The following is a 67,064-nucleotide window of genomic DNA, read 5'->3' on the forward strand; positions in this document are numbered from 1 at the left end:
CCAAAAAAGTACCACGAATTTTCAACTCGATAGTAATTCTTTACACAGTTTTATTCATTTTGTTTTTCACACGTTTAACCGTAATGCGACGCTATCAGCGCGGCTTCGCGGCGCCGGTAGCTCTGCTATTAAATTGTTTTGTTGTTTGGTTTCATATAAAAGGTAAATGTTCAGCTCCGTTTCCAACTTTTTCACGGTTTGAACAGGCTGGGACTTTAGGGTTTCGGAAGTGAACTCCGAAGTTTTAAGTTCTTTCAGGTCACTGCCCATGGTGTAGCTAGCATTTTAGTTCTCTGTGGGCCTTTTTCGCCCAAAGAAACTTGAAATTTTTCTCTCTATTTTCGCACTTGCGAATCACGACCAAAGGGAAAACAAATATCAAATCAAATCAAATCAAATCAAAATTTATTTATTGTCGGAGATATTTAACAAATTAACATAAGCTATGTATAGCTTTTTACCGACACATGAAGCAATGATTACAAATATATATATATAACATAGTAGCTACTCTAAAACAAACATAGTATTAATAAACTTGCATAAAATATGACATGTTAAAGCAACATAAGAGACAGAATAAAATTTTAGAAGCAACAGGTAAGCAAACATGAATGAAATGCACTACATTTCCACATACACACATAAAACATATAAAACACAAAAACACAAAAACAAATAGCACATAAAAGAAAGCATAAAGCAGCCAAGCACATAGGGAACAAGCAAAATAACATAAAGCAGCAAATCAGTAACTAGAACAGGCAGTGCATGTGCAGCCCTCTCCGCTCCAGGCATTGACCAAACTTTTAAACTGGTTGAAATTTGTTTCTTCCCTAAAATGTTGTGGGAGAGAGTTCCAAAGTTTGGCCGCCGTGAAACGAAAAGAGCTGCTGCCATAGCTAGATGTTCTTACCCTTGGAATGTCTGCTGTATTCGTGTACCTAAAAGAATAATTACTATTTTTAATATGAATTAGGTCATGCAAGTATAATGGGCCTTGTTTATTGATAATTTTAAAAGCTTCCAAGGCAATAGATCTTAGTCTTCTGACCTTTAAGGTTGGCATCTTAGATTTTAGAAGCAAAGTTTCATAATCAGAAGTAAAATCACTATAAATAAATCTAAGAGCCCTTTCCTGGATTTTTTCTAACTTTTTTGTGTTGACCTCACCACAGAAATGCCACGTTAGGGGACAATAATTAAAGTTGGAGAGGATGAAAGAGTAGTAAATGTTTAGTTTTCCAAGTTTACAAAGATTTTTACCAAGACGTTTTAAAACATTCAACTGCCTGGAAGCTTTTTTACATATATTTGAGATATGAGCATCAAATTTTAATTGATAATCAATGGTCACACCAAGTAATTTTACATTTTCATCACAATCTATTTTAATGTCATCTAAACAAAAGCTTATATTTTCATTTTTAGTCCTTTTCCCAATGGCTATTGCCTGGAACTTATCTGGATTTGCCTTCATCTGATTGTCTGAGAACCATTTAATTAGAGAGATGCTATCATTTTCAAGAGATTTTACATTTTTTATATCATGATCTGATTTTGAAAGAGTGTTATCATCAGCATAGTTATATAGACTACTTTCCTCCACAAAATGAAAAATATCATTAATAAAAATATTAAAAAGAACAGGGCCTAGAATAGAACCCTGGGGAACACCTTTAATAATATCAAGGAAACTACTAGAAAAAGATCCTAATTTTACACATTGTTTTCTGTTACTTAAATAACATTTTATTAAATCCAGAGCAGAATCAGATAAACCGTAATATTTTAATTTAAGTAGCAGCAATTCATGAGGCAAACAGTCAAAGGCTTTAGATAAGTCCATAAGAATGGCAGCGACATATTTGTTTTGATCTAACGCCATTTTCCAATCTTCTATTACTTTTAAAAGTGCACTCTGGCATCCATAGTTTGGTCTAAAAGCAGATAAATAGGAATCAAAATGGTGTTTAAAAAATTCTGATAACTGAGTGTTGATTGCCCTTTCAAAAAGTTTTGACATAACTGGAAGGATACTTACTGGGCGATAGTTGCCTTTTTCTAAAGTGCTGTTTTTCTTGTGAATTGGTGCAACTTGTGCTATTTTAAGATTTTCTGGGAACTGGCATGTAGTAAAGGATTGGTTAATCAAATCAGTAACTGGTTTTACAATAGATGGTTTTGCTAGCTTAACAAGTTTTGGTGATATTCCATCATAGCCAGTTGCTTTTTTTGCACATAATTTGTCAATTTGCTTACATATAAAAGTTTCATTTACAGGTTGGAAGACTAGTTCTGAAAAGTTAGACTTGTTCTCTACAATTTTAGTTATACTTGGGTGATCTCCATTTACAGGGATAGAGTCTGTGCCAATGTTTTTGGCTACGTTTACAAAAAAGTCATTAAAAGTATTACAAATTTCCTGTTGATCATTCAGAAGTACTTCATTCTCACATAAAATGACATCTTTTTGGAAAAAAGAACCTTTATTTGTCAAAAAGGGTTTAATAGTCGGCCAGAAAGTTTTAGATTTAGAGCCACCTACACATCTTTCGATAAAATATCTATTCATTGACTTCCTCTTTACATATGTAACCTGATTTCTCTGTTTACGAAACTTTTCCCAATTTTTTGATGTGCGGTGTTGTTGAAATTTATTATATAACATCCTTTTCTTGTATATAGCTTGCTTTAAATATTTGTTCATAAATGGAGCTGGCTTTGGAAAGCATTTCCTTTTCTTAATCGGTGCATGTTTATCAGCAGTTTGTACAAAAATCTTGCTAAAATTATCATAATTAGTGTTGACACCACTTATATTTGAACAAAAGTCATTGTTGGATAAATTTACATGTAAGTCATGATTAAAATGATCTACATTAAAATGTTTAAAACTTCTGTAAGTAGACCATTTTCTTTTACACTCCTGCAATTTATGCTTCAGTTGTACACCAACAATATTGTGAACATCACTCAAACCACAATTAAAGTTAAAAGTTTTGCCAGTAAAAGACTTTTTATTGGTTAAAATAACATCTAAAAGTGAAGGTTGGCCTTGGGCGGTAAAACATGTAGGTTTGTTTATCAGGATATCAAGATCAAATATATCACATATATCTTTTACAACTTTGCACTTATTGTTCTGCATTAGGTCAAAATTCAGATCCCCCATTAACATAATATTGTCATATCTATCTAGACGCTTACTTAGACTCGTTTTACCTATGCTCGACCAGATTTACAAGTATTTTTCTCGGAACAAATTAAAAACTGACAAGGTTGTGGAAAACGTTTAGTTTCTGAATTGACCTATTTTTATTGGTAAATTTCCACCCAAGCGTTTGGCTGACATTGATCAGGATAAAATATGGCGCGGTTTATACTATAGGGTGTAAAACACTAAATTTTAAAGTGACATTTTCCTATGCTCGACCAGACCGATTTCTTTTTTCAGACGTAATTATAAAATCAAACAAACAAATAATTTTATAGTCAAAACTTCATATTTTATAGTTCTGTTTTCAGATTTGAAAACTAATAAGTTTCAGACTTTCAAACAAGAGATAGAAACACCTACCTGAAAAGCAGGCAAAAGGAACATTGGTAAATGGTGTGTCTGCAGTATCCATCAAGTAATTTAACAAGAAATCGAACTGTTTTAACAATCAAACAAACCTAAAAACTTCAAAAAGTCAAATGTCCATAATCATTTTATCCAACTTGTCTTATGGCGCGGTGAATCTTTTTATCTCAAGCGTCTACATGACGCAACTAATGAAGGCGCCATTTTTGTTTTGACCTTTCGAGAGGTGGGTGTGTTTGTTTACATCTTAAATTTTACTTTCAAGTCGATAGTTTACAGATATAAGCTTATGTCAAATTATCAATAAAGGTTAGAAGACTATAAAATACGTTGTTCCAGTACTCTTCTTAAAGAATTCGGGAAAGACGCATCATTTTCAAGAGGAGATTCACGGTAAGTATTTTCACAGATGCAAAGAATCTGTCGTCTGTAAACAAACAAGCCCCTTAAAGATCTAGATCAAATATGTATGATGTCATACAAGGATGCTGGGAAGGAAATAAATGAACAAAAACCGTCAGTTCAAAGGTTTATTTCAATAAACATGTACATTTATAAATAGTGGTCGAGCACTTGGCTGGTCGAGCATAGGTAAAAAGACTCTAGATATATCCGATAATTACATTTTTTAACAGGGACAAGCATCTACAAGCGGTCACATGATTATCAGTAAAATAACTACACCAAAGGAGCTTTTAAAGAGCAATGGACAGTTTAAGCAAATTCGTTGATTTTCAAACGTGATTGCGAAAATTTTCGAGTGCCATGATTTCCTACTCGCATTTTTTATTCTTACTCGAATTTTGCGAGTTAGCTTCCGCTAAATTCGATCCCTGGTTACCGCAATGACTATCTGTGCACAACAATTGTGACGATTACATTAGTCAGTTCCGGATCACTAAGGGCTATATTTGTTATTGAGCTTCGAAAAAATATTTTTAAAACACTTTTTGCACAGGGAGAAAGGAAAATCCCTTTGCTTTTTAAATCAACCACATTTGGTTTGAAAATGCAAAGTAAATAATTAGCTCAACAGTGGTGTCACCACTTTGGTCAGTTACGGATCATTTTTGTCTATCCAGGATCATTATGGAATAAAACTAAAATGCACTGGGACACCTGTGAAATAAAAATTGTTTTCTCTCATCCAACTAGTCCAACAAATTTGACGCAATCCTAGGAAATAGTGAGATAATTTTTTCATACGGGCAATATCCCCACTTGCATCAAACACTTTAAGACCAAAATAGTGGAAGCAATTCCTGATGAAATTTTCATCACTGCCGATGCTTTACATGCTAAAGGTTTAAATGCAGATTGTCACGAATTGGCCATAAATTCAAATAAAACCTGCATGTATTGAAAGGGGATTTGATTCCTCATTGATTTATGTAAAAATTATCAAATAATATTCAAAATTACGAATTTTCTGGTGATTTAAACCTATGTATACATGTACTGTACTCGATTAATGTGTATCGTATCTACATGCCAAACGATAAAACCAAAAACTTTACATGACTGTGTACTGTGATTCATCCTCCATTACTTTGGTCCTACAAAGTTATGACATTTAGATTGTACAGTACGTCACAAATATAAAACAATCTGAACATCAAATTATTTTGACTATCATCCAACCAAATCATTACACATTGGCAAGCTGGAAATATAAAAATATTTTCTTGTTTAAAAAATAATTTCGCGATAGTGTTGTGTCCCTGTTGCGCGAGTTCCAGATCACATAGATTGACAAAATATGATTTTTTTCTCATTCCAGCCATCTGCAAAAGTTATATTTTGGTATATTATTTCTCTCATTGAAGCAAATATTCATGCTAAGAACTAAATGATTATCTTCGTCATATAAGTGTATACAGTGCTGTGATCCGGAACCCCCATGATCCAGATCTGACTAATCAACTGTACTTGCTTTTATGGTAATGCATAATAATATGAAACTAGCACTGCCTATCTGATGGAAAAACCTCGTCATGAAAGGTTTGTTGATTCTTTCTGCATAAATTGTTCTTTCTGATATTTTCAGTAAGCCTGCCAGTTTTGCTTTTGTTATGAAAATTAGGAAAAAGGCAAATTTTTTAAAAGGATGTGGACGGCTCCAGTAACCAACCCGGCTGTCTAGAGGTCAAGTAATCAATATGAATACTGGGAACGGTATTCTACAAAGTGGAGACTATAATTTTTTGTCTTTCGAAAAAGGAGATGATTTGAAAGTTTGCTCTTGTTTTTTCCTTGTTTTAGATAAAGTGTAAATGACAGGAAACAGAAGTATTTATAATTATTTAATCCTGAGAAAAACACGATCACAAAGATAAAATCATTGATAGACTAGCAATAAGCACTTTGTATGCCGTAATCAGAAGCTTTTATCAATTTTGTGTTTCTGTCGAGACTGTCAACACAGAAGAATTAAATTGTTTTCTTTCGTAATTTTAACCTGGATTGTGCTCATAAATTGTTGAATTCGTTTTGCTACTCAAGTAGATAACGATGACTTCTGTAAATCGCTGTTCAAATTTCATATTAAACATGCCTCGTTATAAATAAAATATATGCAAAAGGCACATAGTATAACGGCAACTTTATTCAAATACTGAAGAAAACATTAAGATTATTATTTAATTCATCAGTCCCGAGAAAAACAAGAATTTGGTAAAAGCGCCCAATTAAGGCATACAAATTGCTATTTATTATTTATCGAATTTGAGATTGTATTTTTCCCGGGATTAAAATGTTATAAATACTTCTCTATTTCCTGTCACTTGCAATGTACTAAACTGTTTAAAATGGCAAGAAAAATAGGAAAGGAAACTTTTGAAATCATCTCCCATTTTCAAAGATAAAACATAGTCTCCTCTTTGTAGATACTGTTCTCAGTATTCATATTGATTGCCGGACCTCTAGACAGCCCTGTACATCAGTCCGTCCGTCCTGATTTGTTTGTCCGGACCATAACTTTGACATGCATGGAGCAATTTTGTTTATATTTGGCATGAATGTTAACCTCAGTGAGACAGTTCCTATCTCAAAGGTCAAGGTCACAGTTGGAGGTCAAAGGTCATGTCAGATCTTGTCTAGCCCATACCTTTGACATGCATTGAGGAATCTTGTTTATATTTGGTATAATTGTTTTAACTCGACAGGTTCCTATCTCAAAGGTCAAGGTCACAGTTAGGGGTCAAAGGTCATTTTAGAGGCCATAACTTTGATAAGTATGGAGCAATCTTTTTTTTTTCTTTAATGTAAATGTTCACCTCTATGAGATGGGGTGTTGTGCGCAAATCTAGGGTCTCTATCCCAAAGGTAAGGGTCACACTTTGGGGTCAAAGGTCATTAACCAGGTTTTCAACGAAAACCTGTTATTAGATTGGGGTATGTCGTTGGTCGGGCGGGCGGGCGGGTGGATGGCGGCGTCAAACTGGTGTTTCTGGTCAATAACTTTTGTTTCGGTAAAGATATTTGAATAAAACTTGGTATGTATGTAGCTTATATCAAGACAAAGGCTGGGATTGATTTTGGGGTTTCTGGGGTCAAGGTCAAGGTCACTGTTACTTAAAATAGAAAAAGGGTTTCCGGTCAATAACTTAACTTAGGAATGAGCTATCATGATGAAACTTGGTGTATAGAAAAGTTATATAAAGTTGTAGCTTGGGATTGATTTTGGGGTTTCTGGGATCAAGGTCAAGGTCATTGTTACTAAAAATAGGGTTAGGGTTAGGTTAGGGTTAGGGTTAGCATATCTTCTACATGCATGGAGGGATTTTGATGAAAGTTGGCACAATTGTTCACCATCATGAGACTGAGTGTCATGCGCAAGAACCAGGTCCCTAGGTCTAAGGTCAAGGTCACACTTAGAGGTCAAAGGATACAAGAATGAAAACTTTGTCCAGAGCATATCTTCTTCATGCATAGAGGGATTTTGATGTAACTTGGCACAATTATACACCATCATGAGACGAAGTGTCTTGCGCAGTTCCCTTCTTTAGAATTACTTCCCTTTGTTGTTACTATAAATAGCTTATATTGTAACTTTTTCATTACTAGACCTAGGGAAAAATCGAGACCACGTTTCTGTAGTACAACATGCATGTTACATCCAATTTTGAGGTGTATTTTGACCAATCTCTACCTGGTAAGGATTTCTGTGTGGACTTACAATTTTTTTTTTTTTTTTTTTTTTTTTTTTAAAGATTAACTTCCCTTAGTTGTTACTATAAATAACTTATATTGTAACTTTTTTATAATTGACCGTAGGGGAAAACCAAGACCACTTTTCTGTGGTACAACATAGTTGTTACTTTCTAATTTTAGGTGTATTTTAAGGTATCTCTACCTGGTAAGGAGTTTTTTTGTGGACTTAGAAAAACAAAAGAATTACAATGATTACTAAACAACCACAAAATTAAAATTACATCTGCAAATACAGGTGCTAGAGTAAAGAAATTTGCTGTGACGGGCATATATTGTTCTGGCACTCTTGTTTATTCTTATGAAAAGTGTTGAAAACCTGGTTTCGTGGCATTGCCGCGTTTCTTTTTTTAGAGCTTGTCCGGTCTGTAACTTTGCCATGCATAAAGCAATCTTTTTTTTATTTGGCATAAATGTTTGCCTCAGTGAGACGGAGTGTTGCGTGCAACTCCTAGACCCCTACCTCAAAGATCAAGGTCATACTTCAAGGTCAAAGGTTAAAACTTTTGTCCTTTTGAAAACTAGCGGGCTCAACATGTTGCCCTCGGGCATCTAGTTCATTCTTAATACCTTCATAATTATGACCTAAACAAGTTGTTGAATTAGTTGATTTATCCACTTAACATTTTCAAAAGGGTGTTCAGGTATGGTATATAACATACATGATAAGGTACAAAGAACCAAATCAGTTGAAAACAGGCTAGCTTTCTAGGTAGGCATAACACTAATGTGCAATTTAATCTTGCCTTTTAGGGTACCATTTCAAAGTAAAATGGCTTCTCCTCCTAGACTTCCACCATTGTCACTCCCAGAGGTTCTCAGCCCACAAAATGATGCAAGTGTCCCAGGGTCAGCCCAGTCAACACCCAACTCCCAGGAAAACTACGCCTCCCCAGCATACCTGAACCAAGTCCTAAACAGTCCTGAGGGCATCAACTGCTTCGGAAATGAGAGGCTGATGCTTCAAGAACAAGCAAGTTTCTGTAACAGTGACAGACTGAGCGATATAACGCTGGTTGTTGGAGGACGGAAGTTTTATGCTCACAAACTCATACTTGTAAGGGCAAGTGACGTTTTTGAAAGAATGTTAACAGGGGACTGGTCAGAGACAGGAAAAAAAGTAAGCTATTTTCCGTGAAGCATTTTTAGCTCACCTGAGCCAAAGGCTCAGGGTGAGCTATTGTGATCACTCACCATCCGGCATACGTCATCCGTAAACTTTTACTTTAAACGACATCTCCTCATAAACCTCTAGACCAATTTCATCCAAACTTCACAGGAATGTTCCTTGGGTGAAGCTCTACAAAAATTATTCAAAGAATTGAATTCCGTGCAGAACTCTGGTTGCCATGGCAACCGAAAGGAAAAACTTTAAAAATCTTCTCAAAAACCAGAAGCCCTAGAGCTTAGATATTTGGTGTGAAGCATTGACTAGATGATCTCTACCAAGTTTGTTCAAAATTGACCCCGCCCCAGGAGTCACTTGATTTTACATAGGAAAATCTTAAAAAATCTTCTTCTCAAAAACTAGAAGCCCTAGAGCTTTGATATTTGACATGTAGCATTGCCTAGTGGACCTCTACTAAAGTTGTTCAAATCATGACCCAGGGGTCAAAATTGACCCCGCCCCAGGGGTCACTTGATTTTACATAGATTTCTATAGGAAAATCTTCAAAAAATTTAAAAAAATAAACCAAAAGGCTTAGAGCTTAGATATTTGACATGTAGCATTGCCTAGTGGACCTCTACAAAATTTGTTCAAATCATGACCCCCGGGGTCAAAATTGACCCCGCCCCAGGGATCACTTGATTTTACATAGGAAAATCTTCAAAAAAATTCTAAAAATAAACCAGAAGGCCTAGATCTTAGATATTTGACTTGTAGCATTGCCTAGTAGACTTCTACAAAATTTATTCAAATCATGACCCCCGGGGTCAAATTGACCCCGCCCCATGGGGTTACTTGATTGTACATAGAAAAATCTTCAAAATTTTCTAAAAATAAACCAAAAGGCCTAGAGCTTAGATATTTGACATGTAGCATTGCCTAGCGGACCTCTACAAAATTTGTTCAAATCTTGACCCCCCATCGTCAAATTGACCCAGCCCCAGGAGTTACTTGATTGTACATAGGGAAATCTTCATAAATTTGTTAAAAATAAACCAGAAGGCCTAGATCTTAGATATTTGATATGTAACATTGCCTAATAGACTCTACAAACTTTGTTCAAATCATGACCCCCGGGGTAAAATGGGCCCCGCCCCAGGGGTTTCTTGATTGTACATCGAAAAATCTTCCAAAACATTTCTAAAAATCATCAGTTTGACATTTGAAACATGTAGCTCATATTACACAGGTGAGTGATCCAGGGTCATCATGACCCTCTTGTTTATGTTGTTATTGATATCGTGACATATAGATTTAGTATTTATCAGCATCATGTTTGTTGATATTAAATTTTTTTAGGTAATATGTATCTCTAAAATTTCATGGATTGAATGTGGAGATATTACAGCTTTGCAATTTATGTAAAAGTCACTGCGGCCAAATGTAAACTTTGTTTAAGTTTTGTACAAGTATATGAGAACAGCCATGTCAATAATAACAACATTAAATATCAGAGAACTCTGTTAATTTTAGTTTAATTTACAAACATTACACACATTTAAAAATATTGAATACTTGTAATTGATACTTCTGTTTTATATAAATATGGGCAAGTGATTAGTATACTGCATTGGATTAATTATTCATTTCCTTTAAATGTTGTTTAAAAGTTCATGATTGGCCTACTCTTCCAAATTGGACTGGTCTGTCATTCAATTTTTGCAACACCACTTACTGTGGAAAGGGGTGTTCATTGAAAATTTACTAACTGGATAGTAAACAGTGCAGACCAAGATTAGCCTGCATGGATTTGCAGGCTAATCTTAGTCTGCACTGGTCGCAGAGGCAGAATCACTTGCTGCCAGCAGGCTAAAGGTTATAGAAACTGCTGACAGGCTAGACATCACATGTTTTGCAAATAGATAATTTGCTACCTTCAGTAAAACAGCTTAATAGCCTTTTTGTCCATAAGATACATCATTATTACCAAAAAGCAAAATGATGTAGACACATGTGCAGCCATAATTATTATGTTAATTTCCCAGGAACTTGAGCTGATCGAGGAGCAGATGTGTGTAGGTGTATTTCCTCGCTTCTTGAAGTTTCTCTACAGCTGTAACATCAAGTTGAACCTGGAAAACTCCCTGCCTGTCCTGGTACTGGCTGACAAGTATAACATTTCAGACCTGCAGAATGTCTGTATCAGCTTTGCTTGTGCCCACATTATCCCAAAGCTTCAGCTGAAAGATGTGTTTTATGTGTGGTTCCAGTATGCTACCAAATGTTACCACAGAAGACTGGTACACTCATGCATTAAAGCAATGGCAGAGAAAATGGATGAAATAATGGGTTAGTAGTGTTTTCTTTAAGATTATTTTTAAGCTATAATTTAGCAGTATGTAGCTTTTTATGTAGCAGCAAAATAGCTTTTAAAAATTGTAGCTCATATATGAGCACAAAATGCTCAAGGTCATGTTTTCTTCCTGATAGTCTTGAAACCTGGGCAGAATGTTGTTTTTTTTTTCAGCTGACAGCAGAATCACAGATTCAGAATAAGCTATTGGTATAGGTAGATTGTCTGGCATCCCATTGTCAGAATTAAAATTTTGTCTTAATCTTCTCCTTTGAAACTTCTGGTCAGAATTACACCAAATTTGGTCAGTAGCAAATGACTTCTCCTCATAAACTGCTTAATGAATTTTCATGCAACTTTGTCCGCTTTGTCTGTATCATCATTATAAGGTTCTCTCTCATTTGTTTTTATCAGATTGGAGCACTTGGGGCCCCTTTCAGAGGCCACTAGAGCTAAATATAGAAATACCTCTAAACAGCTTCCTCCCATGAACTGCTCAAGGATCTTTATTAAACTCTTGTCTGTACGAGGGTTGTCCCAAAAAATCGCGAACTTTTTTTATTATTTCGAAAATAAGCGACGCATCAAATAATTATTTCAACTGGTGTTATTTCAATGTATACTCTACAGGTCTATAGAGTTTAAAATTAAATATCTGTCATATTTTTTGAGTATTTTTTAAGTAATGGACAGCAGTCAGTGCTAGTCTGTGCACACAATTAGTTTTTCTCCTACAAAAAGAAGCGGCTTCCTTTTAAATTCATGTAACTTACCCGATATACATCTCACACGATTGAAATTTATATCCTCGTTAATGGCAATGTGTGGCGCGTAAATATTTTGTATTTCAAGTCTTTTGCATCGCTTACATTCAAAAAGTGATGTAATTTTGAAAGCCACGGTCGCACAAACTTTCAGAAATGACAACATCAGAGAAGTTCGCGGCGCAGAAAGTATTAAAAGTATTTTGTCGCCCTCTCTTTGAATCACTCACCCAACCTTCCTTAAAACATTTGTGCCACGTTAAGACAAGTGTCCTGCTAATATCTGCCTGACTTCCAGAATTTTCCACTTTCCGTTTTGTGCGTGAAGAATTCATATGGCGATTCTACACAATATTTTGTTAATACTTTTTGCGCCGCGAACTTATCTGATGTCGCAATTTCTGAAAAAGCGTGTGACCACTACTTTCAAAATTACATCACCATTTTAAAGCAAGTGATGTCAAAGACTTGAAACGCAACATAATTTCGTGCCACACGTTGCCATTAACAGCTATAAGAATTTTTATCCTATGAGATGTATATCGGGTAAGTGATATGAGTTTAGATGCAAGCCGCTCCTTTTTGTAGGAGGAAAACTGAGCATGCGCCGACTAGCACTGACTGCTGTCCATTATTTAAAGAATATTCATATAATATGAGAGGTATTTAATTTTAAACTCTATAGTCCTGTCGACTATGCATTGAAATACAATCTGTTAAAATAATTATTTCTTGCATCGCTTATTTTCGATATAATAAAAAATGTTCGCGATTTTCTGGGACAACCCTCGTAGCATCATTATAAGGTCCTCTCCCAGTTTTGTTCAAATGGGGTCACATTGCTCATTTTAGGGAACACCAGAGGTAAAAATAGAAAACACATGTTAACAACTTCTCATGAACTACTAAATAGATCTTCATCAAACTTGGTCTGTGGCATCATAATGTGATCCTATCTGTGTTAAATACCAAAAATGTAGGTCATTAGGTTAAGTTATAGAAAAAATTGTTAGCACTCTAGATGTCACATTTTTTATTTGAGTAGCTGGATGCCTGTGGAAAGAGGTTTGAACTCATTCCACCCACACCATTTGGTTGACTATCTGTAGAAAGATGATGGGCAGGTCCCCAGCTGGATATAGAACTTTTCACTAAAATTAATAATCAAAATGTACAGAAGGAAATTGGAACACACAGCCACCCAGAGAGAGTGAATAACTGAATTTTATTAATCTGACTTAAGAGATTGTTGTAATTTTTGTTCACCATGTGGTGATCTGTGTCTGAATTTTCCTTGCCTGTAATGTATAATTGGATTCTACCAAAATTATTTAGGAATGTTTATAATGAAACATTAGTTGCACTTACTGTCAATGCATCTTTTTCACTAGCATACTTCTGGTAACTTGTATTGTTTATAATTGTCATGTTTCCTTTTCCCACTGAAAAGGTGGTGTGAACATTTGAGCTTGTAATTATCAAAAAAGAAAAAGAAATGTAATCATACTTTCAGGGTCTATTGAGTGGGAAAGAGAGTGGATAAGTCTAGAGAAAGATCAGCTGATTGAGTTTTTGGACAGTTCTGATCTCAAGGTCAAGGACGAATTTGAACTTTGGAATGCTGTGGTTAAATGGTTATCAGCTACATCACCATCTAAGAGAGTACATCTGCTAGAAGAAAACCTGAAAGACATCCTGCCATACATCCGGTTCCCCATGATGACTGCAGAACAAATCCATGAGGTGGAAAATAGCGACGTTGCAAAGCTGTACCCAAATCACTTGCACAAGTATTTAATGTTAGCATACAAATTTCATGCGCTCCCTCTGTCTATGAGAGGTTGTCTAAAGGAATTTAATGGCCAGAGTTTTCTTTTGCGTAACTATAGCGACCTAAGATGGGACTGTAGATTTGTTGTCTCCAATTATTCAGCCTGTCTCAAGGGGGAAGAAAAGGGCATCCGATTTACCACAAGGTCATTGTCTTACCCGTCCCAAACATGGGATTGGGAACTTAAGATCTATCCTAAAGGAATCTCAACCACTTCGGATGATTTTCGTGTGGTCTTGTATTCAAATCTCATCTTAGACCAGCCCCGTCCCATGGAGTATTTGCTGTCTCTTGTCAGTAGGGATGAAATTCTCTATTCTGTTTGTGGGAAGAAAAATTTCTCAAAAACCCGCTACATGATTGATACAGAGCTAGACAAAAAAGTCTCGCTAGCAGAATTATGTCAGCCCAACTCCCCACTACTTGTGGATAACTGTCTCATACTGCAGATAGCTCTCAAACCCGCTGAATAGAAGGTTGAAATTATTGAATGAAAATCAGAAAATGTAAATAACGTAAGCAGAATTTTAGGTATTTTAGAACCTAGGTGGGTAAGCATATTTTGGGACTTAAGAATCTAAATGTGGAGCATCCAAAAAAAAATCAAGACATTCCAATTTTTACTTAAAGACTTGCAGAGTTTTACCCTCTGTCCTACATTATTTAATGACATTCCATTTCATAACTTCTTTATGTTCATACTTACCATCAAACAACTTCACTTTAAAAAGTTAAAGCCTTGTATTTGTAACCTGTAGAAAACTTAAACTAAAGATATTACTTACCCGAAACTGTCTTTTTTCTGTAGGCATCTAGTCATTTTATCTCCATGTATAAGTGAAATAGTCAGTGCAGTGTATTTGCAGATGTAGCTATTGCTATGTATGTTCATATTGTGTATTAGTTCTAACACCAGTTATGAAATGCTGTTATAAAACACTTCAGTCGGCATTTTAATGTTGTAATATTTGGTATTTTTAGCTCGACTATTCGAAGAATAGTCTAGCTATTCTACTCACCCTGGCGTCGGCGTCGGCGTCACACCTTGGTTAAGTTTTTGCATGCAAGTACATACAGCCATCAATTAAAGGCATATAGCTTTGAAACTTATTTTTTCTTTTTCTAGGTCAATTACCAACCTATCTGGGTCAAGTCCCATAACTCTGACATGTATTTTGAGCAAATTGTGCCCCCTTTTGGACTTAGAAAATTTTGGTTAAAGTTTTACATGCAAGTTACTATCTCCACAACTAATGCAGATATTGATTTGAAACTTCACATGTGTCTCTGGGGTTATAAAACTAGTTGATTGCAGCAAGTCCCATAACTCTGACCTTCATTTTGGCCAAATAATGCCCCCTTTTGGACTTAGAAAATTCTGGTTAAAGTTTTGCGTGCAAGTATATACAGCTATTTCTAAAAGGCATATAGATTTGAAACTTATTTTTTCTTTTTCTTGATCAATTACCAACCTCACTGGGTCAAGTCCCATAACTCTGACATGTATTTTGAGCAAATTATGCCCCCTTTTAGACTTAGAAAATTTTGGTTAAAGTTTTACATGCAAGTTACTATCTCCAAAACTAATGCAGATATTGATTTGAAACTTCACACGTGTCTTCTGGGTTATAAAACTAGTTGATAGCATCAAGTCCCATAACTCTGACTTTCATTTTTGCCAAATTATGCCCCCTTTTGAACTTAGCAAATTCTGGTTAAAGTTTTGCATGCAAGTAGTAGTCATATAGCTATTACTAAAAGGCATATAGATTTGAAACTTATTTTTTCTTTTTCTAGATCAATTACTTACCTCACTGGATCAAGTCCCATAACTCTTACATGTATTTTGAGCAAATTATTCCCCTTTTTGGACTTAGAAAATTCTGGTTACAGTTTTGCGTGCAAGTACATACAGCTATTTCTAAAAGGCATATAGATTTGAAACTTATTTTTTCTTTTTCTGGATCAATTACCAACCTCACTGGGTCAAGTCCCATAACTCTGACATGTATTTTGAGCAAATTATGCCCCCTTTTAGACTTAGAAAATTTTGGTTAAAGTTTTACATGCAAGTTACTATCTCCAAAACTAATGCAGATATTGATTTGAAACTTCACACGTGTCTCTGGGGTTATAAAACTAGTTGATAGCATCAAGTCCCATAACTCTGACTTTCATTTTTGCCAGATTATGCCCCCTTTTGAACTTAGCAAATTCTGGTTAAAGTTTTGCGTGCAAGTACATATAGCTATTACTAAAAGGCATGTAGATTTGAAACTTATTTTTTCTTTTTCTAGATCAATTACTTACCTCACTGGATCAAGTCCCATAACTCTGGCATGTATTTTGGGCAAATTATACCCCTTTTTGGACTTTGAAAATTCTGGTTAAAGTTTTACATGCGAGTTTCTATCTCCAAAACTAATGCAGATATTGAATTGAAGCTTCACATGTGCCTTCGGGTTATAAAACTAGTTGATAGCAGCAAGTCCCATAACTGATATGCATTTTGGTTAAATTTTACCCCCTTTTGAACTTAAAACTCACATGTGCCTTCTAGTTATAAAACTAGTTGATAGCAGCAAGTCCCATAACTGATATGCATTTTGGTTAAATTTTACCCCCTTTTGAACTTAAAACTCTTTTGATATTTCACCTTTTTGGGTAATATTTTCCTGCTTCTGGGACAATATTTCGAATAGTCGAGCTTGGCTGTCTTATGGACAGCTCTTGTTGTATTGCTTTTAACGTCGCTATAAATGAAAAGACTTGTGTGGAAATGGAAGAATTAAGTTCTTACATACAAAGATATAATTATGGAAACATCAGCACTACAGCAAATAGAAATAGTCAAGCATGCTGTCATTTGACAGCTTTTGTTTTTATTAGAAGTCTGAGACTTTGTTATTTGTTTGTATTTAATTACACTGTATATCAGATATAAAGCCTGAAAATAACTGCAAAAATACCCATATTGTTGAATTTGGAAGTTTTTTCAACTTTCTGTAATATTTTGAATAATAAGAGTTAGATATGTGTTAAGCACAGCCAGTTACATAATTATCATTGTCAGTTTGTGTTATTTGACAAGCTGTTTAAAGAATAAATTTTGATAAATAAATTTGAGATGTTGAAAAAGACAAAAATTAGCAGAAAACTGTTACATCATCTCTATTTTAATAACATATATCAATCTTTTTCCAAGATTTTTGCCAGTTTAAAGCTAAACAAACGGTTCCTACGAAAATCTGTCATATTGACTTACAGGAACACTACAGACAAAGTGAAAACTTCTGTCATGGACAGTATCATGAAGACATATTTATTTATATACAACCTTACAATTTTTGTCGAGCCCACTTGCAGTGAGTTCAATATAGTCGTCACTTTCGGCAGGTTGGTGTATGTGCATGCATGCGTCCGATTTTGACATGCATGGACCAATCTTGTTTATATTTGGAATGAATGTTTACCTCAGTGAGAAGGAGTGTCATGTAAACCCCATGTTCCTATCTCAAAGGTCAAGGTCACAGTAGGAGGTCAAAGGTAAAATTGAAGTTATTCCGGAGCATTTCTTCTTCATGCATGGTGGGATTTTGATGAAACTTGGCATGAATGTTCACCCTTATGAGATGGAGTGTCGTGCACAAGAACCAGATCCCTAGGTCTAAGGTCAAGGTCACACTTGACAGCTGGCGGGCTCGACATTCTGCCCATGGCCATACTTGTTATAAGATTATCTTTTATTTCCCATTAACTGTCTCCTTTCATTTACAATCTCTAAACAATATGTGATATAATCAGTACAGGGTTAGTAACACTTCTCATGTTTCAATGTATTTTTTTATTAATACATTCTGTGAGGGTTCCTGTGTGCACAGTGAAGGTGCTGGTATTGAATATTGTTTATGGAATGTTAGGCTTAGTGATCACTCATTAAATTGTTTTAAAGTTCACTGTTAAAGCATTTTACTTTTTTTTAATGGCATGTTCTGGACTTATTTTCGTGTTTCAGTCAACATATGTATTTTATTTCCAAATTACTGTTCTATGTGTATACTGTGGAATTTTGTTAACTGGATGAATGGTGCTGTTTTTGATCTGTTAGTTATAAATACATCTCATTTTGGTGCTTTTTCATTTTATTGTATAACAAAAATATCTTGTTTCTTTTCAATGCTTTCAACGTTTCTGTTAAGGGAAATGATCTTTTAGGAAGTTTAGTATTGTTTAAATGCAGTTCCCAAAAATGTGCAAGTTACAACAGCTCTTAAGTCACTCTTAATGATCTTTAATTTCTGGGATGGTAATGTGTTGTTTGGTTATTACACCATTTACAGGTGCTAGATTGAAGCTCCTTTTACAAAGTGACAAGGTGAGCTTTTGTGATCGCGCAGCGTCTGTCGTCCGTCCGTCCGTGCGTCCGTCCGTGCGTAAACTTTTGCTTGTGACCACTCTAGAGGTCACATTTTTCACGAGGTCTTTATGAAAATTGGTCAGAATGTTCATCTTGATGATATCTAGGTCAAGTTCGAAACTGGGTCACGTGCGATCAAAAACTAGGTCAGTAGGTCTAAAAATAGAAAAACCTTGTGACCTCTCTAGAGGCCATATATTTCAAAAGATCTTCATGAAAATTGGTCAGAATGTTCACCTTGATGATATCTAGGTCAAGTTCGAAACTGGGTCACATGCCTTCAAAAACTAGGTCAGTAGGTCAAATAATAGAAAAACCTTGTGACCTCTCTAAAGGCCATATTTTTCATGGGATCTGTATGAAAGTTGGTCTGAATGTTCATCTTGATGATATCTAGGTCAAGTTTGAAACTGGGTCACGTGCGGTCAAAAACTAGATCAGTAGATCTAAAAATAGAAAAACCTTGTGACCTCTCTAGAGGCCATACTTGTGAATGGATCTTCATAAAAATTAGTCAGAACGTTCATCTTGATGATATCTAGCTCAGGTTTGAAACTGGGTCACGTGCCATCAAAAACTAGGTCAGTAGGTCTAAAAATAGAAAAACCTTGTGACCTCTCTAGAGGCCACACTTGTGAATGGATCTTCATAAAAATTGGTCAGAATGTTCATCTTGATGATATCTAGGTCAAAATATGAAAATGGGTCACGTGCCATCAAAAAATAGGTCAGTAGGTCAAATAATGAAAAAACCTTGTGACCTCTCTAGAGGCCATATTTTTCATTGGATCTGTATGAAAGTTGGTCTGAATGTTTATCTTGATGATATATAGGTCAAGTTTGAAACTGGGTCAACTGCGATCAAAAACTAGGTCAGTTCGTCTTAAAATAGAAAAACCTTGTGACCTCTCTAGAGGCCATACCCTTGAATGGATCTTCATGAAAATTGGACAGAATGTTCACCTTGATGATATCTAGGTCAAGTTTGAAACTGGGTCACGTGCCATCAAAAACTAGGTCAGTAGGTCAAATAATAAAAAAATCTTAGGACCTTTCTAGAGGCCATACTTTTCGTGGGATCTGTATGAAAGTTGGTCTGAATGTTCATCTTGATGATATCTAGGTCCAGTTTGAAACTTGGTCAACTGCGGTCAAAAACTAGGTCAGTAGGTCTAAAATTAGAAAAATCTTTTGACCTCTCTAGAGGCCATATTTTTCAATGGATCTTCATGAAAATTGGTCTGAATGTTCACCTTGATGATATCTAGGTCAGTTTCGAAACTGGGTCACGTGCAGTCAAAAATTAGGCCAGTAGGTATAAAAACAGAAAAACCTTGTGACCTCTCTAGAGGCCATATTTTTCATGAGATCTTCATGAAAATTAGTGAGAATGTTCACCTTGATGATATCTAGGTCAAGTTCAATACAGGGTCACGTACCTTCGAAAACTAGGTCAATAGTTCAAATAATAGAAAAACCTTGTGACCTCTCTAGAGGCCATATTTTTCAATGGATCTTCATGAAAATTGGTCAGAATTTTTATCTTGATGATATCTAGGTCAAGTTCAAAACTGGGTCACATGAGCTCAAAAACTAGGTCACTATGTCAAATAATAGAAAAAACGACGTCATACTCAAAACTGGGTCATGTGGGAACAGGTGAGCGATTCAGGACCATCATGGTCCTCTTGTTTTTTTGCTAATGATCAACTCAAACTATCAAAACAGTAATTATTATCTTGCTACACTACATGCATTTGCATGTATAGGTCAATAGAGTTGAAGAAAAGAAAATCCCTTTAAAAATCTTATTCTCATGAATCGCTTGATTGATCCCAACTAAATGTTGTCTTGAAAAGTCTGGTAGTGAACCTCATTATTTCATTCATATGCACGGAATCTGCAGCTAGGGCCACATTTTCTGGCTCATATTTTTATTACCCATGAAATTAATTAAATGTTAAACCAAAATGTTTAGTCCTGCTTTGCACCATGTAATCGTTTTTTGTTTTTTTTGCTTTATAGCCTAGATTAAATCAGATCACAATTTCCACCTTTCCTGTAATGAAGCTTGGTCAAAATTTTGCCTTTGACGAGTTATCTAGAGTTGAAGATTAGTTGGTAAGGTGAAATCATAAGAATTATTAATATTCAAGAGGCCATATTTGCTACCTGATCAACATAAAACCCTATCAGCATAATTATTTTCTTTAGTTTATAAAATGTAGTCCCAGTTTAAAACAAGATCGTATGGCGCCAAACTTAAGGTCATATCATAGAAAAACTTTTATCAACATTCTGTATGCTTCATTTTTATCCAATTTACACAAATTCTGCTCATATTGTTTATTTGAGCCGTGCCATGAGAAAACCAACATAGTGGCTTTGTGACCAGCATGGATCCAGACCAGCCTGCGCATCACGCAGTCTGGTCAGGATCCATACTGTTTGTTTATGGTTTCTCCAATTGCGATAGGCTTTGAAAGCGAACAGCATGGATCCTGACCAGATTGCGCAGATGCGCAGGCTGGTCTGGATCCATGCTGGTGGCAAAGCCACTATGCTGGTTTTCTCATGGCGCGGCTTATTTCTTTGAAATCAATAACTTACAACATCTGGGTCACCTGGGATCAAAAACTAGGTCACTAGGTTATATCATAGAAAAAAACATTGTTAGCAGGTGTTACTAAGATTGTTCACATTGTTTCATTAGTAAATAAGCATGGCCTGTAGTACACAAGAGTTAACTTCCATACGTGCTTTTATACCACAAGCTGTGAAACTTGGGTGAGTGATCTAGGATTATCATGTCCCTCTTGTTTCTTGCTTCACAGGCAGACTTCAGAATGTTCTTTATCATGCACAAGGTTGGGTAATTTCTAAGACTGTATCTTCATATATCACATTAACTCTTGTCTTACTAATATAGATAATTGTTACCAAATTGCATAGTACATATTTTGAAATGTTAGAAGACAAGTTGAACATTCCACTACTCCAACATATAATTTGCATATGATATCAGTTTACATTATTTTTGTTTTACATTACTTTAATACACTGATATCCAATGTAAATGCAATTACATTCCAATTATATATTGATTTTGTAGGTTCTTAAAACTAGCACTAAGTCTTATTGATTTTGTAGGTTCTTAAAACTAGCACGTAAGCATTTAATTAATTGAATTGAGGCGTTCAAATGACCAACATTGATTAATATTTGGACAATAAGATTTCTGTTTGACTGATAATATTGAAAATGCTTAAGAAGACAAAAAGCTGGCATTTATATTTGTTTTTACTTTATTTCTTTATGAAGTTAATTCTTGTGATCTGGATACTGAAAGTTTCCATCATTTGTCCTTTACCTCTGATTCATGTAGGAAAGTTGGCAGTTACTTGTGGAGAACAGGTTTGTACTTGTACAGAATCCAGGAAAATTTGTTAGGTTTACTGCCCACAAGCTGTTACATAACTTAAATACTGTGTAAAACGGCATTAATTAAAACCAAAAAAACTTATTTAAATGTATATCTAAAAAGTATTTTTACAGTGTTGACACATGTTCACTTGCATTAATATTCTTGAAGAATGAACATTATAGTGCTTTTATTTTAACTAATTATACTTAATTTTAGCATGGGTACATGTAATATGGTACTGGAAGTGATTATGCTTGTTAAATAGGTTACTTGTAAAAATGATTTACTTAAAATAAATAAACCCAATAGGTTACTTGTAAAGATGATCTGCTTAAAATGAATAAACCCATTAGGTTACTTGTTAGATGATCTACTTAAAATGAATAAACCCAATAGGTTACTTGTAAAGATGATCTACTTAAAATGAATAAACCCATTAGGTTACTTGTATAGATGATCTACTTAAAATGAATAAACCCATTAGGTTACTTGTAAAGATGATCTACTTAAAATGAATAAAACCATTAGAAGTTCTCAGATTCATTTACTCTTTGCACTTTACATGATGTTTTTTCAGATGTTTTAGTCTTCAGATGTTTATCAGCAACATTTTATGCATATTAAATTTGATATTTGTGTTTAAAATTCATTGTTAAAATTCTCCATACATTTTACTGAAGGCACATGTTGTATTTTCATAAATGACTGCATTTAAACCTTTCCTTTTTAGTAATTCCATACTTGTTTTGGTTGTTAATGTGTGCAATATTTTACCATGTTAAGACTTCTTCTACACTTGTTTTGGCTTATTTACTTAATGTAGTATTTACTGACACAAGATTTAAACATGATTCCATTTTCATGTAAACTTGTTTTACATAACTCATTCTGGTAATAAATGTAGATTTTGATATTGTTCTATTTTATTAACACCACAGTTGGAACAGGGTAAGCTGTAAGTATAAGTAAATGGTTTCTCAACCATCCTCTACCATCCATGAACCTGCTTCACCATGTTTAGCTATACCGAGCTTTAGGGATTGTTTCCCTGTACGCGATATGGAACACTTTGAAAAGATTGTCAATTGAATATGCAGACTTGCTTTCATAGTAATTTGAGAGAAGTGTCTAGGATGTTCACAAAAGTTCACCGAGCCTTCGGCGATTCGTCAAAAACATTCCCATTTTTCGCGTATAAAGTTTACTTGTAATTGAAAGTTCCCTTGTCTTAGTTCCAGACCCCGTCACAAATTTGTATTTTAACGTACCTGGTAACTTCTGCACTTCTGACTTCCAACTTCCTGACTTTCGACTTCTGATTTCCAGTTGAATGTTTAGCTGGCTAGACATTCGGATCAAACACGATATTCGATTTCCCTATATAACTGGCGAATGTCGAGCTGGATTTCCAGACTAAACATTCCAGCTCGACATTGTTTTTAGCTCACCTGTCACAAAGTGACAAGGTGAGCTTTTGTGATCGCGCGGTGTCCGTCCGTGCGTCCGTAAACTTTTGCTTGTGACCACTCTAGAGGTCACATTTTTCATGGGATCTTTATGAAAGTTGATCAGAATGTTCATCTTGATAATATCTAGGTCAAGTTCGAAACTGGGTCACGTGCCTTCAAAAACTAGGTCAGTAGGTCTAAAAATAGAAAAACCTTGTGACCTCTCTAGAGGCCATATATTTCACAAGATCTTCATGAAAACTGGTCAGATTGTTTACCTTGATGATATCTAGGTCAAGTTCGAAACTGGGTCACGTGCCTTCAAAAACTAGGTCAGTAGGTCTAAAAATAGAAAAACTTTGTGACCTCTCTAAAGGCCATATATTTCACGAGATCTTCATGAAGATTGGTCAGAGCGTTCACCTTTAGTATATCTAAGTCAAGTTCAAAACTGGATCACGTGCCCTCAAAAACTAGGTCAGTAGGTCAAATAATAGAAAAACCTTGTGACCTCTCTAAAGGCCATATTTTTGATGGGATCTGTATGAAAGTTGGTCTGAATGTTCGTCTTGATGATATCTAGGTCAAATTTGAAACTGGGTCACGTGCGGTCAAAAACTAGGTCAGTAGGTCTAAAAATAGAAAAACCTTGTGACCTCTCTAGAGGCCATATATTTCATGAGATCTTCATGAAAATTGGTCAGAATGTTCACCTTGATGATATCTAGGTCAAGTTCCAAAGTGGGTCACGTGCCATCAAAAACTAGGTCAGTAGGTCAGATAATAGAAAAACCTTGTGACCTCTCTAGAGGCCATATTTTTTATGGGATCTGTATGAAAGTTGGTCTGAAAGTTCATCTTGATGATATCTAGGTCAAGTTCGAAAGTGGGTCACGTGCCTTCAAAAACTAGGTCAGTAGGTCAAATAATAGAAAAACCTTGTGACCTCTCTAAAGGCCATATTTTTCATGGGATCTGTATGAAAATTGGTCTGAATGTTCATCTTGATGATATCTAGGTCAAGTTCGAAACAGGGTCATGTGCGGTCAAAAACTAGGTCAGTAGGTCTAAAAATAGAAAAACCTTGTGACCTCTCTAGAGGCCATACTTATGAATGGATCTCCATAAAAATTGGTCAGAATGTTCACCTTGATGATATCTAGGTCAAATTTGAAACTGGGTCACGTGCCTTAAAAAACTAGGTCAGTAGGTCAAATAATAAAAAAACCTTGTGACCTCTCTAGAGGCCATACTTTTTATGGGATCTGTATGAAAGTTGGTCTGAATGTTCATCTTGATGATATCTAGGTCAAGTTCGAAACTGGGTCAACTGCGGTCAAAAACTAGGTCAGTAGGTCTAAAATTATTAAAATCTTTTGACTTCTCTAGAGACCATATTTTTCAATGGATCTTCATGAAAATTGATCTGAATGTTCACCATGATGATATCTAGGTCAGTTTCGAAACTGGGTCACTTGCGGTCAAAAACTAGGCCAGTAGGTATAAAAATAGAAAAACCTTGTGACCTCTCTAGAGGCCATATTTTTCATGAGATCTTCATGAAAATTAGTGAGAATGTTCACCTTGATGATATCTAGGTAAAGTTCAAAACAGGGTCATGTACCTTCGAAAACTAGGTCAATAGGTCAAATAATAGAAAACACCTTGTGACCTCTGTAGAGACCATATTTTTCAATGGATCTTCATGAAAATTGGTCAGAATTTTTATCTTGATAATATCTAGGTCAAGTTCAAAACTGAGTCACGTACATGAGCTCGAAAACAAGGTCACTATGTCAAATAATAGAAAAAACGACGTCATACTCAAAACTGGGTCATGTGGGAAGAGATGAGCGATTCAGGACCATCATGGTCCTCTTGTTTTTTGTTGTTGTTTGTTTGTTTTTTTTTATTTCTCTATGTAAACGGCGAATGTCGATTGTCTAGCCAACTTCCTACACAAAAGTTTGTCAAAACGAAAGTGAGAGTAATGCATGGAAGCTGATATGTGAACTTGTATTCTAATTATAAATGGGCTCAAAAAGATTAAAATGAAACAAACACGGAACAGGTACGGGCGGGACAGTGATTCGAATATAGCCTCACTCCTCCTTGGAGGTTAGCTCCAGATGCAGGTGTTAGTACAGTATGACCAATTCTATACTAACCCTAACCTCTAGTCAGTAGTTTCTACCTGTAGTCACAGTCGATACTGCATTTATATTTAACGCTCCTTGGACGATGCGTGGGCCGCTTGAAAAAGTAACTGAAATTGAAAATGTAAAAACAGTAGTAAAGATGTGCAGAAAATTGCAAGTAGGCTAAATAACTTTTTGTAAAATGTTACACTTAAAATACGGTGCTCCGTTTGGACAATCGTGACTTTTTATTGAATTCTTAACCGCGATGCACGATGGTACGATGACGAAAACGCGATGGTGAGATGCCACGATGATGGACAACGATGGTACGATGGTGAAAACGCGATGGCACGATGATGAAATCGCGATGATGCGATGGTACGATGGTGAAATGTCGATGTAATACCGCGTTTTCATCATCGTGCCATTGCGTTTTCACCATCGTACCATCGTTGTTTTATCATCGTGCCATCGCGCCATCGCGCCATCGTGTTTTCGTCATCATAACATCGTGCATCGCGGTTTAGTATTAAATAAAAAGTCACGATTGTCCAAACGGAACACCGTATTACAATGTGTCATTTGATATTTGGTATACTCCAGATGAAAATTGCGCACAAAAATATGAGAATGACAATGATGGTGGACTATTTATAACTTAGTGATGACTTGTACTGGAAAACTGAAAATACCCTTTGGATTGCTCATATTAATGAATGCAAAGAAAATGTTCTAAGCTGTAATTTAAACAAAACAAGGACATAAAATTAGGTTATGTGAACATTGAATGAAATACTACGGACAAAATATCTACATGGTATTAAATAATTCATTTTAGGTGAGTATTTCCCTATTGATTTAATCTTGAATGTTGGCATGTTATAAGCATTTATTTGAAACTAATATCATTTTGTTGGGATGAAACTCGCAGGTGATGTCGTACTTTTTTCAGTCCTAGAAGTTAAGCACTTAGTTGCCATTGGTTTCGAGTGATCTCATGAATGATCGGAGAAGTCATTTAAATAGCACTTTCACACTCGAATCTACCGCAAGTGATTTTAAAAGCTTTCAACCAGTTTGTCACACTTTTAAGTCAGAAAGGTGACCTTTTTAAATTAAGGAATCATATAGTGTGTAAATTAAAAGCGGTGTGTAAAGTTTACATTTACATTTTATGTAAATAAAACTTTGGTGTAGGGATATATAAATCTCAGCTAACTAACGTTTTCTTTAAATAAAGGGAGAAATACGAGTCATACAACATCTGCTCAACACATTTTTTTTTCAATTTTTCAAGTATTATGTTTATTACATTAGTATACATGGGTATTTTATTGTAACTTCTTTCGTTTCATTTGAAAGTTAAAATCGTATATTTTTAAGAATTATTGCCTGTCATATTAAAGTATAATTCAAACACTTTAAGGATTTTCTTTTATATATTTATATATAATTCTCTTTTCGATTAAAACATGTTCCGCAAAATGACCTACTTTTGGCTATTCCGGTTTACTCCGTCCATCTACGCCTGAAAAGGATTCCAGATTAGTATCACTTCCTGGAGTAATTCGAATGTGTTATAATGGAAATAGTTTTTAGTTTTGCGCGCTTTGTTGGCAAATAAAACACGTTTTTCATCATTCGGTCCTACACATCTGAACTCAACTTGAAAACCGTGTTTATTTGCCAACAAAGCAAGCAAAACTAAAATCTATTCCAAAATAATCAATAAAATTATGTTTGATGCAGATTTCCGTTTCGATATAATACCCAGTTGTAAAAGTCGAAAGATGTAACTATATTAAAACAATACGAGGGCATTTCATAAAATATAAAATAAGATGAAATTGCTGCAGTTGATATACTGCAACACTGCATGTTAAAATGGCATATTTCTACGTGCAGAAGAACTTTATTCTAAAATAAAGTCACTACTAAGTATTACATCATTCATTTCGCCCATTAGAACTTATAAGAAAGTAACACATTGGGTCATTTTCCGTCTGAAAACTAACAAAATGGCACTTGAAGTATCTGCAGTTTCGTAACTAATTCGTGTATTTTGAAGGACAAATTTGGTAAAATCAAATTTTGGAATGTCTACTTAAGTCACCTTCGTCGTATGCATACGAATGCCAGGAAAGTTTCAAATTAGCTGATCATTTTTGCATTTTCTTGTTTTGAGAGTGACTCATTTTCAAGAGATGTAGCTTTCTTAATTAAAAACTATTATGCAATGAACTATTACAGAGATGTTATCATCATCTCTGCGAGGGTTGTTTCATATATAATATTATCGGATCCCACAAACGTGTATTATTGATGAAATTGTAATTGCTTTCATTCCATACCTTTGTCCACTTACATATTTTTCCTTGGTCACTGATATTTGAAGGACTTACAGAAGAACATTAGTGCAAGTATAAGTTATTTGTCAACTCAAAATTCGTAGGTACTAACTCGAAACTTGTATGTACTGACTCGAAATTTGTACGTACTAGCTCGAACTTTGTGCGTACTAACTCGGAATTTTTAGGTACTAACTCGAAATTTTGACTTACTAACTCACCATTTCAAGATACGTAACTTTAGATACATATACTACCATACACTGATGTATGACTTACCCGATGGTGATTTGAAATTTATAGTAATGCAAGATTTCATACTTAACATGCACTATGGGGAAGTAGCAAGGTCAGTTACATTACATATGAAACACCCCTCGTATATCTAATATATGTACTGTATTTGTAAATTTGTTTTATGATGATGTGCCTGTGGGTGGTAAACGCGCAATCCAATTCCCGCCGGGAATACGCTCAAAATGGTTTGCGCAACGTCCGGTGCTGGTGTTGCGCGTACCATAAATTTTCTCGAAAAGAGCAAAATGCTATTCGACACAAATATGATAATACATAATATGTGTAAAATATCTGGTTTGTAATTTATGATTCGGCTCTATTGTAAGGAATAATACACGTCTTTTTTGTGTATTAACGTCTGCAGAAGCCCGCGGGATTGTTCGGTCTCGGTCACAAACATATCCCAAGGGCTTCTGCAGACGTTAATACACAAAACAAACGTGTATTGTCGCTATTATTGCATAAAAACAATACACGACGATTCCGGTACATTTTTTATTTACCATTCTTTTTGTTCTTGGAAACGGTAAACATGTTTTAAATATCCGTATCCAGGGCCCAGAAATAACCAACACTATCAAAAGCGGATCTTGAAGGTTTTAAAACGATTTTTTTATCTCTCGTTATTACAAACATAAAATTACCAATAATTGTTCATATCACTTCACAATTTGGTGCACTCGAGCACAATTTCAAGAATAATAACTTTACATTCGAGTTATATTGAGTACGGACACAGTTTGGAGTACGGATGAGTACGAACGTAGTGTCAAGCTAATGTATAATGTATACGCGCAACTCCATTCCCGGGGCGCAACCCCATTCCCGAATTTTTTTTGCCAATCTTTCCCCCAAAAGCAACATTTTATTCAAGTGCATGTAATATTCATGACTGTTTACACGTGTTTGATCATTAGAAGCGTCACATTTCCAGAAATAATGCACAAGAAAATTTGCATTTTTCATGATTCCATGCTTTTTTGAAAGCTCGAGCCAGCAGAGTTTTCGTGATAACAGAGCTGATTCTTAAATTAATAAGTTGGTATTTCACACATATGATCTTTATTCATTTTTGTGTCGAATAGCATTTGGCTTTTTTTCGAAAGCACTCGTAAATGTGTCATTATTTACAAAAACAAAAACCCACCTACCTCGATTTTGTATATATTGATGCGCAACACCAGCACCGGAAGTCGCACAACCCATTTTTAGCGTATTCCCAGTGGGAATTGGATTGCGCGTTTACCACCCGTGCTTTGTACAAGTCAAATAAAATATCTGTTCTGTTCTGTTCTAAAAGGTACAACGATAGAATATTAGTTTACCCGTCAGAAATACGATATAAATAATACACTAACTAATTATAAAGTTTGGTAGTAGATAATGTCACTTCTTCCTGCGGTTTAAACTTGATAAAATAATATTCGCAGGTTTTGGGATCAAGGTTATTTATGTGAAAATGAAACAGATAATTTAACAAACGAAAACCACAAGATGTTATAAAACGTCATTTGCGTGAGATTTGATAGGACCATAAATGTGCCCGTTTTATTGCATGCAAATATAATTTGAGATGGATAATTGTCACATTGTATTATTAGTTTTTACTTGAAAGTTTTACCCTTTATCATGCTGGACACGACTGATTCTGTCTTTGCGACCAGTGTAGATCATGATCAGGCTGCACGTCATGGTCTGCACTGTTCGCCATTCAGTCAGTATCTTTTTGGTAAGCACCCCTTTTAACAGTAAATGGAACTGTCCAAATTGTAACATTGAAAAGTTCGTAATAGAAATTTATGCATTAGCAGGGTAAAGGTTAAAAGGGGCTACGTTCTTGGAACGCTTGTATTCCTTTTTGGATTGTTGTCTCTGCTTTTTCCATTCAACAGATATATCTTAACGTCATAACTTTTCATTGCATTGGTATACATTCTAACCAGGTATCTCTTAATTACGAATGCGATTTCGGCATTTTTCGTTCTCGAAAAGTTATGTGCGCGTGAGCTACTCTACGTTCGAAGAATGTCGGTTAGTCTAATAATACTATGTAATAACACAGAAAACTACCTTAATATAATGTTGTTTGGTTTTAGTTTGTATTACAGGATGCGTCGCGTCGTATCATCTATTAGTTACGGTGTTCCGTTTGGACAATCGTGACTTTTTATTTAAAACTAAACCGCGATGCACGATGGTACGATGACGAAAGCGCGATGGCGCGATGGCACGATGATGAAACAACGATGGTACGATGGTGAAAACGCGATGGCACTATGATGAAATCGCGATGGTACGATGGTGAAATGTCGATGTAATATCGCGTTTTCATCATCGTACCATCGCGTTTTCACCATCGCACCATCGTGCCATCGCGTTTTCATCATCGTACCATCGCGTTTTCACCATCGTGCCATCGCGTTATCACCATCGTACCATCGCGGTTTCACCATCGTACCATCGCGTTTTCACCATCGTACCATCGTGCCATCGCGTTTTCATCATCGTACCATCGCGTTTTCACCATCGTGCCATCGCGTTATCACCATCGTACCATCGCGGTTTCACCATCGTACCGTCGCGGTTTAACCATCGTACCATCGCGTTTTCATCATCGTACCATCGCGTTTTCACCATCGTGCCATCGCGTTATCACCATCGTACCATTGCGTTTTCACCATCGTGCCATCGCGTTATCACCATCGTACCATCGCGGTTTCACCATCGTACCATCGTGTTTTCACCATCGTACCATCGCCTTCCAGTTAGTAATGCGTAGTTCCGTACACTCGATTTTTTGTCAACAATAGATGAATATATCTCAATGTATTTTGTGAGACGAAATTTACCATTTAGATTCTGCTGTTTTGCAAAATGTTTTACAAAATGTTCAGTGCTCAACTCATTAAAACTGTGTAAAATCTTCAAGGCCATGCCCTTTGTATTTATGTATGCATGAAAGTAAATAAAAAGCTGGATGTAATAGTTATTCTTGTTAGGATGTAGACGGTACATAGTGCAGTGTGAAAATGAGATTTATCAAGCCTGTATTACTGAAACATATACTGTACCACTGCGCATGACCACCGGAAGGCGATGGTACGATGGTGATAATGCGATGGTACGATGGTGATACCGCGATGGTACGATGGTGAAAACGCGATGGTACGATGGTGATAACGCGATGGCACGATGGTGAAAACGCGATGGTACGATGGTGATAATGCGATGGTACGATGATGAAAACGCGATGGCACAATGGTGAAAACGCGATGGTACGATGATGAAAACGCGGTGGTACGATGATACGATGGTGAAAACGCGATGGTACGATGATGAAAACGCGAAATTACATCGACATTTCACCATCGTACCATCGCATCATCGCGATTTCATCATCGTGCCATCGCGTTTTCACCATCGTACCATCGTTGTTTCATCATCGTGCCATCGCACCATCGCGTTTTCGTCATCGTACCATCGTATATCGCGGTTTAGGGTTCAATAAAAAGTCACGATTGTCCAAACGGAACACCGTAATCAGTAGACAAAAATGTCATTGTAACAAAAAAAAGAATAAAATAAAAAAATAAAAATAACGATCTAGTGGAGAAGTTGTGCGTTTTCTGCATTTACTGTGATTAAATTAATATGGAATTACAGACAGCGTACGTCATTACGTCATTCACCGTTTTGATGTAGACTATTAAACAAAGAGGTTTATCGTATTTTGATATTACTTCCTCTGTTTCTCACAAGAGCATCAGGGAGAAGCTGTATTGATGTGGATGAACAGACAATACAGTGCGACTATATTCCCCGGGATCTTTAGAGTGCTTGTTGTGAATTTTTCAAAACCAAATAGAACAAATGTTTAAATAATTCAAGTTTGCTTCCAAAAACTGGAGGCATGTTAGGTATTTGGAACTGAGCGACGGCCCCCAGCTAGGGCTGGGCACAGTGAATTCCAGAGCTGAAACCTTTTCTAACCTGGTATTCCTTGATGAGCATCAGTTACAGACAACATTTGGAACTGGCAGAAGATTAGATCTTTCTCACAATGAGCTAGAATTTAAAAATCCAAACACAAAAACATGTTTTACAAAAGGTAATAGGTAATGGCAGATTTCTCGGAAGCACAGAGCACCAAAAACACAGAGCCACGCATTTGCATAGTAGGCCCACAAGAACAAAAAGCTGTAATGGAAAAATATATGACGGGTTGCTTCAAACATCCAACAAGTATATATAGATTTATGCTAAATATTGATGGAGGGGAAGGAAATGGTAAGGGGCGAAATGGGGGGGGGGGGGGGGGTGGGTGGGGGGAGGAACCCGAAGGAATTTTTTAACAAGGACGAATATACAAGGGTTGCCATGCTCTTTAAAAACAGTCGCTCTACAACGTAAACCACAAAAGCGCAGACACCCGTGTACAAAAGATAATGCAAGGGAACGGAGAGGGCAATAGGGGGAGTTAGGCGGAGGAAAAACGCTTACAAAAAAAAAAAAAAAAAAAAAAAAACATACGCAACAGACCATACAAGACAGACAAAACAACCAGTTGAAAATAGGGGCACCGCCTTGGAACAGTCTGTAACCTATATAAAGGAAACTGGGGGTTTAAATGCGTTTAGGGCATACAAACCTTAAGGTATTAAATCTTTCTTATAATCATCTTTTTAAAATGGCTGAAAAGAATGTATCAATATTTGAAACCCTATTAAAGACGTTGCGACATCTGAAACGTATCAGTTTCGCAGCAAATAGCTTGGTAACAATACCACTGAACATGATTTGAAGACAACAGTTGATCTATCCAGTAACAAATTACATCAGGTGACTTTCCATGTAAATCACTTACACAAACTAGAAGGTCTAGACTTACAAAACAACTATATTACAATTCTTGACGAGGTGTCTCTCAGGTATTTGGACGCAATTCCAAATAAATCGGGAAAGAACGAAACAGGTACAACTGTAAATCTGAGTACTTACCCTATTTCATGTTCAAAATGTAATGCTAAACCTTTCATCCATTGCCTGTTGACAACCCCTCTTGTAAATATTACATCTCAGAGTCTAACCTGCATGTCAGAGAATTGTGAATCAACATGCGAGTTCTTCCTCAAAAAGCCATCCTTAACAGATTCCAACCCATTTGGACAAGTCTGTGTCACTTTCAGATAGAATCGCAGACCCGTATACAAACCGGTGTCAGTGGAAATAAAGTCGTTTTAAGTTGCTTGGCGACTATTCCCCGTGTGCACAAATATGACAGATGAGATGATAGACAGCACATGCGCGTGATGAAAAAAATCATTAAAATATAGCAGCAGATTTACTTTAAGGAGGTTGTTACATCAGGAAATTAAACTGAAGGAATACAGAATTGCTGACAGGTTGAGAATACCGGATACACAAACTTTTACAAAGTCTCGTCACGGAAAACAGTTTCATAATTGACGGATTGCTCGAAAAAAAATGTGCAAAACGTAATGTTTAGTTGATGTCTTGTGAAAATGTACTAAGACATCAACGAACTTAAGGTAGTAGAGGCGTAATAGCAATGTTTACAAAATAGCATTTGCTTGGTATATTCTTAAAGATGACCGTGTTTCGCGCTGTTTTGCATTTTTAACAACTTTTACCGTGCCGTTTTTTCTAAATTTTGTATAACTTAGGGTATCTACTCAAGCTCAAGTAATGACAAATTTCAAAGTGATGGCCACTATACAAAACATTTGCAGAGAACTCATTTTACCATTAATTTTGATAAAAGAATCATCAAACTATTGGTAAACAATTATAAAACACAAAATAGAAATGTGAATATCATTTTATCTAGGGTTCCTCAAGTAAACGGATTTAATGATACAGAGTTCTAACTTCAACATTAAAAAATAAGGTCAAATCCTGTGTTTCTATTTTGAATTTTGCTTACTTCATTCAAAAATAACCTTTGGGCAGACGTAAAACCTACCAAATTTCTTCCATGATATGTAATCTAAAGAGTGAAAGCAAAATAGAGAACTTTTACCGCATGTAACTCAATATTTTTAAAGATGTGTAACTCTACCCCTTCTGTTTAAGTAGTAAATTCACTTTGAACAGCAAGAAATCGCTTATCAAATTAACTTTATGCTGCCCTAAGATGTACTTTACAGCTAGCGAACCCAATAGACAAGACGAACGCACTGACTGTTTCAAGAAAATTACTTATTATTAAATATATTATATAATGGACATTGTTAACGTCTAACCAGTCCTAATCATTTACATGATATGCGTAGAAACAATATATATTGACATTTAACCTTTTAATAAAGATATTCGACTTACAAAAACAACAATGCATGGTTCGAGAAAAATCAGGTGCGAATAGCATGTTATAATCAAAGCCTTGAAATGTCTGATGGTTGCGGGTTTTTGGTAGATTTATTTTCTGTTTATATGCCAGTCTATGAATATACATGAACGAGAAACAAATACAAATTTAATGTGTCTCATATCTAAGATGAACTCTGCCTGACCCAGCTTGTGATGTAACCATGGGCTGGAATACCTTATCATTGATAGATCTTATATAATCTAAATGGTCAGTGTGAGTGGATACAGGTTGAATAAGAACTGCTTGTTCATTGATAATTCATCCGCATTGTTCATGAATGGGACTATTTTGTGTAGCACATGAACATCCTTTGGGAGTGATTCGGAATAAAATAAAGATGCTATGATTGTCAGAAATACACTTTAACTTTGGTAGCGGGATAATCCCGCAACCAAAAATCACCTGTATCAAAGGTTATATGGCTTGACAGGTTTAAACATTTTTACAGTCACGAAGAACAGCTCCAAATTATACAATGTAACTATGAAACTTACACCATGAGCGGCTATACAAGAGAGAATTTCGACTCAAAACTTAAAAACTCAAAAAACAAACATGGCGCCCTCAGTGGCGATAAAACGTGCGTAATACCGAAAAGAACTACCGGAAAGATTTTAAATAAAAAAATACTCCGGATAGAGGGGCACCACACTCCCCACTTGATATCGTAGATATCACTCAACTCTAATTAATTAGATATATTATCCAAGATAACAACCTTTTACACAAGAGAACAAATTATACAAAAAAAAAGTATATATATATATATACACATACATATATATAAGAAGTCATATTCCTAATGTACATAGCATGTTGTATGAAGATATTAAACATTCATTTATTACTACACATTCACATTCTAAGCTTAAACTGTTTAAGCATGAAAAATAACATATTTTTCATACCATGACTCAACACTATTTAAAAAACAATCCTGCTTAATCACTATGACATCATCACTGAATTAGTAAATACTGTCAAAAAATAATGCCTAATTTTTGGCTTTCACAAGAAGCACCAGGTCAACAATGGGTCTTAGGTAAGTCGATCGTCTTCCATCTTTGATCATAACAACCTCAGCCTTACGAACAAGGCCATCTGAGCTTGGAAAGACCCGAGAAATAAGTGCAATTGGCCATTGATTACGGTCCAGAGCTTTGTCCTTCACGAGGACAACATCACCAACTTCTACAGGAATCTGTTCACAATTCCATTTTTGCCTTTTCTGAAGGGTTTGGAGATAGTCCCGCTTCCATCTTAACCAAAACTGGTCAGCAAGGTACTGAACCCGTTTCCACTGATCCTTATATAATAATTTAATGTCCATATCTCCCAATGCCTGTTCACTAACAAACTTTTGAGTTAAAAGATAAGATGGACTCAACACACAAGGATTTTCAACATCATTAGAAACAGGTACAAGATCCACCAAAATGGGAACTATGAGGCGGATTGAATAACCGAACACTGCCAGATTTGTACAGGAAATTTGTGGTCTTCTGGTCTTCCACAGTTATAGCATCTATCTTAAGGCTATCTGTGGCACCCACAAAATTTGTTCCGCGGTCGGAACGGAACACCTTAACTTTTCCTCTTACAGCCATGAACCGCCTTAACGCATTAATAAATGCTGAAGATGTCATCTCCTCTTTAACTTCAATATGCACAGCACGAATAGTTAAACATGTAAATAGGACAGCCCAGCGTTTAGAGCATGCTTGACCACCTCTGGTCTTCCTTGTAACTATATTCCAAGGGCCAAACACGTCCACCCCTACGTGAGAAAATGGAGGAGATCTTTCAATTCTATCTAAAGGAAGATCTGACATTTTCTGGGTTTCAAAATGCCCCCTTAATTTCTTGCATTTTACACAGTGGAAAATAACACTAGTAACCAATCTCTTGCCCCCAGTAATCCAGTAACCATTTGATCTAACTGCACCCTCTGTAAAGTGCCTACCTTGGTGTTGCACCAATTCATGGCAGTGAAAAGTTATAAGTCTTGAAATAGAGTGTTTTCCAGACAGAATAATAAGGTGTTTTTCTTGGTCAGATAAACTACTTCGCCGCAGCCTACCACCAACTTTTAACAACCCATCAACATCAAGAAAAGGGTCAAGGGAGTACAGTGGCGAACTTTTAGGAACTGGGCAGTTGTTTTGCAGAGATTCCAACTCCTGCTCATACACTTCCCCTTGTACCTGCTGCAGAATGAACAATTCAGATTGTCTCCTGAAGTCTGGGGTTTTATAATGAACATGAGCATTAAGCAAATCACTATCAATCTGTTTCATGTGACGGGCACGAGCCACATACCTAAGAAAAGAAATAGCAATTACAAGTTTGTTCCATCTAGAAAACCGTGCAAATCTGTCTGACCAGGAACTGCAAGGTAGGCCGGGAGAAATAACTGTCGTTAAAGCAGTTACTTGTGGGCGGATTTTTGTATCAACTTCAGGATGTAACAAGGGAAAGAACTCTGGTAAATCCTTTGTAATTTTACGCAGAAATGCAGGTCCTGAAAACCATGTACTAAGCTGTAACTGTGCAGGGCTCAAACCTCTGCTACCAATGTCAGCCGGGTTTATAGAGGAACAGATGTAATTCCACTGAAGAGGTTTGGTAGACAGATGAATCCTTTGAATTCGGTTTGCTACATAAGTATAAAAGCATCTAGATTGATTACGAATGTAACCAAGAACTATACGACTGTCTGTATAAAACTTAAATTCTGAGATAGTTATCCCTATGTGCTCAACTATAATATCTGCTAACTCAACCGCAAGTACAGCAGCACACAGTTCAAGTCTAGGGATTCTGTGTCAGGCTTGAGGGGCAACCTTAGACTTTCCTAAAACAAAACTGGCTTGTCTACCTCCTAAGCCCACTCCAACCATATATGCCACAGCCGATATAGCTAATTCAGAAGCATCTGAAAAGATATGAAGCTCAAAGTGTGTGAACTTGTCGAGAGACACTTTAAAGTAGGGTCTAGGTATTTGGATGTTACTAAGGGATTCTAAGGACTCCTTCCAAGATAAGAATTTGGACTTAATATCTGGAGGTATTGGATCATCCCAATCCTTGTCAAAACACATCAACTGTCTCAGTATGAGCTTTTCAACGACTGTTACAGGGGTCATAAACCCCAAAGGATCAAACAGACTATTCACGGTAGCTAAAATGCCACGTCTTGTGAGAGAACGACTAGAGGCCTCGATTCTGAAAGTAAAGCTATCAACCTCTAAAGCCCAATTCATCCCCAGGCTACGATGAATGGGTAAAACATCTTTGTCAAAATCTAAACATTTAATATCTTTTGCAAGGTCTTCAACATCTATCAATTTCATAACATCAGCATTACTCGAGGCTATCTTGTGCAGACGTAAACCACATGCTGCTAAGTCTTTTTGTGTTCTCTTAATCAAATCAACCACTTGTCCAGGGGTGGATTTAGATGTAAGACCATCATCCACATAGAAGTCTTTAGACACAAAGTCTTGCACGTCTGGATCAGAATTCGCAACCGACTTGCGCAAACAATAGTTGGCAATGGCAGGTGAGGATGTGTTGCCAAATGCATGTACACACATCCTATAATCTATTAAGTTTTGGTTCGGATCATTATCCTTGTACCAAAGGAACCTCTAAAAATTCCTATGTTTCTCATGAACTGAAAAGCAATAGAAGATCTGTTCTATATCTCCCGTAACAGGGACCTAGCTGCTCCTTACGGAATCTAATCAACACACCTAACAAACTGTTTGTAAGATCTGGGCCACTGAGTAAGACGGAGTTCAAAGATATACCCCCAAACTGAGCCGATGAATCAAACACACCCCGGATTTGGTTTGTTTTTTTCGGATGAAAAACACCAAACACAGGCAAGTACCAGCATTCTTCACCCTTGGAGAGGGGTGGGGCAATCTCGGCGTGACCTTTATCAAATATCTTAGACATAAACTCAACAAGTAGCTGTTCCTTAGCAGGATTCCTACGCAGACTAGAATGCAAGAGCTGTGCTCTTCTCAAAGCTAAGTCTCGATTGTCTGGTAAACGTTCCCTAGGATTTTTAAAAGGTAAGGGAGCAGACCACTGACCACTATCATCTTTATGCATGTCATCTTCCATTATCTGCAAAAACTTCCTGTCTTCAACGGACAGAGAAGGTCGGTTATCATCAACTCTCCTAGTAAATACTGGGTCATAACTGTAACAGTTGTCAACGACTGCATACACAGAATCACAAGGCTTAAATAAAGACTGTCTACCATTGGCCAAAAGTTGAAGTTTGTTTACATTTACAGTGTTTTGGGTGTGAAAATCCCCTGTTAACTTTGGAAAAGTATCTAACCTTCTTGTAACTGCCTTATGAACTGCTTCCGGCGACCCATATCTATCATCTAGTCTGTGCCAAATCTGCTGTAATCCAGCTATAGGATCTCTGATGTAAACCGACTTCAAGTTTTGTGCGTGTTTTCTTGATTCCCTTCCCAACCATTTGATTAGGAGATCAATTTCTTCAGCCGGTTTGGATTTTATCTCACTAGTAACTTGTTTGAATGTACTCTTCCAAGAATTATATTGTTCTGAACTGTCATCAAAATATGTAAGTCTGTTCATAAGAAGATCTTTTCTTAGCAAGTAGGTTGCCAATGGAATTTCATGAGAAGTTTTATCTGTATGTGAAGGCCCTATGCTTTCTCGGGCATCTTCTTTCTTCATTTGATTCATAGAACTTACAAAGTTTACAACCTTTTCTTCAAACATTTGCTTTGGTAACTGTTGTAGCACACTTTTACCACTACCTCCTTCACTCATGTTCTCAATAGCTTCCACTTCAGCTATTGCTGCAGCTGCGATCTTTTTGTGTGATAACACGTCTAGCTCGGTTGCTATCTCTGATATTCTCTTAGCTTTTGCAGCGTTCAGAATCTTTTCTTTTTCTTCAAGATCAGCTTGTTCCTTCTTCAATGTTGCTTCCTTTTCAGCATACTCTGCTCTGGCAATAGCTGCCTTAACTTCCGCATATTTTTCAGTAAGTAATCTACTGGTTGCTGATGAATGTCTATTTGATTGACTGCTTCTAGAGCGACACGGCGAAAACAACTCAGGTTGTTGAAGTTCAGGTTGCTGGTGTTTCAGACTAGTTAGTTTGTCCCTGAAAGCTGTAGCTGTCTGAATAGTTATTTCATGTTGCTCTTCAACTAACTTATATAGTTTCAAACTTTCGTCTGTATGTTTTAATTGTTTGTTTGTTTGTTTGTTTTGGGTTTAACGCCATTTTTCAACAGTATTTCAGTCACGTAACGGCGGGCAGTTAACCTAACCAGTGTTCCTGGATTCTGTACCAGTACAAACCTGTTCTCCGCAAGTAACTGCCAACTTCCCCACATGAATTATCAGAGGTGGAGGACTAATGATTTCAGACACAATGTCGTTTATCAAATAGTCACGGAGAACATTCGCCCCGCCCGAGGATCGAACTCGCGATCCCGCGATCCGTAGACCAACGCTCTTACCTACTGAGCTAAGCGGGCGGGCTGTTTTAATTGTAGGTATCTACAGAACTCTTGATATAATGTTTCAAAATCTTCAACTTTAGATGTAAATTCTTTATCTAAACTGTGTAATGTAGACAATGTTACATCTTGCTTTGATAATTCAAGCAATGTCTGCACCAAAGTTTTGAAGTTATGTTCAAAATTTTGTACCTTTTCTTCATAAGATGACATGGCCTTTTCCGTTAATTTATGAAGCCTTTTGTTGACATTAGAACTCGCTACTCATATCCACTCGTAAGCCTAGGTTAATTTACTATGCTGCCCTAAGATGTACTTTACAGCTAGCGAACCCAATAGACAAGACGAAGACACTGACTGTTCAAGCTCTTTAATGTATATCGTGCCATTGGGTAAATTACTGAAATTAGAATTACGATTCCTTAAAAAGCAGGACAAGAAAATTACTTATTATTAAATATATATTATATAATGGACAATGTTAACGTCTAACCAGTCCTAATCATTTACATGATATGCGTAGAAACAATATATATTGACATTTAACCTTTTAATAAAGATATTCGACTTACAAAAACAACAATGCATGGTTCGAGAAAAATCAGGTGCGAATAGCATGTTATAAAAATCGCCTGTATCAAAAGTTATATGGCTTGACAAGTTTAAACATTTTTACAGTCACGAAGAACAGCTCCAAATTATAAAATGTAACTATGAAACTTACACCATGAGCGGCTATGCAAGAGAGAATTTCGACTCAAAACTTAAAAACTAAAAAAAAAAAAAAACAATCATGGAGCCCTCAGTTCTAGAAGTGCCACAAGTAAGGACAACAAGGTATGGAAGAAACTCATTTAGGTTTGAGGCCGTCAGGGTGTGGAACAGTCTGCCAAATGACATGGGAACCATAGATAGGTACAAAGACTTTGTCAGACTGGTCCTCACCTGGACTGGCCCCAAATGTAAATGCGCCATGTGTCAGTGAGTGTTTGCTGTATGTTTGCGTGTTATATGTGCTGTTGTCCTGCTTGCTTTGTTTTGCTTGCTTTGTTTTTTGCTTGCTTTTTTTTTCTCTCTCTCTGTCATGCTTTGCCTTAAGTGCATATTTTGTTTTGTGCTTTTTAGTTCATATCCTTTGTTCAAACTATGTTTCATTTTTTATTTCTCTGCTTGTTTTAAAAATGCTGCTGTTATCACATATTATGTAAACATGACTCTCTGTGAGAAAGTTGCTGATCAGTTCTTCACAAATCTGATTTGAGGAGATATATGTTCTTAATTTCATCTTATTTGTCACACTTTTGTGTTAGTTTTGCTAAATCAGTTTTTTATTTAGTTACTTTTTATGGCAGATTTTAGGCCTAGGTCAAGATCAGCAGCTTTCCCACAGGTTTTACTTTTCTTTCTGTATTATATTTTTCATGCCCCATTTTTTAATTTCTTAATTGCATCTTATAGTTTTAGTTTAGTTTCCCTAGTATTAGTTTGCATGTGCTTTTAAAAGCCTATTATTAATAATGTGCTCCTCTCTTAGTTTGTCTTAGTTTAGTTAATTTTATGTAAATATGTAATGTAAGTTTTTGTGTTTTTTTATGTTTTAACTTGTTTGCTTCTTTTTTCCTCGTCTGGTGTAGCTTCAGCACGTGTGGAGTGGCCGTACCGCTGGCGTAGCCAGTCGAGGTAAAAATGATATGAATGTGACATAGGGTAGATGACAGATATGGGTATGGTGAAGTGAATGACCCCTCCAGGCCCTTTTCCAAAATCTACACCTTTCTTTCGGTAGTTTTTTGGGACACTTACTTTAATAGGGTTTTTGTCTTACACTTGCCACAATACCCATATGTCATCTACCTATTTGTAATTAACTGAATTTTTACTTAGCTTATTTATTTTGTATCCCTCTTTTCAGCATGTATGATTAAACTGAATTTTGCTTTGAAGGGGAGTAACAAAGTCAGTAATGTAAATGTACTGTTACAGAGTTACTTCCCTTGCTGTTTTATGACTGTGCTTTTTCTTTACAGCTGTTTTATTTTTTTCATTTTATTTTGTTACTACTATATCATTTGTTTGTCGGGAAATAGCTTTAAGCTAATGTTAATTGTTAAATTCATATCCGACGTTAAATAAAGTATCTTGTATCAGAGGCGATAAAACGTGCGAAATACCGAAAAGAACTACCGGAAAGATTTTAAATCAACAAAAAGTACTCCGGATAGAAGGGCACACAATTTTTTTTCCATTTTGTACAATAAATCAATCATAAGTCTTGAAAGAAGTAAAAAAATACTAGAAAAAAATTGAAAATAAGGAGAAAAAAATTTGGTCCCAATAAGGCTTGAACCTACGCCCCTGAGAATTAGAGTAAAAGTGGGTTTATGGTAGGAATTGAATACTCTTCAAAAAGGAGGTACTCTATTACGCCTCTACTACCTTAATGTGTGCTGACGTCAGTAAATGAAGCAAAAAACGAAAGTAAACAGACTCAGTGACAGAATGAAGCATATCAATATCACATTTAAAGGCGTATTTTTATTTTGTTTAAAATACAAGAAGTGAAAAGGATTAGTTATTATAGAATGTTCACTATTTATGGGTACAACATCACGAATACGTTTGATAACCAATCGGATGATCCGAGTCACCGTTCAGGTATGGCCCTTGAATAACGACCGTCGTCAGACCAACGTTTGCCGTGGTAACAATATATACATAAATAAGAAAATCATGTGTCCTCATAATATGAAATATTTTAATGAGTGTTATATATTTAGTGTTTATTTATCATATTGAATAAACAATAATTAAAAAACAAATTATTCAAAATCAAGAAAGTTTAGCATGCTCAAGCTCCTGGAGGCGAATAGTACATATTACACATAAATACAAAATTAAATCTGTTTGTGTATATATTACAGATTGTACTATGAAACGTTTTGTGGATGATCAACTAGATGTACTCCTGATGACACCTTTTCGTACAAAGCGCAAATGACAATGTTATGAATCTGCAAAAACTCAGTACGCTGTAATTAAAACAGAGAATCTACGTTCAACACAAATATACAAAGTTATTCAATATTTCTCATGAATTAGCTTCTGAAATGTCTCCTGTGTATACTGCACTTTTATTTACTATATCTTTGACATCCGCGTTAAGGAGGAGCTGTGTATTGGAAGATAAAGAAACGTTAAAATGTAATTATTTTCCTAACAGGATTTCAGATGAGATATCACGAGTCAAAGTAGTGGACTTTATAGGACCTAATGAAAGTATGGTAATAAACAGCACCGATTTCAACGCTGAAGGCTGGAAAAATGTAAAATGCTTGGAAATAAGTAATTCATTGTCATATTTGGATTTAAAGTTTACAGCTGAAACCTTTTCTAACCTGAATAGACTGGATGAATTGCAGCTACACCTTAGTCATTTCTATCTGGATCCCGATACGTTTGTAGGTCTTAATTCTGTCAAATGGTTAGATGTGAGTGATTGCTTCAGACTGAGTTTTGGTGTTTTATTACAAAGTCTGAATGGGACAGATAAACTACCAAGTCTAACTAAACTTACGATCTCTAGGTTGAATTTGTACAATCACCTGACTGTGATTGATGAAGGTTTTGGACAAATTCTACAACAAAAAAGATTGACCTATTTAGATATGAGCAATACAGTGATAACAGCATTTCATTTTGGTGTATTTAAATACCTAAGGTACCTTAAAGTTTTTAATGCATCCGGTGCAGCGTTAAGTGACACTTTTACAGACGATTTCGATTTCTCTGACCTCAGAAACATCGTTGTTGACTTAAGTGACTCAATTTTGCCACCGAGAATGAGACCCCTTCCAGGAAGACTTGTTATTTCAAATATTGTTGTGAAAAACCCAACAATTCACGATGTGGGGTTCGTAATCTTTAAACAAGCAAAGATACTCAATATGTCTTCAGTTGTGCCTGCACTATCGAGTATCTGGATACATAATACTACAGTTATTATAGATAAGCCGATTAAAATTCTCCTCCAGCGTTTGATATTAAAAAACAACAACTTAAAGTATTTAGATTTCCATGTAGACCACGTCTGCAACAACTGTATTGCGTCCAGTGTAGAAAAAGTTGACATCTCGTTTAATGGACTACAGTTCATAAATCCTTTACTAGCAAATTTTGCCCCAAACATTAAAATATTGGATCTGTCCTTCAATCGGCTTTTTAAAATGGCAAAAAATAATGACTCTTTGTTTGAAACTTTATTAAAGTCGTTGTCACATTTACAATATATAAGTTTGTCAGGAAACAACTTAAACACAGTCCCAATGAAAATGTTTGGTACCAATGTTGATTTGGAAATAATTGATCTATCCAGTAACAAATTGCGTCAGGTGACCTTTTCACTGAAGTATCTTGGAAAACTTCAAGTTCTTATTTTACGAAATAATTTGATACACATACTTGATGAAACATCAATAAGTCATTTGGACTCCATATATAGACACAATGACAGCTATCTTACATTAATTCTAATGGGTAATAACCTGTCCTGTTCAATATGCGATGCTAAAACATTCATCAAATGGTTACTACACACAAAGATAGTAAACATTACTTCTCAAAATCTCACTTGCACAATTGGGGATGGCGAGCAAACAGCTATTGAACTGAGTACATTAGATCTACTGCAAAACGTGTGTTACTTTGTATTTTATAATGTTATTATATGCCTCTCAGTTACGTTTATTTCAGTTCTAACGGCTTTTGCTTCAGTTAAAGCATGCAAACAATGGTACCGTGATCAGGCAATTAAACGACTTCAAGATGGTCATGGCAAATACGAGTATGCCGTACTTCTTGTTTACCACCATGATGATAACACATTTGTTGAACATTACGTAGTTAGACAGCTAGAAAAGGAAATAAAAAACATCACTAATATCAGAACTAGAAACCTGATAACTAAAAGCGAAGAAGTGAAACCATCAGATACTTTTATTGCAGCACTAGAGAGAGTTGTACATACAGCGACAGTTGTTATCGCTATCATGTCAAGAAATTTCTTAGAAGATCCTATATTAAAAATATTCATTGAAGGAGTCAGAGATACTGGAAAACCGATCATATGTTTTCTTAAGACTGAAAGGCCTGGCCTTGATAGGGAGAAATTGACACCTGGAATGAGACAACTTCTTAGAACAAGACCAAAATTCATATGGAGAGAAGAAAACGAAGAATATATTATGTGGTCAACATGGGAAAATATTTGCAATACCATTTTAGACTATGCGTAATAGGGCATATTGCTGTCGAATCTATTGGTAAGGTTGTTAATAGGTCTTAGTGCCTCTATAACTGATTACACAAAAAAGGAAAATGACATACAGCAAACCTATGTTTTGTACAGACACTACTTTAAGGGTGATACAAAATAACGTCTTTTGGTATTGATTGTACTGATAAGTGGTCCGTATACTCTAGGTTCACATGTACTCAGCATCATCGACTATAGTTGTAATTTGATTTATTACCTTTAAATAATATTTGCTTTTCATATATAGCAAATACGTTTCTGTGGAGGTAGGTTGTCTTAATATTTGTATGTGCGCATGTCCAACCGGAAGCTAACGTGACGATTTACGACGACGTTTAAACAAAATTTGTTAGTTATCCATTCTTCGGAAAATAAATAACGAACCTGACTCCGATATGATGCTTAATGGTTTATTATAATATGACGAACAATGCTTAAATCATCACAACGATATTATGTTGACGCCACGTCAACGTAATATTTAGCGCCATGTACGCATCAAGAAATAGCGCTTTCAAATTTCATGATATAGTTTACTTAATAACATTTTTTTAAACGAAATGTCACACTGCGCAAATGTGTTGATCAATTAACACACATGCTGAGTTAGTTATTCGCTTTGCTGAATAATTCGAAACAACTTTCGCCCGAACTGAACTCTGCCGCAAGACGTATTACCTCGTGAAATTATTACGTCAGACGTATAACCGCTCATTGTGTATAAATAGTGACGAAGCACAGATTTGCTATATATCATTTCTTAAATAATGCAGAAATAATTAAACAAATGCCGCAGAACCGCTTTAAAACAATGTTGCCTTAAACTGACATCATGACGTTACGTGTCAGTTACCGCACAATATCAATAGTTTTTTCTTGTTTTTTTTTTTTTTAAAGTACGTAATTCTGTGTATTTTCGTTATTTTAACTATTTTCAAACAACCATTATTTACTGAAATATTTTTATGAGTCTTTTGCTCCGAATAATAATCAATATTTTGCTTCTTTTATGTAGTAATATTGAAATGTTATGCGGAATGTAAGAAAATGGATGACGCTAACCAATGTTATTTGGAATACAGTTGGGTGGAGGTTACTTGTTACTGGTCTATTTAAGAACAAAGCTTCGGCTTTTCATTTTCCTTTCAATAATATCAATGAGAATAATAGCAGCATGCTGAACGGTTTTTCCTTGAAAAATGCCAGACGAAGAGTACTGCTGTAAGTATTTTAAGCTGTGAAATTTGTTTAAATAAATGCACGAAAATATAACTTACGTTACAAATGATATGTTTTAAAGCTACATGAACAAGAAAGATGATTTCATTCAATATTTTTATAAGAAAATACAACAAAAAGAAGATATTAGCTATTTAAAACATCTATATTGTCATGGTGACTTTAAACTTTAAGAAAAATAAGTTCCATGTTGGTATTTTGCTAATAATATTATTAGTTACACTGCTTGTTGGCGACAGGACACGGGATATACGCTGTCGAGGAAATCCATATCAGGCAAGAGCGAAGCTCGAGCCTGATATGGATTTTCGAGATAGCGTATATCCCGTATTCTGTCACCAACAAGCTGTGTAACGATTTTATCTTGCCGACTACCCTTTACTTACATGCTATAATCAACACATTTTGTAAACTAACAAAGCTACTTACAGTGTAGACTGGAATCCTTCGATCATTTGTTTGGACATCATGTTTTATTTATAGTTGATTTATACCAGCCATAAAATGCACAATGACCTGTGTTTTGGTTAAATCACAAAACACAAAAGCTCATTTACACAGGTTATGAACTGGTTTAGATCAGAAACACTTAAAAAACTTCTTGTTCCATCCCTTCGACCAGATTTCGCAATGTCACAAATGTCTTGATACTTCAGCTTTCATCCCGTTTCCTGTTAAATCATTTATCTTGCACGTAGATTAAATGATCCTACAACAAACTGCCGAGTAACAAATATGTCAATTCCTTTATTTTACGATGATTTAACTTAAAACAAGATTTCAACGTCCGTGTATCCCATTCAGAGTTATTCCGCTTTTACGGCTAACTTTTGTCAAACTTCATGAGCCTCAACTTAAGCAGAATGAAGTCGGCAAGAAAACACTAAATTTACTCTCGGAAAACGATACTATCGCTGGAGCTAATAAATAATCTGACTTGATTCAATTACGCCAGCAGTGTGGCAGCCATTTTGTTTTAATCATAATTCATATCTGAAATATACTAGCAGGATATGGAATATATCCTGTCTCCACGTGACGTCTATTGACCAATAGAAATGCAAGAAACTTGTAGGAGGCAAGATAAACCCAAATATTCCATGCTGGTCATTAACAGAATGGTACTGAAGCCGTCAAACCCCATTTTGTACATGGTTGTTTAAAAATGAGAGAAAATGCGTAGCAATGGAAACACGAGCGCCGCGTCATAGACACTTTAAACTTATATTAGAAAGCTGACGCGCATACTAGTAAAATTATCAATTATGTTGACTTCAACGGATATCTATTAACATAAAATACACTGAAAAGTGTTAAATATCGTATTTTCCTTCTACTTTCTATATAAAATACCTTTAGAGGGTCGTGTTCTTCTTTTGTTACACGAAATATAAATAAGCTGCGGTTTAACTTTTTTGAATTTACCATGGTAACAAGGTAACCTACCTCCTTAACAAAACGTTTGTTGATTAATCTGATATCAATACGAGCTTTGTATTTTTCCTATTTCAAACTCGAGAGCACGAGTGCAAACAGTTCTCTTGCACAGTTTTGTGAGTTTGAGACACAATGAACTTTTCTTAAAAAAAAACGCGATTGCTCGATTGTCACAATTGATTTGTCCAGTAAGAAATATTGTCAGATAACTTTTTTGCATGAAGCATTTAGACAAAATAAAATAACTAGTTAGTCCGTAAGTATTCAAAAAAACATTTTTCTAACATTTCGAAAATTAAATAATTCAGTTGGATATAAAATACAGCCATTGGCTCGTGGAATATTATTGCTCACGTGTCACATAGTGACAAGGTGAGGTACTGTGATCAACCTTCTTCCATCGTCCATCGTCTGTCGGCGTCCGTCCACTATTTCTTGTGAACACGATAGAGACCGCATTTCGCAAAAGATTTTAAAGGTCTACTTCTAAAGCCCGAACAAGTATTATATGAAAACTAGAGTTTGTAGCTGAGACTTCCTATTAACTGAAAATATGACTCACTATCGGATCTGACCAAATAGTCGTGGATATGTTCAAGATATAACAACAAATGACAAAAAGATTTTGCCTATTTCAAACCGAAAGTATATCTTCCGACTGATTACAAACCCGTCGCGCATCTTCGGATTTTTTTTTCGGAAGAAGACTCCGGATCGAGATTATATTTATAAATAGATCCAACGATAACGTGATGTTTACAAACATTGCATAGGGAATTCAACATTTTTTTTAGCTAACAAAATCTTCTTATACGACTATACCCCCAGCAGAGCTATTGTAAAAGTGTCTTCTTACGGTTGTAAGCGGACACTTTATAAATAGAACTGTCCTGTATGAACGCACTCTATCAGTTAACTACTTGCACGTGAAGTTCGTGAAGGAAGTCATAAACTGTGCCTGATGCAAAGAATGTCCGTTTTCAAGTTGAATTAATTTTTGGCTATCTTCTGTTGAATTTATCAGTATTTTGGAATTGCAATATAAATAAAGCTTTTTAAACAAGACAAGAAATATTAATTTACACTTATAAAATATGGAATTGAAATGTTTATACCGCAGTCAGTAAAACCATCTGCAATACCTGACAAATTAAACTAAAATCTAGTGGGCCGCGCCATGTGAAAACTACGGTGTTCCGTTAGGGCCAGCGCCTGCTCCCTACGAAGGTACGAGTGAACGATGACGAAGCGCGACAGTACGATGGCGATAGCACGACAGTCCGATGGCGAAGCGCGACAAAATGACGGTGACAGTCGCATCTTCGTTCTACACCATCGTACATGTGCAGAACTTATTTGTTCGACGTATTACCGCCCGAGTAAATGCTGAAATAGTGTTAAAACACGGTTTGCTATATATTATACCGATTCTAATATGCCATTAATCAAAGCAGTAGACAAAATGAAAAATTTTAGTAGCGCTCCTTTTTGGTCTTTTTTGATCGCAACAAAAGCTTTGACGTCAATGCACGTTAACGTCATGTAATTCTAGCGTAAGCGTGTTTTTACAGAGACAAGCATATAAGAATTACTAATAATCTTATACTAATTTACAAGAAAATCCAAAATTATTGAACAGAACAGAACTGAACAGAATTGTTTTGAAGGAACACAGATTACAAAAGAAGGTATGGTCTTTAAGATGAGTGAAAACAAACAACTGTTTCCTAGACATAATTAAGTATTATTTATATGTTATATTTTTAATTTCACACGTGCAGAGTTAAACATTTGTTACTTGATTATAAATAACACCCTGACTGGTGATTTTTGTTTGAATAGTTTGAGTTTAAGCAAGGTAGACATTAGAGTGTAATCAATGTTAAGGTGAACCAGGCATTCATCGATTCTGCAGTGCTTTAGGGTATAGCGGATAGCTAACTAATTTTTTCTGCATTCAGTAGTTTTTTATTTCAGTATATCAGGCAGAAAGCATTTTTGAGTCGGCTAAAGGCTGAAAGCCTTTTGACGAGTCCTTGCTATCCAACGATTCTCTAAATTGACCGAATAACATGTGAAGGGATGTAGTTCCATTAGATTTCTCAAATTTCAAACAGTTCACTGCATGAATGAAGTTAAATTGTGTCAATTCCCTTTGCTATGACCAATATACGATGTAATCTGTCATATTTATGACTTGTAATTGTGCAATTCTCGAATGTAACTCATTAAGCATAAATGTGCATTTTAAGAATTGCGCAGGCTTACAAAGCTTGGGTAACATCCAGCGAAAGACAAAAAAATAGTTCCAGCAGGGCTCCAGATAAGATGCGTATTAGCGTAAATTACGTATAGAAATAATGCAAATACGCATGTCTAATAATTTCTAAGCGTATAAAAACGTATATAAAATTACAGAAACGCACACAATGCTTTTTTAAAAACAAAATCTGAATCGTCTGGATGCGTTAGGTAACATAGCCGATCAGCCTTAATTCTCCCACATTGAACGTAAACACGCATCGTATGATTTCTATAAACTTTGCGTGGGTTGAATTTTGCAGTCAGTAAACGGATAAATTATCGGAAGAAGAAGCTCTTACTGGTTTGTTTAGTTACTATTGATATTAAAAATGATTTTAATTCTTATTTTTCGAGAAATAAACAAATCGGCGAAACATTAAATTGTATTTTCTTGTAGTTTTTGAAATCGAAAGTACATCGTCTATGTTTGGCGAAACGAAACAACTTTTTTATGAAAAGATTTAAATAAGAGGTAATTTAACCGTAAACTTCAATGTCAGATACTGCCAATTGCTGCTAAATGTCTTCGTATCATCACAATTTGTAAAATATATTGTTCAAACTGGAGAAAAGTGTAATCGTATCCGGATATAATATTTTGGGTAAATATCGAGCTGTGTTATGAAATTTTAAGAAAAAAACTAAAAACAAACTGAAACTGGTAGACTATACTGTCAGTACATCAATCATTAGCCGACTCAGGCCATTCAGGCCTTTGATTTCTTCTTAAAACATTAAGCTTTTCATAGAAATTCATGTGTTTTTTTCTCCAAGCCATTGTTTACATATGAGCTGATTTAGGGCGTACAGGATAGTTTTGGTCGTTTTTTCCATTATTAGTTTAAAATCCACATCATAACAAACTTTCCAAGATTTATTTACTATAGATCAGAATAATAATGTATTCTCTTTTCAAAAACATTCAGCTTTTTAAATTTCTATCATATACTTTTCATTCACTGACGTTTTTTACATATACACTGATTTAGTCTATAGGGGATAGCTTTATTTTACATTTGATGACATGAAAAATAACACAATAAGCAAATATTTAAAATGTATGTCAGAATGTCTGTTTGCATGCCAGTAAAAGAATATGAAAATTTATACAATAATTCAAGACTAAATACAAAATTTACCAATCTATCCTCTATACCCTAAAATCCGCTATACCCTAAAGCATAGCTCACTTTGCCTCTTGTGACCCTTTTCCTTTAAACAGGCTGCTTTTAAAAACTATTAAGGCGAGTGTATTGTTAACAGATATTATAGACACCTTTTACAAAGCCCAATGTTAAATTTACAACAAACCTCCATTTAACTGATAAACGTAATATTATATTAACAGATAAAATATATCGTACCTACATTACAAAATGGCACATCCGATGCCTCAATGTAAACAGTAAGGGATGGTACTAGAGGTCTACGGTAATGATTTCGTCTTGTTCGTTCAACAACTTGTATATCATGTAGTGATGTAAACCAATGTATAAGCAAATGTTACATGTACAGCCACCCGATTGAAATTTGAATGCACGAAAATTTCGGGTAATACCACTAACTGATACAAAATATTTAGAAAGGCACACGATAATAATTTAATGTTTATCTTTCGAAAAAATTATTTTTATTCATTTATTTATTCATTCATTAATATATTCAGTACATTTATCGTCGTATAAGTCAGATACAGCTACTCGTTTTTCTTAAAAGTGTCCTCTTACAGACGTAAGAAGCCGTTTCGCTAGGACGAACACCAATGTTATCCTCGGCTTCGCCTCGGACAATACTGGTGTTCGTCCTAGCGAAACGGCTTCTTACGTCTGTAAGAGGACACTTTCGAAGAAAAACTCGTACTGTATCTATTACATGTAAATCATTCTAATAATACAGATTATATACAGCTATACTACAAGTGTTCGGGTACACAATTTAGGCCCTTCCTGAATAAATGTGTTTTCACAACTTGATCTGCAAACTGATTTAGTCAATTTCTTTTCACAATAGTTTTGAGAATAAAGATGAATATCTATCTTACGCTTTAGAAAGAAAATGTGATTGAAATTTACCTACATACACTGATTTATGTACATATTGCTACATTAATTCAATAAATTTTATACATTAAACACATTGTCTTGGCCTAATATATGGCACTGTCAATTTAAAACTAAAAGCTTGTATATCTCATATTTTTCATGCCAATCATGTATAACTACTATCATGGAAATAGACAAGAACTACAACTATTTCGTCGCGTAGGACAAAATGACCAACCATGTCAGTCTAAGAAAATATTTAAAAATCATTCGTTTCTCTGCACGTGTTTTCACTTGAAGGGAATATTACACGGCTATCGTAATGTTTAGATGTATATTTCAAAATGTGTAGTCTTTTTTAAGGTTTATGCTTTTTATGTGATGTGTCTTTATTTGGTACCTTTAGTCAAACTTGCACATAACTTGTATTGGCATAATAACTCGGTTCCTTTCGAAAACCGGCTAAGTACCATCATGGGTTCCAGAGCTATGGGCCCTTAAAGCTTTTTGGCTTGTGAACACGATAGAGACCATATTTTGCAATCGATTTTAATCAAACTGGCACATAACTTGTATTGGTATTTTAATCAAACTTGCACATAACTTGTATTGGCATAATATCTTGGTTCCTTTCAAACACTGGCCAAATCCCATCTTAAGCACAAGAGGTATGGCCACTTAAAGGGTGACAATTTGCTATTTTGGCTTTAGCAGCAATATAAAGACTTCGTTTATGGTTTGATATGATACAGACTTGCAAAATATCTTCGACAACAATAGATCTTAGATTCCATGATGAATCAACCAGATCCAATCATAGGTTCCGGAGTTAATTGATCCCCTGAAAGAGCCAAAAATTGTTTATTTTTGCCTTGTGAACACGACTGAAGTGACATTTTACATTTTATATTAACCACACTTACACGCAATTTAAATCACAATAAGATCTCGGTTCCATCTTAAACATGGCTAGATTCCATTATAGGTTCTTTAGTTAGTGTTCATACAGCTTTGATTTGATAAAAACTTGCACAGAATGTTTGTCTTGATGATCTCTTGGCCAAATTAGAAACTGGATCATTTGGGGGTCAAAACTCGGTCACTATGTCAAATTAAATGAAAAGGTTGTTAGCACACCTGAGGCAATACTTACGATCCTATATTCATGAAACTTGGTAAGACTGTTTATTTTGACCTATTCCTAGGCCAAGTTAGAAGCTGGGTCATGTTGGGTCAATGACTAAATCATCACTTAAATCAAATTAAAAGCTTGTTACTTCTGTAGAGGCCATATTAATAACCCTGTCTTCATGAAACTTGCTCAGAATATTTATCTTGATGATTCGAGGCTACTTTTATGACCATAACTTCACGAATCTTGGCCAGAATGCTTATCTTGATGATTTCTATGCCAAGTTAAAAACTGGGTTATATAGAGTCAAAAACTAGACCACATGGTCAAATCAAAGGAAAAGTTTTAACACACCTGAGGTTCTATCTTCATGACATTTATTGAGACTGTTTATCTTGACCTAATCCTAGGTCAAGTTAGAAACTGGGTCATGTTGTGTCAAAAACTAAGTCACCACTCAAATCAAAGAAAAAGCTTGTTACTTCTGTAGATGCCACATTATTGACCCTTTCTTCGTAAAACTTGCTCAGAATGTTTATCTTGATTATTCAAAGGCCAAGTTTAACAAGTGAGCCATATAGGGTCGTCGTGGCCCTTTTGTTGCATCATACCGTCGACATAGATATTATATTCCTGTGTGGAATATCGCAGTGTTACTTTTCACACTGAACGACTTCTAAAGACATTACTTGATATATTCATAACTGGTGTGTAAACAAATTTAGAGTTTCACTAAAACATGCAAAATATCAAATTTACTCGTTGTTCAAATGCTTTTGGTAGAAATTTTATATATAACTGGTTATCACACATGATCCACGGGTACGTTGCCAGATCCAGAAACATTTCCCTCTCTAAAGACTCCTCTACTACAACCGTAGTCATAACTTTCTAGGATTTTATGTTAAAAAACTACAAGAATGAATGAATGCTTCATGTCAACTTAATATTAAAACTGTAGAATAATTTTAAATATTTTTGCCATTCCTCAGTATCACAGATATATGGAAATATAATTGATCAATGTGACCTTGACCTTTGACCCAACCACGTAAACTTTATTTACGAAATTAGTAGGTCAAACAAATCAACGAAGCACTGTGTAAGGTCACATGATACAAGATGTTTTAAACAATATAATTTTAGGGTAGTCATCCGAAATTCCAGTCAGTTGAATACAAAAAACTACTGTCCTGCTTGAATGCCCTGTTCTATTAAAGTCATGAAAACCGGATGAGAACTAAGATTTGCTTTAATGTTCTCTCGATTATTTATCTCGTGGCTTTTCTTGATTTAAAGGCAAATGTGTACTTTCTGTGTGTTTACTACATTGACTTAGAGTTTGTGCGGAATGTTTTTGAGTTGTCAAAAGAATATGTGACTACTGCTACTAAACGTAAATTATATCGCTGAGAAAATTTAAGATTGTAATTTCTTCAGAAAAATATTTAACAATGTATGTTACCATTATTTTTATGTTACATGTACAGTATACATCAACCAAATTTTTGTTTTCTAAAAAAGTCATTATCTTTACTGCGAAGTGTATGACTAATGCTCTTTGAGTCGTTATGGTAGATTGTTATCTCTCGGACAGTTTGAATCAGATGACATTTTTCATATATATAATGTACACATATCCTCATTCATTAAGGTATTTTTAGTATTTCTCAACACTGGCATATTTATATATGTCATACGTTTTACATGGACATAAAGTATATTAATGTCTAAATGTTACTAATTTTGTAATTGGTTTGAATATATTATTAATATAGAAAGTTTTATATGAGTCATTGTTCTTATTACCTCCCGTATTACTCATATATACATTGAAAGAAGGAGTTTCTAGTAAATTAGTTATCTATAGATTTTAAAATGACACTTTTATTATGCCAAAAGGAAAATATAATGTGTTGTAATACTGTTTAAAGTACAAACATGATCATTTTAACATATCTGAGAGCACAATATTACATCTATTTGTGTTATAAGAGAGATTATTGCGCTCACTGCTCACTATTAATACACCTTTTTACATATGTGCGCTCCACGACAAAGCGTAAACGTAATACGGACTCATAACGGATACACATCAACATTAACTAACTGCGATTATATTCCCTCTTCTTTCATGAAATTTAAAAAAAAAAAAAAAAAAAAAAAAAAAAAAAAAACGGACTATCTATTATCATATAAACACACGGGACCACATTTTATTACACAGACATTTAAAATTACATCGTTTCATTAACATTTTAACAGCAAATGCAAAGTCTATATTTTCTCTATGAATTATTGTTACTGGAATGTTATTTCGACAGCCCATATAAAAGGTCGCTTTTCCAAGTGACTCTTTCTAAGACGCAACCACTTCTGTTACCATTGTTTGCGTCGATTCAGGGAATCTTATTATTCCTGAATGGATTTTAAAAAGACATGACGCAGAAAAAAATGAATTCTGAATTCTCTTCGGACATTACATTGCTTAATGGGCCTTCTATTTCTATTCAAGGATTTGAAGCTAAAATTGTAAAATTATGCTTACAGATAAGGTAATTCACATGTCAACTCCATGAATTTACACCTTCTCGAACTAACAAAGATTTCTTAGTATACAATTGCCTTGATATATTCGCATTTTATAGAAAACATATATCGTTTCCAAACTGAAGTGTATAACTTTATCAACAGACGAACTATCAAGTTAGGAAAAGAAGAACAGATTGTCAACTTGTCAATATTCAGATTACCTTAAATTTCGGCTATAAGGATCTTTCCAGGGTCACAAAAAGTGTTCGTTATATCCGAGGTATGCTACATACATATAGCGAATACAGTAGTCCCTATGAATGAACTGTATATTGAACATCTGACGTATAGCGACCAGGTTTGGAAAACTGATTTGAGCGATTGTTGACGCGTTTCATTGCTGTTTCATTAAAAAAGAGTTTTACTTACGTATTTATATTCATTAATAAATGATTTCATACTGATTTATCATTTATTTGGTTCTAATATCTTATTCCAAGTCAGTTTTTTATTATTGGTTATAACCGAAAACAAAGAATTTGCATTTTGTTCAAATAATTCTTTACCTGCTTGTAAGGATTATTTCAAGGGAACTAACTGCTCTAATAATTTTGGAATTTATATTAGATTATCTCTTGTCATAAGTCACAACAATGTACTTTCATATTACAGTAGCTTTATCTCACTTAATTACGTGTTTGAAATTAAAATATATGCTTACCATAATTGCGCTGGTAGGTACTCTATCGCACAATGACCATAACTGAATAAGTGGTGACGACTTATTTTTTTCACCTACAATAGAATGTTAAAAATAAAGGTGTTTAAACTGTATGTTAAAGATTAAGGCGTGTAACTAAACGATTGTAAATATTCAAAATGTACGGAAATTGATAAAATTAATATAATACAGTCTCATACATTTAGCGGCGAGGTTATACTGAATACTTTAGTGTTTTACAAATGGCAGTGAATTTTGAAATTACAAACTAAGTTCGTTATAAATGATTGAACTATCATGTTGGGACATAGCAATGTGTTCCTTAAAACATTTGAGTTCGTTTTATAAGTGTGGTTTTCATATAAAATATAGAGAGAAAAAATGAATTCTTTAATACCGAGATTTCACAATAAACGAGTTTGTATTATACTATAAGTAGGTTTTACTGTACAAGAATCAGACTGCACCGGTACACTTTAAACTGTCGATTGTGCTACTGATCATTCCAAAGTTGTTTACCACTTTGTTGCTTTAAGTATTTTAGTCCTTGTTGTTTTAAGTAAACTATTAATTTTACATGAATACCAGTCATATACACATACATATATACACTGCCGATCAGGTTTTGCATTTCTATTGGCCAATAGACGTCACGTGGAGACACGGTATATTCCATATCCTGAATGTACATTTCAGAATCTTGATTAACATTCAAAATGGCTGCCACACCGCTGGCGTAATTGAATCAATCCAGATTATTATTAGCTCCAGCGATAGTATCGTTTCCGAGTGTAAATTTAGTGTTTTCTTGCCGATTTTATTATGCTTAATTTGAGGCTCATGAAGTTTGATAAAAGTAAGCCGTAAAAGCGGAATAACTATGTAGGAATAAGGTCAGTAATTCGGTCGAAACTGTACTTCCGTGGTCGAAATAAGTCCATAATAAATAGATCCTAATTTTCCTATTTTTTGCCCAAATTCGTGACTGGCATTTCACTAGGAACTATTCAACATCCTATTTTCTTTTCATTTTTTTTTCGTTAATTTGTGATAAAACATTCATGAAACATAGGTGTAGAAAAAAGTGATGTTCTCTAAAGATACGCAAAGACGACATGAAGTTGTCGTTTTTTTATATGTAACAACGAAGGATTTGAATTACTGACCTTTAACCTATAAGAGCTGAAATAAGACTCTTCTCAAAACACATCGCAATTAGTCTTAATAGTCATGAATCGGTTGTATATGGTATAAAAGAGTGTTTCCAATGCAAAGTAACAATGAAAATTGAAATAAAGAAAAGAATTTTGACCTTATTTTATGTAGACGCGCCTATTTCAGCAGCGATTTCTGAGATTAAAAAGCCAATATTTTGTCACCAGAATGTCAGAACTTGAATGCCCAAACTGCATCCTTCTGGGTCTTATTCATGACAGAATGAATGATATTTCAGAATCTAAGTGACAAATAATGCAAACAAGTGAATTTTTTACCAAAATATACAATAAAAGGACAATAGGGCCAAAATTTAGCCCTGTAAATGGGTAGAGGGTGGCTTCTATTAAATGTCTATATTTCTCTAAAATCTCGAAATTTCACAATGAAGCTTGACAGTATGATTGGTATTACATCTTTCTTGGAAATAGAGATGAAAATGGTGTGAAATTTTATAAGAAACATTTCTTATAGGAATAAGGTCAGTAATTCGGTCGAAAATGTGCTTCCGAAATGTCGAAAGAAGTCCATAATAAATAGATCCTAATTTTCCTATTTTTGCGCAAATTTGTATAGAACGAGTGTTTTAATCACACTGTTTCGCTACTAGAATACATTCTGCATGAAATGAGATGGTTTTCGTGTTCATACAACCCACATGGTAAGTTTTGCAGATCGAAACCGGAAGTAAGAGTTTATTGCGCGGATGAGAGCAAATATGCGCCTTTTTTAGGGTAGCAGGCCACAACTGACTGGCATTTCACTAGGAACTATTCAACCCCCTATTTCCTTTTTATTTTTCGTTAATTTGTGATAGAATTTTCATGAAAAATAGGTGTAGGAAAAAGTGATGTTCTCTTAAGATACGTAAAGACAACATCAGTTCTAGGACAAGGGGTAGATGGAGAATCAATTTTTATTTGGAACTTTCAGGCTTGTTATCTTGTCAGCATGATGTCCCATTAAGAATCAGATAATGCACTGACCAATTTGATAAGCTTGGAATCTGTTCTAATGGTGGTTTGAGAATTTTAGAACATGTTTAATGATTGTAAACCTTTAGTCAATGTTAAATTTTGTGTCTCACAACAATACTGAATGTGACAACTCAATAGTTGTTTTATTTTGAGATGTGTTTTATTAAAAATCTTTATTGAAACTGTTTTACAAAATGAAGTTAAGAATAAACAGTGTAATCATTTTATATGGTAACGTGTGATAAAATATAATTTACATTGTAGATGGGAATGTTTTATAATACTATGATATGAATGCAACTTTGAATCACAAGACCTAAAGCTTGAAATTTATAATTCAGGGGTGTAGTTAGGCTAATATGGAACTGTAGGCCACTGTCCAAGGAGGGTATGACATATGCTTCCACAGAAAATGTTCACATTATAGATGCAAAATGGTGCTTTTTTCGGTTTATATCTGGACTTTTATGTTTTTCATTTTTCAAAATGAAGTGTAGACCCGGGGGAGCTATTGTACAATTTAGAATGTACACCAGTGTCCTGTTAAAGGCGTAGCTGAACCATAAAGGACGTATAAGTCACAGTTGTAAGGGTGATTGGGGGATGTTTCTCAAAAAAAAAAAAAAAAACATTCTAGATAAAACATGATGCGTTTTAGCGAAATTCATAATTCAGGGGCGTTGTTAGGCTAAGTATATGACACTGTCCTGGGGGTCTTGGGCATGCTCCCCAGTACAAATTGCACAAATTAGATGCAAAATGGTGTATTTTAGCAAAATTCATAATTCCGAGGTTTAGCAAGCCAAAAATGGAAGTGAAGGCCACTGTCCCAGGGGGTTCAGGAAAAATTGCACATAATAGATGCAAATTGGTGCGTTTTTGTATATCTGGACCTTTAAACTTTTTCATAAAGTGTAGGCCCGGGGAAACTACTGTACCTTATAGAAAGTTGACCAGTGTCAAGTGGGTAGCAGGGCCAAAATAGAAGTGTTAGCCACTGTCCTAGGAGGGTTTGGGAGCATGCTCCCTGTAGAATTCTTACATTATAGATACAAAATGGTGCATGTCTTGGTGTATAGCAGGACGTTTTTTCCTAATTAAGTGTAGGTCGGGGGCAACTACTGTTCCTCAAAAAAAGTACACCCGTGTCAGTGTAGCTGGGCCAAAATAGAAGTGTAAGCAATTGTTCTAGAGGTTAGGTGACATGCATTCTGGAAAATTTTACATATATTCACAGTTAATTTCTAAATGCAAAATGGTGCATTTTGGTGCATTTTGTAACCTTTCCAGACTTTAAATCGTCAATACTGCAGACTAAAACACTGGAAAGGGAATGGGAAAGCATGGCCAGTGTACTGATAATATTGATATATTTTTCGCACTGCCTCTTTTCAAAATTACATACGCCAATGTTATATTTCGTACACATATATATTTATCTTTTTTCTATAAAACTGCGTGTACATTTAGTGAAGAAATATCATAAGTAATTTGATATTCAATTTATATTTTAACGTTTTGTACAATAAGTAACTATTGCAAGGTATTTAGAATTTACTTACAGAATATTACTTTTTGTTGACTCTACCTGACAATAATTCATAATACCTATGTTCTTAAGTCAGAATGCCTGAGAGACCTTCTGTCAGATTGTCTGACCTTTATTCAGAATAACTGGGCCTAATAATTTCTAAATGCCTATGACCTTAAGTTAAAATGACTGCGATCACAAGTCAGCTAGAATGACTGTGATATTTATTCAGAATGTCTTTGAATCAAGTTCAGAATGCCTATTCCCTTAAGTCAAAATCACTGCGATCACGATAAAATCTGTAAAAAGATCCTTTGGAAGGAAAGAATGCAACCAAAAATAATAATAGCAGACTCGGTTTGATTGAGTCTGTTCATGAGGGGAAAAGAAATGTGCAACACCTCTCACGCCCCCTAGCACCGGCTTAAGCGGAACTCTATTACACATATGTTGAATGGACTCCATGATCCTAAAGGACCAGAAAATATAACAACACTGAATCCAAGTACCGGGGGACGTTTTACAGCCGTTACACGGCACTTAAAGATTGCTGTTGTGTCAGAATAACTGTGACCTTTATTCAGAATGACTTTGAATCAAGTAACTACAATGACAGTGACATTAATTCAGAATTAATACAGAATGACTGCGACATGACTGCGACAGTTATGCAAAAAGACCTACCTTAACTAAGAATGACTTTCATGAATGACTGATAAAAATGTGACTAATTTTCAGTGCAAGGAGAACTCTTATTTAAAATTTGGTAAATAAAAATGTGTCGGCCGTACAGTAACAAAGTGTGTAGCAGTTTCCGTCTAAAGATGAGAAGACAATGCAAACTGCTTTCAGTGCAAAGAATAACTCTCGGCTGAGTCGATCACTGTGGAAAATCACACGATCAAAATAATCTCTAAACCAAAGTTATATTTTGAAGAACATGAATAAATTTCCTGTCATGATAAGATATGAAATCTAAACATAGCCTATTATGTGACTAATGAAAATTGTTAAATTATCATGTAGTTGACAATAATGATAGATATCCTGTAATTACAAACACTAAGGAAAATAATTAATTAGTATCAGTTTCTTGAAGTGTTCCAGATAATCAGAAGGTGATTGTGATTGAAATCTATGTAGTTTTAGGATACATGTATGTTGGCATATATTTTAGATTTACAGCAAAAGATTCTTCAATATTATTCCATATTATTCATAACTTTATTTTGGTTTAGAGATTATTTTGATCATGTGATTTCCCGCAGTGTAAGTGTAGTAAATGTACATGTAAATTCAAAGGAATTAACTTAGAAAACCAGACACTGAACTTGTTGAAAAAGAGCCTTGTGATTTTCATTAATTATAAAACAAATCAGTGCTTTTGCTGTATAAAGTAATATTGTGAACATAGTTAAGATGAGTCATACATTTTTGATAGAAACTACAATGTGTCTGTAGGACACAGGGTGTGCCCCTGCCCCCCCCCCCCCCCCCCCCCCCCCCCCCCCACGGGTACATTTGACACAAATAAGGGGCATTAATTCAAATGTTTGCAGTTTTAATGGGGTATAGCCTAAACAAACATTTTATGAAAACGATTCATTATTCTAGGCCCTATACTTTTTGAGCTATGAGTATCACAAACAAAAAATCCACTATTTTGGCTGTATCAAGGGCTATAACTCTGTAATAAGAGCTAAGATTCTCAAGAAGAATGCCAAGTGTGCAAGGTCACATCACGATAAAGACTCCAGCAAGGTTTTCTGAATTTACATCTAATACTTTTTGAGCTAGGCACATATTAGGTGAAAAAGTGCATAATTTTTTTACTATTTCAGGGGTAATAACTTTAAAAATAGGGGGTGGAGCCAGCCAAAATATTAGAGGTGTGCAAGTTTATATTATGATAAAGACTTATGCAAGTTTTCAACCATTAATATATTAAAAACTTTTTGAGCTAGATGCGTCACAAGGTGAAAATGTACATTTTTTACTATTTCAGGGGCCATTACTCTAACATAGGGAGCGGACCCAAATGAAAAATAGGAGGTGCGCAAGTTCATATTATGATTAAGACTCGTGCAAGGTTTCATGAATCTATATCAAATACTTTTTTGAGCTAGGCATGTCACATTTGAATTTGAAAATTCTTTTTTTTTTCAGTTTAAACCATAGGATACTGTTTAAATTTAAAGCCGTTAGCTCCAGGGCATTGCGGTAAATATCATTGTAGTATACGATAATACTACCAGTATCACGATTTGCCCTTCACTGTCTGTCTTGGACATTCAAAACAGTGATAACCTTCAATGTTTACGTCTGATGAATTAGAGTTCCATGTCTCGGTCAATAATAGCGAATCAAAATCTGAGATAAAATTAAAAACACTATCATTAATTTTAATTTTGATCTGATACACTGGACATTCCAGAGAAGAAAAGATAACTGTTTCTGTGTGTTTTCCTACTTAGCATTATATATGGCTCCCGTGTTTTCCTACTTAGCATTATATACGGCTCCCGACACTATCAACTGTAAACAACTTCCCCTTTCATGGACAGCCACGCGGTTTTATTGTATTTTTTTTGGCGACAACAAGGATTGGGATAAGTTTGTTTCCGTTTACTTGCACAGCTTTCGGAAACTGATAACCGACCCGGAACAAAGGCTTTTCCTGATCTTTGGTCACATCACGAACACGATCCTTTACCGTTAATTTGTCTTGATAATAGTTAAATTTGACAATAACAAAGGCCCGCTTGATTAGTGATGATCCAAAGCACCAAACCTTTATTTACCAAGAACAACTTCGTTCAAATTACACTACGGAAATCGATAACCACATGGCATCCTTTTAAGTCTAACACGTTGTCTTTTCCAATATATACATTGCCCAACATTTTATGCGTCACGAAGTATAATAGTACACCTGTAATAGTAAATAATTATATCACGTTTGGTGATTCTAACTTAATTACGTTTTTAATTATATAAAGCATGGACACCCGAGCACACGGTCAATGCACAGATGAAGAGCTGGGCGGACAACATCAACACAATATCCTTCCGCATTCGGCAGAGGATAAAAAGATGGACATTTTTTATAGGAATAGGCTTTATTGTTGTCCATTTAGAGTTTACTTAGCGTTATTAAAGGGACCCGCCAACACATTTTAGTCGATTCTTTTTATTGTCTCTTAAAAATCCATAAAAAGTAAGTACTTTGAAAGCTGCTGTGATACAAGCTTATTATGTCTGCCACCACACAGTGGTGTGGGAGACATACTGATTTACTCCAGTGTGTGTGTCTGTCACAAAGCTTGTCCGCACCCTAAGTCGAACATTTCTCATCGGATCTTTACTAAACTTGAACAAAATGTGTTTGATCATAAGACATCGGCCAAGTGCGATAACTAGCCAAATCCGCTCAGGCACTTTTGAATTATGGCCCTTGAATTACCGATTGGATCCATTCGTCTAGACCATCCAGAGAAACTAGTCATTTTTCACTGGGCAGTTGTGGGAGACATATGCTTTTCTCAAAAGCATCTCTAGTTAACATATGATTTTGCTAGATATCGTTTGAAATATCCAAAAACATTGTGCAGAAAGTGGCAAACCGTTGTAATGGTTTTGAAATTATGCAAACATTTTTTATCCTTCTTGCCTTGTTATCAATATCTACCTAACTCTTATTTTGCTCTCACATCATCATTTTTCAGTGTCACATATACATTCTACGAAAATGTCCACACAATCTGTGGGATGGTAGCTTTGAAACATAGAAATGATAAAAATAGATAGAACGCAAGCAATTTATTATGTTCTAGGTATTAGAGACGAATATTGATATTGTACACTAATACAAAATTTATTTGTTTGTTTATATCATACAGGTTGTATGGTGAACATATCTGTGGATGAAACAAATTTTCTCATTATGCAACGCCAACGCCACAAATTCACAATAGCAATGATAAAGACAGTGCGTTGAATACAGTTCTCGAAGCGCTTCATAACAGTAAGCTGTAGCTGAAAACATAGACACTCGTTAGAATAGTACAAGAAAAAATACGACAGATGTACTGATATCAAATATTTCTATTGAATTAACTTCAAAAATGCCTCATGTTTATATTGCAGTTCTACTTACATTTTCTATGGTATATGCGTTGAGAAGGAGTTGTGTAGTGGAAGATAAAGACACATTAGAATGCAATTATTTTCCTAACAGGATTTCAGATGAGATATCAAGTAGTAGACTTCATAGGACCCAACGAAAGTATGGTTATGAACAGCTCCGATTTCAACACCGAAGAATGGAAAAATGTGAAATACTTGGAAATCAGTAATTCTTTGTCATATTCAGATTTTAATTTAACAGCTGAAACATTTTCCAATCTAAAGAGACTGAATGAATTGCAGCTACATCTGGATCACTTCAGTCTGGATCCCGATACGTTCGTGGGTCTTAATTCCGTCAAGTCGTTAGATGTTAGCAATTGCTTTAGAGTAAGTTTTGATGATTTATTACAAAGTCTGAATGGAACAGATAAATTACCAAGCCTAACTAAACTTACGATCTCTAGGTTGAATGAATACCATCCCCCGAATGTGATTGATGAAAGTTTTGGACAAATTCTAGGACAAAAAATGTTGACGTATTTAGATATGAGCGACACGGGGATAACAGCAATTCATTTTGTTGTATTGAAATACCTAAGGTACCTTAAACTTGTTAATGCGTCTGGTGCAACGTTTGGTGATACTTTTAAAGATGATTTCGATTTCTCTGACCTCAGAAACATCGTTCTTGACTTAAGCCATGTGATTTTGCCATCGAGAATGAGACTCCCACCAGGAAGATTTGTTATTTCAAATATGTTGTGAAAAACCCAACAATTCACATGGTGGGGTTCGTAATCTTTATGGAAGCTAAGATACTCAATAAGTTTTCAGTTGTGCCTGCACTATCAAGTATCTGGATACATAATACTACAGTTATTATAGACAAGCCAATACAAGTTCTCCTTCATCGTTTGATATTAAAAAAACAACAACTTCAAGTATTTGGACTTGCATGTAGACCATTTCTGTAACAACTGCATTGCGTCCAGTTTAGAAAAAGTAGACGTCTTGTATAATGGACTACAGTTCATAAATCCTTTGCTTGCACATTTTGCCCCAAACATTAAGATATTGGATCTGTCCTTTAATCAGCATTTTAGAATGGCCAAAAATAATGGTTCCTTATTTAAAACTTCATTAAAGTCGTTGTCACATTTACAATATATAAGTGTGTAAGCAAACAACTTAAACACAATCCCAATGGAAATGTTTAGTGCCAATGTTGATTTGGATACAATTGATCTTTCAAGTAACAAATTGCGCCAGGTGACGTTTTTATTGAAACATCTAGGAAAACTTCAAGTTCTCAATTTACGAAATAACTTGATACACATTCTTGACGAAATATCGATGAGTCATTTGGACTCCATATATGATATACCGAGACACAATGACAGCTATCCTTCATTAATTCTAATGGGTAATAACCTGTCCTGTTCAACATGTGATGCTAACACATTCATTAAATGGCTGCTAGGAACAAAGATACTAAATATAACTTCGCAAAATCTCACTTGCACCAACGAAAATGGCAAGCAAACAACTATTGAACAAAGCACATTAGGCCTACTGAAAAAGGTGTGTTACTTTACATTTCACAATGCTATCATATGCGTCTCAGTTGCATTTATTTCTGTTATTATGGCTATTGCATCTGTTAAAGCATGCAAAATATGGCACCGTTATGAGGTAATTCAACGACTTCGAGTAGGCAATAACCAATATAGGCATGCCGCACTTCTTGTTTACCACGAAGATGACACCTCATTTGTTAAAGGAAGTTTAGTTAAAGGTCTGAAAGATAAATTAAGAAGTGTTACCAATATCGAAAATGAAAATCTTATAAAGGAAAGCGAAGACGTGGAACCAGGGCATTCTTTCGGAACAGAACTAGGAGATGTTGTAAATAGATCGTCAGTTGTTATTGCTGTTGCATCATCACTTTTCTGTGAGGATCATAGGTACAGCCGAATCATTGAAGAAGCACTAGAGATTGGAAAACCGATCATACTTTTTCTGATTGACGGGTCTGGTATTGATAGGAAGAACATGACATCTGTAATGAAACAACTGCTTAGGGTAAAGCCAAGATTTGTATGGAAGATAGAAACAGATGGTCAAAGGAAAATGAAAACAACCTGGAGAAATGTTTGCAACACTATTTTAGACTATATAAAATAAACATGTAGGTGTAAATAGCTTAATATGGTTCCGCCGAAAACAAGACAGGGATATGTACAGGTTTAAAAGGATTAAAGTCACGCGAAAATCCTCGACTTCGTAAACGTGTATCTGTACTTTTTAATTTGAAAACTTGGACAAGATTCATTTAATAATGATTGAAATGAAAACAGTATAGATAGGTGTAATTGCAAATACGTAGATATAAATGTCGTCAAAATTTATGTCTCCTTTATATATCATTATTTAAAGAGCCACATTTCAGTTCTAACAGGTTTTACTTCGGTTAAAGCATGTGAAAAATGGCACCGTGATCAGGTAACTAAGCGACTTCAAGATGGTCATGGAAATTACTAGTATTCTGCACTTCATGTTCACCACCATGATGAAAACACATTTGTTAAAAATTACGTAGCCTGACAATTGGAAACGGAAATAATAATCGTCACTAAAAGCGAAGACGTGGATC

At 35.2% G+C, this 67,064-nt stretch overlaps 3 protein-coding genes across 3 annotated transcripts; all 3 read left to right on the top strand.

Annotated features, from left to right (window-relative positions):
* Positions 1 to 8,524: 8,524 nt before the first annotated feature.
* LOC128553644 (BTB/POZ domain-containing protein 17-like) lies at positions 8,525 to 22,603 on the top strand. The gene is made up of 3 exons (XM_053534819.1): positions 8,525 to 8,915; positions 10,949 to 11,252; positions 13,534 to 22,603. Exons 1-3 carry the CDS (start codon positions 8,568 to 8,570, stop codon positions 14,322 to 14,324), a joined length of 1,443 nt encoding a protein of 480 aa, XP_053390794.1. The 5' UTR covers positions 8,525 to 8,567; the 3' UTR covers positions 14,325 to 22,603.
* A 3,312-nt stretch (positions 22,604 to 25,915) lies between these two features.
* LOC128553642 (toll-like receptor 7) lies at positions 25,916 to 50,482 on the top strand. Its single transcript, XM_053534817.1, has 2 exons — positions 25,916 to 26,119; positions 42,764 to 50,482. The coding sequence occupies exon 2, from the start codon at positions 42,950 to 42,952 to the stop codon at positions 45,131 to 45,133; it is 2,184 nt and encodes a 727-aa protein (XP_053390792.1). The 5' UTR covers positions 25,916 to 26,119; positions 42,764 to 42,949; the 3' UTR covers positions 45,134 to 50,482.
* A 15,132-nt stretch (positions 50,483 to 65,614) lies between these two features.
* LOC128553643 (toll-like receptor 4) lies at positions 65,615 to 66,595 on the top strand. The gene has a single exon (XM_053534818.1). The coding sequence runs from the start codon at positions 65,615 to 65,617 to the stop codon at positions 66,593 to 66,595; it is 981 nt and encodes a 326-aa protein (XP_053390793.1).
* The last annotated feature ends 469 nt before the right edge of the window (positions 66,596 to 67,064 follow it).

The sequence above is a fragment of the Mercenaria mercenaria genome, unplaced genomic scaffold (genome assembly GCF_021730395.1).
Source record: "Mercenaria mercenaria strain notata unplaced genomic scaffold, MADL_Memer_1 contig_4138, whole genome shotgun sequence".
NCBI classification, from domain to species: domain Eukaryota; kingdom Metazoa; phylum Mollusca; class Bivalvia; order Venerida; family Veneridae; genus Mercenaria; species Mercenaria mercenaria.

Bases quoted from the DNA above. Each gene is read 5' to 3' on its own strand.
- LOC128553644 (XM_053534819.1), top strand. From the start codon at position 8,568: ATGGCTTCTCCTCCTAGACTTCCACCATTGTCACTCCCAGAGGTTCTC. The intron at 8,916-10,948 runs GTAAGCTATTTT...TTAATTTCCCAG, and splicing joins GGTCAGAGACAGGAAAAAAA to GAACTTGAGCTGATCGAGGA. The intron at 11,253-13,533 runs GTTAGTAGTGTT...TCATACTTTCAG, and splicing joins GAAAATGGATGAAATAATGG to GGTCTATTGAGTGGGAAAGA.
- LOC128553642 (XM_053534817.1), top strand. From the start codon at position 42,950: ATGTCTCCTGTGTATACTGCACTTTTATTTACTATATCTTTGACATCC.
- LOC128553643 (XM_053534818.1), top strand. From the start codon at position 65,615: ATGGAAATGTTTAGTGCCAATGTTGATTTGGATACAATTGATCTTTCA.